This window comes from Lolium perenne, chromosome 1 (genome assembly GCF_019359855.2).
Source record: "Lolium perenne isolate Kyuss_39 chromosome 1, Kyuss_2.0, whole genome shotgun sequence".
NCBI classification, from domain to species: domain Eukaryota; kingdom Viridiplantae; phylum Streptophyta; class Magnoliopsida; order Poales; family Poaceae; genus Lolium; species Lolium perenne.
The window spans coordinates 224572941-224645029 of NC_067244.2; the positions used below are offsets into that span (position 1 = coordinate 224572941).

Here is a 72089-nt window from a genome sequence, read left to right on the forward strand (position 1 = left end):
GTAGATAATCTCCAAAAGAAATTTTGGAGTCCGTCTCTCAGCACTAGAGAGTATAATCTGATGGAATCAGTAGATACTCCTAGTTCTAGTGCCTTATGTCATAACTTAATAGAATGTATGGGAGATTACTTTGTAAAGCAATCCTAGTAGTGAAGATAATCTGCGATGCAGTAGATCCACACACTACAATATATTCCCAAAACATCAATTTTGAAGAGGTTCACTTCGAATTTTGCATTTATCAATTCGTGCTCGTATTAAGCCAAATACTCAATTAAGAGGATGATTGATTCTTATTTGCAAGAAATTTTAAAGAAAATCTCAATTGCAAAATAAAAGATGTAGTTAATCTCAACATGTGAGCACATGGAAATATATTACATCATATATATGTTCTGGAATATATGATACTCTACAGAAACAATGCTCAAACAGGGTCTAAAATAGTAATTAGACTACTGCTAGAGCTACTGTTAGATATTGTTTGCTTAAAAACTGAAATACGTGGACGTTTTATGCAAACTGGAGGAGCTGCTGGTGTCTCAAACCGCATGCAAATGGGCCACGTTGGGTAGCCTGTCTAGGACCGGCCCCCTGGTCAATGGTCGTACGAAAGGATAAGGTAGTAGACTCAATTCCCCAATCCAGACGACTAAGCGGCGACCACCACGCGACTCTCCTGTACCATCGCAGCAGCGCTCACCGGTGGCGACTGGTCCTTCCGCCGCGCTCGTCCTCGTTGGAGGAGTCGCCTGGCAGCCGGGTGCCTGGCGCGACGCCGTTAAAGGCGCCATTTGCGAGCCCGAGGGCGGACGGCTCCAGGTTCTGGTGCGGTGGCCACGGCCGCTTGAAGGCGGGCTCGACAGCAGGAGTCCGAAAAACCACAACGCGGCGGTGAGCGCCTGTGCTTGGCGAAGGTGGAGGAGTGGCGAGCGTCGGGGATGGCAGGTGCGATGGCACGACAGCGTCGACGGCCGTGGCGCTCATGCCGGAGCCAAAGGCGGATGCTCCCCCTCGTCCGTTAGCCGCCGCCAGGGCGGTTTCCGGGCAGCGCGCGTCGAGCCGGGAGGCCGCCGGAGCCGGCGCACCGCAAGGATGCAAGCCGTGCGATGCCGCGGGCGTGGCCATCGTCGGGGATGGCAGGCGCGGCGAGCACTTGGTCGAGGACGGCGTCCTCGGCTAGCGGGGCTTTGCCCGCGTAGAGCGTTGGGCCTGGAAGCCTCCAAGCATGATTCTTACCTCTGTTTTGGAGAGGGTTGATTGGAACCAACTCACAGTTTGTTCTTCAATTCTTCGATTTCGTTGATCTCGAATACCGATTCGCAGAGAGGATTGGGGGTAGAGAGATGACGACGGACAGTTCATCGATTCCTCCTTACTCAATTTCTTCCCTGCACGGTTCTTCTTTGGAACGGAACGATGGAGGCGGACACCTTGTTCTTCTCTGGATCGAATTCGCTCAGCGGCGAGCGTGCTGATAACGTGTTGAAAGTAATATCGAGAGAGAAATGAGAGATAGCAACAAATGATTCAACTGTTCTGTTCCATTGATGATTCACAACTTATATACAAGGGGAAGGGACGCGAATATGGGTCACGTCCGTTCGAAGAGGTGTGAGGAAGGGTTGTGTCTGTTGACAAACCAATCAACATAGAGAATTACATGAGGGAGGATTACCCCTTTAATTAACCTATTAATTAAATCCTAACACCTACCTCTCGGTGCACTCTCTCCCTCAAACCCTATCCTCTCTCGTATCACTCTTCCTGGCAGCGGTGGCGGTGGCGGCGGCTGGGATTAAAACGATGAGCGGGCAGCCGACGGCGGGGAACGGGATGGCGGCGCGGAACAACGGGCTCCTGGGCGACGGGGAACAGCATGATTCTCAGTGGCGGCGGGGAACGGGATGCAGGTACTTTTTGTCGGAGAGCAGTGCGGCAGCGGCAACAAAGGGAGCTATGATGGCCTGGTTTCCAATCTGCGCATTGTGGATGGGGCGGTCGCAGGGTTCATTGTTTCTCAGCGCTCCTCCGCGCCGGTGCGGGACCAAGGTGACTCCAATCTCGTCCTCTGACCTCTCTTCTTACCCTTTTCACCATGTCTCCTATCTTTCCATCTCCCTCCTTGCAGTGACCCTCCCCTTGCCACATCTCGTGTACCACTGTTTTTCAGTCTATGTATGCTTCAGAAGCAGAGGTGGGTGTCAAATTGACTCGATGATTCAGAGGCAGAGGTGGATGCCAAAATGAACTACACTTCCTTCTTGATTGTTCCTGGTATGCGTAATTTTCTTTGATGCTTTTGATTTCAGATTTCTGAGTGCTTGTTGATTTCGTTTTCCTTCAAACATTACAGATGGCTGTGGCGGTTCCGGACTGACCATGGAGAAATCTCCTTCTGCATTGAAATGTATTCTTTTTTTTATTTTTAGATTCAAGGATGTGATTAAAACCCGGCACTTTCTATCAGTGTAGGACAGTATGAGACTATCTAATGCCTATAACTATAGTTTTTCTTGTAGAGTTGTTTGCTTATACAATTTTCTTTCTCTTCTGTTGGCATGTTTTTATTCCTGATGTCGCTGATCTTCATTACTGCAGGTGCAGCAAGGAGAAACAATCAGCAGATTTAGCATTTATTTTGCCAAAACTGCAGGTTACTGTAATTAAAAATCAGTGTGCCTTTAATCGGCATCAACACGCTATCGCGGCGGTCTCGTTGAGTCATTGTTGGACATGGTACCGTAATTTAGCATTTAGTTATTTGGTTTGATGCACACTTTTGAAAATCGACATCCCAAAACCAGTTTCAGTATTTGCAGTTGCAGCTAGATGATGGAATATTTGATCCTGCTGATCAACACCGCATTATCTAGATGTTGGTCTTCCACGGCAAGACCATTTGTATACTTTGAAATGCTTGTTCATGACATGTAAGTAACTTGCACCAGTCATGTATTCGCTAATATAAATATTCCCTTTGTTAGTTGAATAATGTGGTAACTTAAACTGTCACTTTGCCAGTACGTGCTAGATACAGAACTTTGACATGATAGGTCTTATTTTCAGATCATGTTAAATTTCATGTTTATATTACCAACTCACTATATTATCTATGGTCCATTTTGTTTAGATATTATATATATACTGGAGGGTTTTGGTTTTCTCGGGTGATTGATCCTAGCATAATATACTCCCGTTGTTTTCTATGAAGGTTTTGGCATTGTTAGGTTCCTTCCTGTGAGATTTTCATGGATGCATGGGCTGAGTTCAGGTGGTTGGTCTTGTGATATATTAGCTTGTTTTTTCCTTCGCATATGAAACAGGTATTTCTCATAGGAAGAAACGGAAGGTTCTTGCATTCTATGTCAGTTAAACACCTTCGTTTCCCTCTCTGTTTGAGATGATTGGCTTGGTTCGTAGTCCTACTCTTGAGCACCGCCTATGATTATAAGTGATCCATACATATGGAATAGTTTCATAATTAGGTAAATATGGTGCTACTGGTTATAATCATAGGCATATGGTCCTACTCTAGCAATCTAAATTGGCAGTTCACGAACAAACTGTATAAAGTAAAATGTAGATGTTACCCAAGTCATGTTCCCCACAATCAAATCCTTATTCATGGAATTCAGATACCTTCACATGTGATCCTTACTCATGGATCTCCCTCATGCATGCTCACATATGTAGTACTCCCTTTGTCCCAAATTAATTGAAACTGTCAAATATTTCACATGTGAAGGTATATGAATTCTTGGATCAAACCCTTTATATGCACAAGACGGAAAAAGTCAGGGGCCATATCCTTGGGCACCTCATGAAACCAGGGTCATTGTTATGACACCGATGAAGAGGCCGTTGGCGAAGCACATGCTGGGCGACAGCCGGAGCAGGGCCTCGAGTACCGGGATGGTCGCCATGGACGACGATCAGTACACCACATCCGCCAAGTAAGCAAAGATATACACTGAAGCATTTCTGAAGAATCTTTACTACACTGTTAATTAAGCTAACCATGGTTATTTGTTTTATGGGCACAAGAGGTGGCAGTAGCAGGCTAGCAGCCAAGAAAGCTGAGCAGCTATTTCTGAAGGTGAGCATTAATGTGGCACCATACCTTAGGAAGGTCGACCTCCGGATGTACAAAGGGTACATGTAGCTAGCTCAGATAGGCACTGGATGTGTTGTTTTTTGCCAAGTCCTTCCCTGCCTTCAGGCGCTGGCAACCAGCTTTGACCGAGGTTAATTTGCTCACAGCTTTTACTCTGTAGATATTGCAGCGGGGGAAGGGTCGAACCATGCATTAATTGGTCAATTTCCCTAATATCAGTTCAGATTGTATGATCATGTGGATCGACCATTTCTGATGTCAGGCCCACCCTCTGCATAAATTGATGTATATGTCTGATTTATGATGTGTTATACCTTCTTTAAGTATGTGAGGTGCATGTACCATACTCCAAAATAATCCTGAATTCCATATACTGCAGTCCCAATTCAGGTTGATGTATCTTTATCTCTCCATACTATTGCATTCATCTAAGTGACCAACATGCTACTATTTCTTACTACATGGTTTGTGAGCTAGCTGACCATCATGATGCTTAGATTAGGCAGCCACTGACCAGCGAGGAGGCGCCCCAAGGGGCGCCCCAACCACTAGTACAAAGTATTTTCATATGAAGGCCAACATGATCCCTGTGCTTTGGTATAATGACCGGGTCGCCACCGGGATCGACGAGATGACGAGCAGTTGGTTGGTGACTGATTATTTTGTTGAAGCCCTGGGCTCACCTACCCCTAGAAACACCCTCCTAAACTTTGATGCCTCTCTGCGGTACAAGCAAGACTACTTGACGCGCCTTTCACAAAAAAAGGAAGATTTTGATGGAGATGCCTTCTGATCGTGCACCGGGCCCTGATGGCTTTTCTGGCCTCTTTTACAAGTTATGTTGGGAGATTATTGCTGAAGATATTCTTGCTGCTCTAGAGCTGCTGCACAGAGGCAATTTCAACAACTTTCAACGCCTCAACAGTTCCATCCTGATTATGCTCCCAAAGAAGGAAGATCCTCTGGATATACAGGAGTTCCGTCCTATAAGCCTAATTCATGGTTTTTCCAAGATCCTCACCAAAACATTGGCGTCACGGCTAGCCTCATTTCTCCCGGAACTGGTCTCACGGCTAGCCTCATCAAAAGCCGCCGTATACATGAGAATTTCAAATTAGTGGCCAATACAGCTGAATATCTGCACCTGCGTAAATCACCAGCTGTTCTCATGAAGATTGATATCTCCAAAGCTTTTGACACACTATCCTGGGAGTTTCTTTTGGAGATTCTAAAACGAAGAGGATTTGGCACTGTTAAGCAACCGACCGGCATGGCCCAGCCCAGCCAGCGGCGGTTAGGGTTTAGGATTAGGCCCCAAGTTAACTTGTAACTCAAGATGTACTCCACCTATATATATGTATGACCACACACGAGGAGGGCCATCGAGTCACCCGTGATCTCATTATTTCATGGTATCAGAGCAGGTCAACCCTGACCTAGCCGCCGCCTCTCCCTCCTCTCACTCCCGGCCGCCGCCTCTCCCTCCCTCCCAAAACCCCAAACCCCCCTCCTACCTCCACCATGACACCAGAAGAGATTGCAGCCAAAGAACGCGAGCTCGAGGAGCGCGCCCGCGCCCTTGATGCACGCGAAACCTCCCTGACCCAGCAGTTCGCCGCTACGAATGCCACCACCCGCCGCCAATCTCAACCTCAACACCAACACCGATGCCATCCCTCTCGCCACCACCAACAACCCCAACACCTACGCCACGCCCATTAAACTCCACGTCTCGATCACCCTCAGCCTCGACGACGGAAACTACACCAACTGGCGCAAGCTCTTCCTCGTCGCCCTCGGCCTCTACGGCCTCACTGCCCACGTCATCGACGAGACCACCCCTTCCGACACCGGCCCGAACTCCCCCTGGGGCCGCGACGACTACACCGTCCTCTCCTGGATCTACGGCTCCGTCTCCGTCGACCTCCTCGGCATCATCATGCGCCCAGGAGCCACGGCGCGCGTCATCTGGGACGCCATCGAGAACCTCTTACGCGACAACAAGAAGCACCGCGCCATTCAGCTGGAGGTCGACTTCCGCAACACCCCTCAGGGGGATCTCTCCATCAGCGACTACTGCGCCAAGCTGAAGGCCCTCGCCGACTCCCTCGACGACGTTGGCCAGCCCATCTCCGACGAGACCCTCGTTCTCACCAACTTCGTGGTCTTAACGAGAGTTATGCGCACCTCCGCTCGTTTCTACCGTTTCAGGTGCCCTTTCCCACGTTCCTGCAGACGCGCTCCGCCCTCATCCTCGAAGAGACGCAGAAGAAGGTGGATGTGAAGAACGCCGCAGGCACGGCGCTATGGGCCTGCGGCCAGAGTGTGCAGTCCCCACATGGCGGCCCCCGACCTCCGCCACCACCACCATCGTCGTCCGGGGGCGCTGGCCGCGGCAACGGCCAGATCGCCGCCAACACCTTCTACCGTGGCGGCGGCGGTCCCGGTGGCGGTCGTGGTGGCCGTGGACCCACCCGCAGCGACTCCCCCCTGGCAGTTCAATCCGTGGATAGGCGCCCCCACACGCGCAAACCTCCAGCAGCAACAGCCGGCCCCCTGGCAGCCGGCTGCACCATGGGCGCCTCGGCCATGGGCAGCGCCGGCACCGGGCGTCCTCGGACCACGACCCGACTGCGCTCTGCCCCAGGCCTACACTGCATACGGCCAGCTCGTCTCCAACAACACGACTCCGACGCCGCCACCGTACACTCAGCCGGCCCTGGACCCGGCTCTCGTCAACGCCCTGAACAACATGAAGCTCTCCGAGGTGACTGGTACATGGATTCCGGCGCATCCTCCCACATGGCATCCGATCATGGTAACCTATCCTCTCTAAAACCCTCTACCTCCCAATTTGTCACCGTCGGAAACGGCTCCTCTATTCCCATCACTCATACTGGTTGCAAAACCATCCACTCTCCCTCCAAACCTCTATATCTCAATAATATTCTTGTCCTTCCTAACATTATCAAAAATCTTAATTCTGTTCGGCAATTCACTATCAATAACTATTGTTCCATTCAATTTGATCCTTAAGGTTTCTCTGTGAAGGATCTTCTCACCGGGACCGTGATTCTTCGATGCAATAGCTCCGGTCCGCTCTACTCCATGTGCCAAGCTCTCCATCATGCAGCCTTCGTCCTCCAACAACACCCAGATCTAGCACCGTCGCCTCGGCCACCCCGGGCACACCACAATGTCTCGCCTCACTCCACACACCTGCCACAATAACACAGGGTTGTCCCTGTGTCATGCATGTCAATTAGGGAAGAATGTTAGGAAACCATTTTATCCTTCTAGTTCTAGAACCTATCGTCCGTTTGAACGTTTACATTGTGATCTGTGGACATCACTTGTACCCAGCACTTATGGCTTTTCTTATTATCTTATCATAGTTGATGATTTTACTCAATATTTCTGGAGCTTTCCCTTACGCAAAAAATCTGAAGTATATGCAACCTTTGTAGCCTTTCATGCTCTAGTTAAAACACAATTTCAGCTCTCTATTCTCTCTCTCCAATGCGACAATGGTAAAGAGTTTGACAACTCTAACCTCACTACCTTCTGCACCACAAATAGCATTCTCCACGGCTTCTCCTGCCCATACACCTCTCAGCAAAACGGCAAGGCTGAACGCGCCATTCGCACAACTAATGATGTCATCCGCACTCTTCTTTTCCAAGGATCCATGCCACCCACACTCTAGGCCGAGGCCCTCCACACAGCTACCTATCTTATAAACATCCGTCCAACCTCCTCCAACCCACACACCACACCATACTACTCCCTCTTCGTTCATACACCTCGCTACCAGGACCTGCGAGTCTTTGGTTGCCTCTGTTACGTCAACACATTCTCCACATCCAAAAACAAACTATCCCCTCACGCAACTAAATGTGTCTTTCTCAGCTATCCATCTCAACATCGTGGCTATCACTGCCTCGATCTCCAAACACGGATAATTATCATTTCTCGTCATGTCACCTTCGATGAACAAACTTTTCCCTACTCCACCTCCACCCGAACTCTGACTTCTACACCCATAGCTGATCCACTCCAACACTGCCTCGACCAGCTCCAAACCCAACCTGCCGCACCCACCTTCCCTGCCGCGGCAGAACCCGCACCTATTTTCTCTGCCGCGGCAGCGCCGGCTCCCTCTGCCGCGACAGCATCCGCACCATCCGTCTCTGCCGCGGCAGAGCCTGTGCCCCTCTCCCCACCCCTGCTGTGGCTGCTCGCCACCCTGCTGTGGCCTCCCCTCCTCCTGCGGCACCACCCACCCTTGTCTACACTCGACGACACAACCACCTAGCTCCACCACCCCCACCATCGTCCCCCTTCATCGCACACGCAGCACCACATGCCGACTCCCCCTCCTATTTATAAACTCAATCTTTCGGCCGTCACATCCTCTCCTATTCCACAATCCTGCCTGGCGTCAAGCTATGCAGGAGGAGTACGATGCTCTCATGCATAACAACACCTGGTCTTTAGTTCCTCCTCCTCCTGGTGCCAACATAGTTTCTGGCAAATGGATCTTTCGTCACAAACATAACGCGGATGGTACTCTCGCCTGTCACAAAGCTCACAAAGCTCCTTGGGTGGTTCGGGGCTTCACCCAGCAACAGGGCGTCGATTTCAATGAAACTTTCAGCCCTGTCGTCAAACCCGCCACCATCCGCATTGTTCTTTCTCTTGCCTTATCTCAAGGCTGGCCCATTCACCAACTCGACGTAAAAAATGCATTCCTTCATGGTGATCTAACCGAAGAGGTATACAGCTAGCAACCCTCCGGTTTTCTCGACCCTCGCTATCCATCTCATGTGTGTCGTCTCCAGAAATCACTCTATGGGCTCAAGCAAGCCCCGCGAGCGTGGTTTTACTAGATATTCTTTCCCGGGCTGGTATGCGTGATTGCCATCCTTTCTCCACTCTCACTCGACCTGAAATTTCTTCAGCATCTCTGTGACACGTACCCGCACTACTCTACATCTCTCTCAGCGCCAATATATACTAGATATTCTTTCCCGGGCTGGTATGCGTGATTGCCATCCTTTCTCCACTCTCATAGACACCAAACCCAAACTTGCAGCCTCCAGCGGTCCACCACATTCCGATCCCTACCACTATCGAAGCCTCGCCGGAGCTCTCCAATATATTACTCTCACTCGACCTGAAATTTCTTATGCCACTCAACAAGTCTGTCTTCACATGCATGATCCTCGAGACTCCCACTTTCAACTCATCAAACGTATCCTCCGATATCTCAAGGGCACTCTCGACCTCGGTCTTGTCCTCCACTCCACTTCCTCTCATGCCATGGTTGCCTACTCGGATGCTGATTGGGCTGGTTGCCCGGATACACGACGGTCTACTTCTGGGTTATGTGTGTACTTGGGTGATAACTTGGTGTCTTGGTCCTCTCGCTGGCAACCCACTGTTTCGCGCTCGAGTGCTGAAGCCAAATACCGTGGGGTAGCCTCTGTGGTTGCTGAGACTTGTTGGCTTCGTCACCTTCTGCAGGAGCTGCGGCGCCCAGTGCACACTGCCACGGTTGTTTACTGTGACAACGTCAGTGCTGTCTAACTCTCGGCTAATCCTGTGCAGCACCGACGGACGAAGCACATAGAGCTTGACATTCATTTTGTTCGCGAGAAGGTTGCCATTGGAGTTGTTCGTGTTCTTCATGTACCATGCTCACAGTAGGCTGACATCTTCACTAAAGGCCTACCCACAGCATTGTTCCAGGAGTTTAGGTCCAGTCTTGACGTCGCTAACCCTCCTAGTTCAGACTGCGGGGCGTGTTAGGCAACCGACCGGCCTGGCCTAGCCCAGCCGCCGGCGGTTAGGGTTTATGATTAGGCCTCAAGTTAACTTGTAACTTAAGATGTACTCCACCTATATATACATATATATGTATGACCAGACACGAGGAGGGCCATCGAGTCACCCGTGATCTCATTATTTCAGGCACTATCGTCTGCAATCTAATTTGTGGTATTCTCGGGGCCATCGAGTCACCCGTGATCTCATTACTTCAGGCACTATCTTCTGCAATCTAATTTGTGGTATTCTCCGCTCCGCTCGCACTACCGTCATAATCAACAGGGAGAGAGGGTCATTCTTTCATCTTGCCCGGGGAGTGCGCCAGGGAGATCCGTTGTCGCCAACTCTCTTCATCCTGGCGATGGACTCTCTCCAGGTTGTAATGCAATGGGCGGTTGATCACGGCCTGCTCTCAGATTTGGGGCTTCACCGGGATGTTTCGAGAGTGTCTATTTATGCGGACGATGCAGTTTTCTTCTTCAGGACTGCTACTAGTGATCTTGAGACGGTGTCCACAATTCTTAACATCTTTGCAGAGGCATCTGGGCTTAAAATCAATCTACAGAAGAGCCACGCGACTTGCATCCGCTGCGATGATGATACTGCGACAAGAGTCACTATATTTTTTGGATGCATTCGGAAGGATTTCCCTATAATCTACCTGGGACTTCCTCTCACGATTGGCCGCCTACGTCGTGTCGACATCTGGCTAGTGATCGACAAGTATTCGGGCAAACTGAAGGGAGGGAAACCACAGTTTCTAATGACAGGCGGCAGACTCACTCTAACTCGTTCGGTGTTGATGGCTCTACCTCTACATCTCCTCTCGGTTCTTCCGCTACCCCAATGGGCCCTCAACATTTTTAACAGTCGGTGTCGTGGCTTTGTCTGGAAAGGGGAGGAGGAAGTGAATGGGGGACATTGTCTCCTGCCTTGGAGCCGTGTTCGGCATCGCTCTTCGCTGTAGATGGCCTTGGCTGAGGTGGTCGCCGGAACCTCGGCCCTGGTCCCTTGTCCCAGCCAGCGACGACAAAGATGCCTTGGCCCTATTCCAAGCTGGCACCATAATTCGGTTGGGTGACGGACACCGCGCCAAATTCTCGACAGACAATTGGGTCCCTGGTGGTCGTTCAGTGCAGGACACTTGGCCTATTCTGTTTAGTTTTGTCCGCAACTCCGGCATCTCGGTGGCGGCAGCCTTGGAGAATCGTAGATGGGTAAGGGATATTTCCGGCGGCCTCTCCGTGCAAGCCATGGGACAGTACCTCCAGCTTTGGGACCTGACTAATTCTACGGTGCCGCACGTGGAGCAACGTTATGAGGCAATCTGGAGAGGCGAGACAGATGGTAAATTCTTATCAGTCTTTCTTCATGGCCAACACCCAGTTCGCTTGTGCTGAAGCCATTTGGAGATCAAAAGCCTGTAGTAAGGCACCTTCTGTGTAAAAATGTTTGCAAAGTGTAAGTTCTTTATTTTTTATTTTTTTTGCGAACCAAAGTGTAAGTTCTTTATGTGGCTTGCTGTCCACAGAAGGTGCCTTACTGCAGATAACCTGGAGCGACGAGGATGGCCACATAACACTTCTTGCATTCTCTGTCAGACATCCAACGAGAATTGCAACCACCTCGTCCACTGCCGCTTCACCAACCAGGTCTGGGTGAAATTCAGGGAGTGGACAAGGGCTAGTTTTCCCACCCCTAATGATTCATTTCAGAACACTGAAGACTGGTGGCTGAAGGCAAGGAAGACGGCGCCCAACGAGCTACGGAGAGATTTTGACACCATGACCATCTTAGTACACTGGAGGATCTGGAAGGAGCGAAATGGTCGGATATTCCAACAGGAGTTCAATACGGTGGAAAGGGTGGTCGAGCATATCATAGAAGATCTTCGTTCGTGGAGGACAGCCGGATGTGTAACCGTAATTTGAGGACCTGGAGATAGAAGTGGTCTGAGGTTTCTTGAGAATAGTTTGTTCTCTTTGTTTTGTGGCTGTTTATGTTTTCCGGATATCTCAGCCGTCTCTGTTTGCCACAGCTCTGTAATTGAATTTGTTTCTCTTCTACCTTAATATATATTTGGCCTCAGGCCCTTCGAATTTTTTTTGCATGATTTTGCGCAATGAGAAAGGATTACATGGTGTCAAGCACGTCAGGCATCCAATCAGACGTGGTTTCCATTATCGAAAGTCCTATGTTTTAGCAAGGTATAAGCCAAGTGTAGATTAGGTAAGAGCAACTCAAGAGAAGTTGACACTTGTGTCAAAGCAACGATTACCGAGTAAATGTCAATGGTGAGAGAAAGTTCTGGAAAGGCTGGGATGCCACATGTGGTTTTGTGCAATCCACTCCATAAAATTGCCAAAAAAAATTATGGTTCTTCAACTTCTCCTCAAAATAGGCTTTCGTCCCGTTTTATAAATAAAGTCACACACGATCAAACGATACAAGGTATTGAGGGAGACCTCTTACAAAGCAGATCAAAGATAAAAACAGAGAATATAAAGGAGACGCCACACCCTCCTAAGGTACAACCGACACTACTAACTAAAAGAGGTAGCGTGTCTAGCACCTTATATGATGTTAACGACTGTTTGGCCCAAGCAAATACTTTCGCACATGATGGTTTTCCTCCAGGAGGCTTTTTACGGTACAATTTACTAGTCCATAATAGTATTTTGGATAATCTACATGGTAAGAAAATCATGACAAAGATTTAGGTTGATCTTTTACCATCTAAGTATAATTATACCACATCAGATTTTGATATACGGATGCTACTTACCAAACATGTATGTAACACGAATTAAATTGTTCACACCAACAATCTCGCTACACTCACGCCTAGCCATCTTTTTGTGCGTAAGGGCATCTCCAGCGGCGCGACCAACATTTTAATGTTCGCGAACGTCCGTTTGCGTCGCGTCACGGACGCAAAATGATCGTTTTTGTCCGCGCGTCCGTTTGCGTCTGGGATTGCTCAAGCGGGGCGACACATTTATTTTTTTCTTATTTTTTCTCTACTCCATATAAACATAGTTCCAAATATTATATATTGGAACAAGTTTTTACACAAACTAATACATAATTGGGAACATGGTTTACACAAACTAATACATAGTTTGAACAATGGTGGACACAAATAAAACATTGCAAAATGAGAAAACCAGTTGTGTTGATTTTCGTATGTTCGCTGCAAAGAAAGAACATTCGAGGGCACACTCAGTCACCCAAACTGGAAAATCCAGCGGGAGATGGTGCCCTTGTTGGTTCTACCGAGGACGAATATCCAGAAACCTCCACTACTGGCTTCGTCTGGCCCGTAGCCAGATTCGATGCAAATAAAGAACACTCTAAGTTCTAGCTATCGGTATCCGAGCCGGATTCACCGGTGTGGTAGTGCCTGCGGCACGCCGTGTCGTCGAACACCTTGACGATCATCTCACCATCACCCTCGTAGAGGAAGGTGAGCTGGCAGCCGCGCTCGAGCTCGAGGTCGCGGGCGAACTTGTCCCACCCCGTGTGCAGGTACATCTTGCCCTGCCCGTCGAACAAGACCTCCACGGTCCAGCGGCAGAAGTTGCAGCTGGCATCCCGTAGCTGCAAATGCGCCGGCTCGACGCCATCGACGAACTCGGCGAACTTGTCCGGGAGCCGCTTGATGCCGAGTGAGTCATCGTCGATGCGGAGGAGGAACTCGAAGTAGCGGTCCTCCTGCGAAGATGAGGAAGGCGCATGCGACGGCGAGCGTGGGGCCGTAGCTGCTCCACCACGGCGGCCCCTGCCCCGGGCCCGGGGGGCGCCCAGGGCCGCGGCCTCGACCGCCTCGCCGGCCACCAGGACCGGCCATGGACTTCCTCGTGGACCTGGCTGCGTCGCAGGAACACCTAGGCGGCGCTACGGTCGAGCTTTGTGGCGGCTAGGGTTTCTTTGGAGGAGTGGATGAGGAAGAAGAACGTGCGCCCCCTTTATATAGGCCGGAGGCATGCGGTGGCTGCGGGACGCATGGCGTCGCCATTAACGTGGTTGGTGGAGGTGGGCTGCGGCCGCTCGGCAGCCGAGGCATCGCCATTAACGTGGCGCAGACTGTCGAAGCGACGCAGTGGCGTAGTCGCTGGCGCGTTTAAGAAGACGCATCGAACCAAGAACCATATTGTTTGAAGTCGGGGACACATACCACTGCCATTTAGATAGATATGCATCTTCATTGCAACTGAGTTTTGGAAAAGCCCCAGTTGAACCTGGGTGCACGTGAACCCAGGTTGGAAATGCATTTTCGAAATGTGAAAAAATTCTGAAATAAAAATATCGGGGTACGTATGCATGTTCCATGTGTGCATAGAAAGTTTTCGCAGAGAAACCACTTTTTTATTTCAGAATCTAAAAAAGATAAAATACGTCACATATATACTGCTATATAGCCCTGTAAAATTTCACTTTTTTGCCGAGGCAAAATAAAATGTTTTTTCATAACGAAACTCATGTCCAGGGCACATGTTTGAGATCATCTTTGCAATCATTTTGTGTTTCGATTTTTGAAACATGTTTTGACATCACAAACTCACTTTTGAAAAAGTGGGTTCACATACACCCAGGTTCACAAAAGCCGGTCTCCTGAGTTTTAACCTATTTTAAACTTTGTTTTGTGAACCATCAATAAATTGAGGTTTTTTAAATCTGAGACTATCACTCGACATTAGACACATATGAACAGTTTTTATTTCAAATTGGCTTAGTTCTAGAGTGGAGTGGCTGTGGTTTAGAAAGCAGACATGCGGGTCAGGAGAGGACAAAGGAGTGAAGGACACCGCTGCTGCAACGTACAATCATGACCATGGCTGCTGGTGGCGCTTGGACAGTTTCGGACAGGAAAGCCGTACGTGAAGGTAATTTCAGTTCTAAAAGTGTCCTTCCGTATGATTTTTTCTTTAATATAGTGTTCGATTTGTTTTTAATCACCTACCATATTTGCCTTTCCATGAAAAAATGATATTCATTTTGGTTATTGCCGTATTTGTTTTAATCTCCTACCATATTTGCATTTCCTTGAAAAAATACTACTCCTCTTGGTCACAAGTATTAATCAATCTTGACCATCAGATATTGCTAGTTGGACGGCCCATATTTCTCGGTCCCTACCGTAAAAGGTCTCTCCTCCAGATAAGATGCTAGAATGGTGAGTCGGTGTCATTTTCTTCGGAATGGTTAAGTTCATAGTTGGCTAGTCCAATCTAGCTTTTTCGTACTAAAACCAAGTCTGGCAATGTGCCAAGTGATCTGCGTTCCGGTATCATAAACAAAGTTCCTAACGGAAAATGCTATGTGTACAAAGGGGGTGTTCGATTGGGACTTTGACTTTGAGCACATGTATGTGCTTGGATACGTGTGCAATGACTCTCGATGATTCTTCTTGGTCAACAACAATATCACAATAAAACTGAAAATTTTACAGCATTGACAGAAATGCATCTATCTTGCAACAAGATCATTTATATTCCAAATATGATCACACTGTGAAGACAAAGGCAAATTGTGATGTGAAGACAGCTTACTGACCCAAGGTAGCACAACGAAGAAGTAACACAAAAGATCAGGAAATTTTACAACATTGACAGATAATGCAACTTTCTTGCCCCAAGATTGCTTCGAATTCAAATTGGATCACACAGTGAAAAAGAAAGGCAGATTCTTATGTGAACACCAGCTTATTTTAATTGTGCTAGTTCAGCCGAGGGGGCGCAGGGTCCTTTCCATCGGGAATTGGATGACCAGGAACGATACCCCCTGGAGCATGAATGGCATTCAACGGACCTGCAACGCCAGGGAGTTACTGTTAGTATAAATCAAGGAAAAATACGTGTGAAATTAGAAAGTGACACCGCCTTGGCTCATAGGAACCCACTAAGGAGAATTAAATCTTATTATTTTTTTGGAAAATGCACATGTAATGTTTCACTTTGTTCTTTAATTTGTTTCTCTTTTGTGTTCCCTCTGGCCATTTGTACATAAATTCGATTCCTGCTTATTTTGAGTGGCATAGATCCCGCTTTTCTCCCGATACAATGTATTTTAGTGCTAAGCATAAATTAACTTTTAAGATGTAAGAAAACTACACAGGGCATACTGCTCGAGCATGCACATCTATGAACGAATTGGCGGGGACTGAAGGCTCAAGAGGTCGGGCTACCTGGAACAGCTGAAGGTTGAGCTGTGGGAACAGCAGCCAAGGAGGCATCACCCGCGCCTAGAACGGGTGGATCTTGTGCGGCGTCCGGCGGAGCGGCTGTTATTCCCATCCAGTTAAGCAAAAAGGTAAAGCACCTCATTCTGCGGACTAGCTAGTCGGTCGCTTGCATAGGTATTTATGCTTTTACATATGGCTTTGCTCCAATGTCCCCTCTAAACTTTGTTCTATTTAGATGGCTAGGATCTGCTGATACCCATTTGTGGGTTGACTTAATGTGTGTATTTGGTTCATGGACAAACATGTAGGGAATGGGATGGGATAAAATATATTTAATTAACGATTAATAGAAAAGGATAAATATGCCATTAACACATCAGTTAATATGTAATTAACGGGTCCTTTTCCCTTCGTGGCGGAGGCCGGACCTAGCGGGGCTGCCGTCTACCCGTGCCTAGCAAAGACACCGCCCGGACGTATTTAGCGAGGCCGTTTTTATCGACTTGGGTGTCGCGCAGACGTAGCAAGCTCGTTGTTCGTCACGCCATGGAGGCCACCGCCGCCAAGCTAGGGAGCCACGTTGAAAATCAAGCCTGCCGCTCACCACGTCCTGGAGGCCGCCGATGCCGAGCTGGGGAGCCACGTGAAAAAGCAAGCCCACCGCTCGCCCTGACATGGTGGCCACCGCTGCCGAGCTGGGGAGCCACACATACAACGGTGGCAGGTGTCGAAGTCGCGTCGATAGCCATGGATTCTCAGGCGGCTGGTGAGATTAGACATGAAATTCACGGATCATATGGTCCAACTTTTCTTAGAAATATTCGGCTTTTGGGATGGGATCATCCATATTTTCTGGTCACGAAACAAACATACGTTTACCCCTTCAAATTTGGTTGGGAGGGGGGACATTGAAGCACACCCCTTTACATATGAGAAATACTCCCCAACAACTCCAAGAATTTTTATTATGTGCCTTGACTATTCAAGATGCTGATTGTTGGGCCAATGCGATGTAAGCAGAGGTTGGTGGTGGCATCTTACTCCGTGTAAAGCAAGCATCTACTATCTCGGTGCGTCATATGTCTCAGTTTTCAAGCAACTCTCTCCTATGTCGACCAATGTATCTTCCTTTATCAGGAATAAGTTCGTTGTCATGGGAAAATTTCTAGGAGATTATTACTTCACATTTCCTACGAACGACTTGCTACTGGCTCCATGTTGTGCAAGTCAATAACCACTTCCAACTAACCACTGGTTTTTGAAAAACACCAGCTAGCAACCAAAATCATGCATCTTCCTAGGTAGTTCCACAAAGTTGAACTGCAGGTCCATGCGTCATTTTTACAGAGCAGTTAGCCTGTGTTACATAACTAACATGCATACACCATCATCCTTCCTTTCCTCTCAAAAAAAAACATCATACTTCCTTAAATACCATTGAGAGCTTTCATCGATCTAGCAACAATGGCAGCCTCTCTGAGTGCCTTGTTTCCAACTGGCCTTGTCTGCTTTCTCTACCTCTTCATCTTCTTCAACAGCCTACCGTTAGTCATCTGCAACGATGAAATCGAAAATGATAGACAAGCTCTCCTTTGCTTCAGGTCACAACTCTCAGGTCCAGCCGAGGTTTTTGCTTCATGGAGCAGCAGCAACGCGTCCATGGAGTTCTGCCACTGGCACGGGGTAACTTGCAGCGCATGGCCTCCCCGTCGCATCATCGTGATAGACCTTGCATCACAAGGCATCACAGGCTCCATTCCACCTTGTGTTGCCAACCTCACGTATCTTACAAAGCTCCAACTGTCGAATAACAGCTTCCTTGGTGTCATACCGTCCGAACTGGGCCTCCTGAGCCGACTCAGCAGCCTCAACCTCAGCATGAACAATTTAGGAGGTAACATACCATCCGAACTCTCTGCATGTTCTCAACTTCAAATCCTAGATCTGCGGAACAACTCCCTCCAGGGAGAGATCCCACCTAGCCTAAGCCAATGCAAGCAGCTCCAAGAGATCAACTTCGGCAACAACAAGCTCCAAGGGAGCATTCCTTCTGCTTTTGGACAGCTTCCTGAGCTGCGCAAACTTGTTCTCGCACGTAATAGTCTAACCGGGACTATACCGTTGTCTTTGGGCAGCAGCAGCCGTAACCTCACATATGTCAATCTTGCGAGGAATGATCTCACAGGTGTCATCCCGGAGTCCCTAGCAAATACTGTGTATCTTGAAGTGCTTATACTCATGAGTAATAGTCTTACTGGAGAAATCCCAAAGGCTCTATTCAACATTTCATCACTTACTGACATCTACCTCCAACAGAACAGTCTTGTTGGTCATATACCTTCTTTCACAGCCATATCTGCCCCTATTAAATATCTCTCTTTAAGCAATAACTATCTCTCAGGGACAATACCTTCCTCATTAGGGAACCTTTCCTCTCTGCTTTATCTTCGACTTACACATAATAATTTAGTTGGGACCATCCCAGAGAGCTTGGGTCATATTCCAACACTAAAGCTCCTGACCCTGAGTGTAAACAACTTATCTGGAGTAGTTCCAGCATCTCTCTTCAACATGTCTTCCTTGACATTCCTTGGCATGGCAAACAACTCACTCGTTGGAAGATTACCCTCTAATATTGGAGACACACTCCCAAATATGCAGGGATTAATCCTCTCAACCAACATGTTTCATGGTCCAATACCAGCTTCTCTTACCAGTGCTTACCACCTAAGTCAGCTTTACCTATACAACAATAGCCTAACTGGGTTGATACCATTCTTCGGTTCATTGCCAAAATTGGAGGAAATTGATTTGTCATACAACAACCTAGAAGCAGGTAGCTGGGACTTTCTCTCTTCACTCTCCAATTGCTCTAGATTGACTATGTTGCTGCTGGCTGGGAACAATTTTGAAGGGGAATTGCCAAGCTCAATCGCCAATCTTTCTATTAGCCTTCAGTGGCTGCAGCTAAATGAAAACAAAATTTCTGGGCCTATACCAACAGAGATAGGTAACCTCAAGGGCCTCACCATGCTGTACATGGATTACAATCTTCTCACTGGTGATATACCACCGACAATTGGGAATTTGAACAGCCTGGTTGATCTAACCTTTGCGAAAAACAGACTTTCAGGCCACATCCCTGGTAATATTGGCAACCTTGTTGAGCTTAATTTTCTAAAATTGGATGGGAACAACTTGAGTGGAAGGATTCCTGGAAGTATAGGAAGGTGCACTCAGCTCCAAAAAATCAACCTTTCTTATAACTCACTAGATGGGAGTATACCGAGTAAATTATTCAACACTTATTTGCTTTATGAAGAATTTGACTTGTCGCACAATTACTTGTCCGGAGAAATGCCAGAGGAAGTTGGCAAACTCATTAATTTGAAGAAAATTAGTATCTCAAATAACAGGTTGTACGGCAGCATCCCATCCACTCTCGCACAGTGTTTGGTTCTGGAGTATCTTGAGATGCAAAACAACTTTTTTGTCGGAAGCATTCCACAATCGTTTGTGCACTTGGTTGGCATAAAACAGATGGATATTTCCAAGAACAATTTGTCTGGAAAAATCCCAGCGTTCCTGGCAAACTTGAGTTCTCTTCAGGATCTCAATTTATCCTTCAACAATTTCTATGGAGCAGTTCCGAGAGGTGGTATTTTTGACAATGCTGGTGCATTGTCAATTGAAGGAAATGATCAGTTGTGTGAAAGCATTCCAAAAAGAGGTATGCCTCTTTGTCCTTCAATGGTTAATAGGAAAAGGAAACACAAATCACTGCTTCTAGTCCTAGAGATCCTAATGCCAATTGTTGTTGTTATAATCATTTTGGCCTGCATTGCGAAAAATTATTGGAGAAAGAGAATGCATATAAATTCGCATTTGCGGCGGTCCGTTAGGTGCATAAAGAAAATATCATATGAAGATATCGTAAGTGCAACAGATAGTTTCTGTTCAGAACACCTGATTGGCTCGGGATCATTTGGAAAGGTTTATAAGGGAAGTCTGCAATTTCAGGAAGATCAAGTTGCCATCAAGATTTTAAACCTTGACATTTATGGAGCAGATAGGAGCTTCAATGCAGAGTGTGAAGCACTACGAAATGTACGCCATCGAAATGTTGTCAAAATCATCACTACATGCTCTTCAGTGGATTCTACCGGGGAAGATTTCAAGGCCATCGTGTTTCAATACATGCCCAATGGGAACCTAGAAATGTGGCTGCATCCAAAGGGCGGTGCAAGTGAAAATAATATTCTAACTTTAAACCAGAGAGTTAATATTTGCTTGGATGTAGCCTTTGCTTTGGATTATATTCATAACCAGTGTGCATCTCCACTAATACACTGTGACTTGAAGCCAAGCAATATTCTTTTAGATCGTGACATGACTGCGTATGTCAGCGACTTTGGCATATCAAGATCTCCAAATGCATATCAAGATGGTGCAACAAGTTTGGCTGGCCTAAAAGGATCCATCGGATACATCCCACCAGGTGAGGCAAGCATTCCGTAAGATCCGTTAGTTCTGTTTATTCTTTATAGAGTTGTATAAATTTGTGTCCACTACTAAATTTGGCAGGAATGTAAATGCAGAGTATGGCATGAACGAGCAGGTATCAACCAAGGGAGATGTCTACAGTTTCGGAGTGCTTCTGTTACAAATGGTAACAGGGTGTAGTCCAACTGACGAGAAATTCAAGGATGGTACAACCCTTCATGAAATTGTTGGTAGAGCATTTTCAAAGAGTATTCACGAGGTTATTGATCCTGAGATCCTCCAAGATGACAGAAATGCAGCAGATGTGATGGAGCGATGTGTCATTCCACTGGTCAGGATAGCCCTCTCCTGCTCCATGGCATCACCCAAGGCGCGACCAGAAATGGGACAAGTTTGCAACGAGATCCTGAAAATCAAGTGTGAGGCCTCAAAGATGCTGGAAACATATTTCACTAGGATGGTATCTGCTAATACTAGTTGATGTAAAAACGAGTAGGAAAGCACTACCATTCTATGGGTTTTTCCTTCTTCCAATTCTTCTTCTTTTTGGAACAATAGTTTTTCCAATTCGTTTTGTGACATTTACAAAGAGTACACTTCTACTTTCTTTTGGCATTAGCATTTTGTGTTATTTTTGGGACTTTCCTCCTATGTTTTAGAATGTTAATTGCGAGTTGAATAGTACCCCAACAAGCACAATCTGAGCGTTATTATTGGTTTACAATTGATGACTCTGTCAAATTGCAAGAGTATGTGAACCTGCTCAATTGTCAGAAAGGGAAATGGCCTATTAATTATTTGGGCACTCCTGTCTGTGCTAGAAGATTGTGAGTGGCTGAGCTACAATTTATTGAAGAAAAAGTGAAGAAAGGTATGGGAGGCTAGATGGGTGGATCTATGTCTGTTGGTGGAAGATTAATCAAGATTGATGCCTGCTTATCTAATATAGTTGTATATCAAATGTCTATGAGATTACTGCATAAGACAAATGTTGAAAACATTTCAAGACCCATCAGGACTTTCTTTTGGGCTGGTGGTGCAAATAAAAGAAAATACCACTTTATTAAATGGAGATGGATCTGGAAGCCCAAATGCAAAGGTGGTCTGGGTGTGAAGGATTTGTATAAATTCAACATAAGCTTGATCTGTAAGTGGTGGTGAAAATTGTAAAATGATGAAGAATCATGGCAGGATTTTATGAGAAAGAAATACTTGGGAGATTCAGGTATTTACTGTGCCAAGCATAGGAATGGAGATTCCCCACTGTGGTCTGATCTTCTACATGTTAGAGAAATATACTTGTGTGGCAGGAGAATGGCTGTTGGGAATGGTTGTAGAACTAGCTTCTGGGGTGATACTTGGTGTGGTCACTCTCCCCTAAAAGATAAATTCCCTGAAATATATGAGATCTACAATGAACATCATATCTCTGTAGCTGCAGCTGCAAATTTGGGATGGAGATTGTCTTTCAGAAGATGGCTCTCTGCTGATCTATAAGAACAATGATGTGGACTTGTCAGTATCTTGAATCAGGGTACATTGAATGATTCAGTGGACATACCGGTACGAGGACGAGTACGAGGACGACGAGGAACAGTACGAGGACGACAACGACGAGGGCGAGGACGCGGACAACGTTCAGGTCCTCGGAGCCAGTGACAATGGCGAGGCGGCCGGGCCTAGGATCCGGAGACCCATCCACCGAGCCTCAGCGAGGAGGAGGCCATTGCGATGAAAATGGCCAACAGCGAGCTCGACAAGCTCGCCATGTGGAACGGCCTCGGCGTGCAGCTTCGTGAATCCTGGCTAGCGCTGGGGACACCGGCGACTCCTCCAGCCACGCTGACACGCACCCACGCACGCACCCGCCTCCTGCTCCATTCCTGGCTTGGGATCCGTGGCCGTTGTCACCACATGCTCATCTTCCTCCTCCACCGCTGGCGCACTTCGTCCGCCACCGAAGGCTCCCTTTCCTCCACCACTAGTCTACCAGCTGCCATGGCAGACGCCGGAGATCATCGACCTCGAGCAGTAGTCGATGGCTAGGTTTCAGCAGGCCTTGGCCCTTTTTAAGTAAAAACTTTTTATAATTATGTAAATTATGGGTTTTTAATGAATGAAAAAAAATGTTTCTCCTCTTTTATGCGTCAGACCGTTGGGATAATTCGAGACGCAATTTAGCATCCGATTTGTGTCGGCCGTTGGATCTCTCCATCGAATTAAAAAAGACATTCTCATGCATGGCCTGCCGGAAACGGCTGATTTGGGGCAGGTGTGGACCGGGCGACCAATACGCTGGCGAGTCCACGGCCCTACTGATCGAGCTCCATCTATCCATCCCTGTGGCTGCTTCTTCTCTACCATCTCAACCCCCTACAGTTTATACCTTCTTTCGAAAAGAGGGATCTGGATCTAGAGGACGATAACTCTGGATTTTCCAACGGTCCATCACTTAAGGTGGATCTAAAGCAGACCTCCAAGAGGAGCACCGACGGCGCCACGGCTGCATGTCGAATGCTTCTGCTTCTGGAGTAATGAATGGCCCCAATAGAATGGATGACGGCGTGACTCCAAGCTCGTCCTTTCAAGTTAATCACTCATCCAGCTCAGGTACCGATTCTGACAGCATTATCCTTTTACTCTGAAAATGATTTGAAATGAAAACCTGTTGTTATGGCATGGATGTGCTGTTGAAGTCTCTGGCCCCATTTGTTTCATGGCTTTTTTTTTCTACAGAAACTTCATTCATTCAGCAGCACTGCTGTTTACATGTTTCAGGTGCAGCGCAAGCATAGCTAGAGAGCCAAGGTAGATCCTTGCCCAGCCATCTCAGCCAGAGAGGAGATGGCAGGAATAATGGTGAGCGCTTCTACCGGGGTAATGAACTCTCTTCTGGGTAAGCTGGCCACCCTGATGGGGGACGAGTTCGCCAAGCTAAAGAACTTGAGGAAAGAGGTTAAGTACATCAGTGATGAGCTGAGCAGCATGAAGGATGCTCTAGAGAGCCTTGCGTATGTGGACGAGCTAGATAAACAGACCACTGGGTGGAGGGACGCGGTCAGGGAGATGTCTTATGACATCGAGGATATCATCGATGACTTCATGTGCAAAATTGGGGAGAAAAACAAGAGATCTGGTTTCGTCCACGACACCATTCAACGCCTCAAAACTTCGAGAGCCCGCCATCAGATTGCTGGCCAGATTGAGGGGATCAAGAAACTCGTGCGTGAAACAAGTGAACGGCGTGAAAGATATAAGCTCGATGTCCCCAGACCAGGCAATGTGGCAGTTGACCAACGAGTTGTGGCACTCTATGAAAATGCAGCTAAACTTGTTGGTATCGAGGGCCCAACCAATGAGCTTGTCGGTTGGCTAAACGGTGAGGAGAAGCAGTTGAAGGTTGTATCAATTGTTGGTTTCGGAGGTTTGGGTAAAACAACACTTGCCAATCGGGTATACCATAAGCTGGACGGGGAATTTCAATGTGGTGCATTTGTGCCGGTGTCCCAAAAGCCAAATATGTCGAAACTTCTTCATAGTTTATTAACCCAAATTGGGTGTGGACAATCTTTTCATGACTGTGAGTTAAATGTTCTTCTCGACCAAGTCAGAGAAAATCTAAAAAACAAGAGGTACTTCTTTTTACTTTGTATATTGTTGTTGTTCACATCTTCTTCTGATACTTGGATTGTCCTTAAAATATTTAATATTGTGTTCTTCTATAGAGAATTAATATTTAATTTGATAAAAAAATATTTTCTTCTACCTTGAACCATTTGAAATGTTTGATATTTTTTGTTAATTCACTTCCCACTGTACTGATTTTTTTGCAGGTACTTGGTTATCATCGATGATCTATGGGATGTATCTGCATGGAATATTATTAAATGTGCTTTTCCAGAGAATAATGTTGGTAGTAGATTAATAGTAACTACAAGGATCAAGACTCTGGCTGAGGCATGCTGTTTTGGTCACCACGAGCACATTCTTGAAATGGAACCTCTTAGTGAAGAAGACTCAAGGAAATTGTTCTTTGGTAGGATATTTGGCTCTGAAGAAGCTTGTTCAGGTCAACTCAGAGATGTTTCAGTTGAGATTCTCAAGAAATGTGGTGGTCTGCCACTTGCAATCATTAGCATATCCAGCCTATTATTAGCAAGTGAAAGTTCCAACCAAAAGGAGAGGTGGAAACATGCACAGAATTCTTTGGTGTCAGTGTCGGGCACAAACCTCACCTTGGAATCAATGAGACAGATCTTGAACCTTAGCTACAAGAATCTTCCTCACCACCTAAAGACATGCTTCTTGTATCTTGGTATGTTCCCAGAGGACTCTGAAATATATAGGCACGAGTTGGTAAGCCTATGGGTCGCTGAAGGTTTCATTAGTAAAGCAAGTGGACAAAATCAAAAACAGACTGCGATAAGTTATTTTAATGAGCTAGTCAACATGAGCCTTATTCAGCCTGTACAAATTGACATGCATGGGTCAGTGATAACTTGCAAAGTACATGATATGTTGTTGGATCTTATCTTGTACAAGTCAGCAGAAGAGAATTTTATCACTGTATTAGACAACCCAGAGGCCATTATAGGACAGCTTCAAAAGCCCCGTCGGATGCTCTTCAACTTGGATGGTGCAACATTGCCAAGGGACGTTAGTATGTCACAAGTTCGATCGTTTGCAAACTGGAGAGGCTCCACGAATATAACCTTCGTTGGCAGAATTCAAATATCTTCGAGTTTTTATTGCTGACTTCAGTTCTAGTTCTCTTGATGACAAGCGGAAAATCGACCTGTCAGGATTGTGTAAATTATATCAGCTGCGGCACATTCAGATTGAAGGCTGTGATAACTGCCAGCTACCAACACAGATTAGAGGGCTACAAAAGTTGGAAACATTTGATATAGATGGGTCCTATATCCCAGTGGATATTTTTCACCTGCCGTGTTTGTTGTCTGTGCATCTTTTTCAACTGCCGTGTTTGTTGCCTGAGGGCATTGGTAAAATGACATCCCTACAGCGTCTGAGATGGTTTGACACGCTGCACACCTCAATCGACAGTATCAAGGGACTAGGAGAGCTCACCAATCTGAGAGTTTTGTATCTCAGAACCGGTTTTTCTGAAGCTGTGGACATGGATGTTCTAAACTCTTCTATGGGAAAACTTTGTAACCTGTACTCCCTGAACATATTTTCACCTGATTCTTGGATACCTGAGGCACTAACCTTGTTGCCTCCTCCCCCCAACCTCATGAGTCTCTCCATGATGCGAATATCCCGGGTCCCAAACTGGATTGGGGTACTTCATAACCTCCAGAGCTTGCATATCAATGTTGATAAGCTAGAGAAGGATGATGTTGGTATTCTTGCGGAGTTACCCGCCCTCATCGACCTAGAATTAACGTTCAATAGAGCCCTGGAAGAAAGAATTGTCATCTATGGGACATCATTCGCAAGCCTGAAGCGGTTTGTTGTCTACTGGATTATCATGCCACACCTGACCTTCAGAGCCGGGGCAATGCCTAAGCTCCAGAGGCTCTCTCTGCATTTGAACGCCAGGGGGTGGAAGCAGGATGAGAGCGCCACACCTACAGGTATAGAGCACTTGTTAGCACTTGAAAGAATCTCTGTGGGTATCGGGAGTGATACTGAATCTGAACAGAGAAGCGCAGAGTCTGCCATAAGGAGCGCTATCATCATGCATCCCAGACATGCTCACATTAAAATCGATATCCAATGTTACTAAAAAACAGTGTGGGGGTTTTGCCGTTTTGGTGGTAATTCTCGGTACCGGCCACATCCAGCAGCTGGTACGTTCAAATTCCACCTCCAGTCTGCTGACTCCAGTCTGTCTCTTAGTTTCCTAACTTCCAGTTTGGCTGTAGCTCGCCATAATACTGCACCTTTCCTTTTTTTGTTGTAGCAAGACTTTGGTAGATTTATCTACATTCAAAAACTGAAGATGCTTCATTCAAATAAAAATCCGGAGCTCTACCAATATATGAGTAGTTATGATTTCCCTTGCGAACAGGCGTTAAGCAAGTCTTTGCAAATGTCTAGGTAGAGTGTCCACAATAAAATTTGAGGTGCAAATAGCTCGAAGTGAAGTACTCCTATATGTTAACACTGTTTGATTAACTCGGCAACACACTAGTAAATTAGAGAGTTCAGCCATTCTCACAGACTGATTTTCAGGGAAGTCGTTTTCGTTTCTATGGAGCATAGGGATGAGATACGAAGTGCTTCCAACATCAACATTTATGTCGTATTGTAATGGATGGATATGGATTGCTGCATGTCCTTCCCGTCAGGAACATCGAACTTTCACTTTGCTTTGTGCTAATAGCTATCTGATCGAACCGTTTCTTGAAGGTGATGCGCGCTTTGCTTGGGTTTCTCTTTCTCCTGGAACAATGCTTGATGGTGGGCAGGAGTTAGCACTTGTGACTCGCTCCTTCCTTGACTAATCACCAGGGATTATATGTAGTATTTGTTTTTTTTCGAGAAAACGCGAAGGACCTTTGCGCTTCATTTCATTGAAAAGAAAGAGTTGTAATTACAAGCCTCCTAGGAGACGGTGATACAAGGTAGGGGATGGTTTGCCTAGTGCACATCCCAGCTGGCTGGGAGGACGGCCCTCAGCCCCAGAGCTCCGGCCCTTGCCCAGAGAGAAGCTTCTTCCCTGATGTTGGCCAACAGCGTGCGCGTCGATGGCTGTGCCCTGTCGAACACGCAGTCGTTTTGCTTCCAGAGCATCCATGCTATGAGCAAGGAAGCCGATGCGAACCCTTTCCGTAGCGGCTTTGGGAGCGCTGGCTTGACCTTTGCGATCCAGTCGCAGAGCGAAACATCCTCGGCGCTAGGGATCCTACATGTCATCCTAAGCCACGAGAGCACCTCATGCCAAACTTGCTTGGCAAACGGGCACTCCAGCAGTAGATGGTGCATGGTCTCGGGTTGCTGGTCGCAGAGCACACATCTAGGGTGGTGCTGCAGCCCTCGTCGTGCAAGCCTTTCCGCGGTCCAGCAGCGATCTTGGAGAGCCAGCCAGAGGAAGAACTTGACCTTCTGGGGCGCCAAGGTGCGCCAGACGTGCTTGGCCGCAGGGCACGCCGTGGACCCATGGAACGTGGCCATTGTCCCAGATTCAATGGAGGCATGAACCCACTATCGAGCATAAATACTCCCTCTTGGAGTCACAAGTATCAACTTGGCCAGAGCCTCTACTAGCAACGGAGAGCATGCAAGATCATAAACAACACATATATGATAGATTGATAATCAACTTGACATAGTATTCCATATTCATTGGATCCCAACAAACACAACATGTAGCATTACAAATAGATGATCTTGATCATGATAGGCAGCTCACAAGATCTAAACATGATAGCACAAGAGGAGAAGACAACCATCTAGCTACTGCTATGGACCCATAGTCCAAGGATGAACTACTCACACATCGATCGGAGGCGATCATGGTGATGTAGAGTCCTCCGGGTGATGATTCCCCTCTCGGCAGGAGTGCGGAGGCGATCTCCTGAATCCCCCGAGATGGGATTGGCGGCGGCGGCGTCTCTGGAACTTTTCTCGTATCGTGGCTCTCGGTAATAGGGTTTTCGCGACGGAGGGAATAAATAGGCGAAGAGGCAGAGTCGGGAGGCGCTCGAGGGGCCCACACCCTAACAGGTGGTGTGGGGCCACCTCGGCTCTTCTTCGTCTCCTCTTCGGACTTCTGGAAGGCTCCGTGGAAAATAAGACCGTGGGCTTTTGTTTCGTCCAATTCCGAGAATATTTCCTGTGTAAGATTTCTGAAACCAAAAGCAATGAAACGGAATCGGCGCTTCGGCATCTTGTTAATAGGTTAGTGCTTAGGAAAATGCATAATAATGATATAAAGTGTATATAAAACATGTGAGTATTGTCATAAAACTAGCATGGAACATAAGAAATTATAGATACGTTTGAGACGTATCAAGCATCCCCAAGCTTAGTTCCTACTCGCCCTCGAGTAGGTAAACGATAACAAGGATAATTTACAAGTGACATGCTACTATCATAATCTTGATCAATACTATTGTAAAGCATATGAGATGAATGAAGTGATTCAAAGCAATGGTAAAGATAATGACTAAACAACTGAATCATATAGCAAAGACTTTTCATGAATAGCACTTTCAAGACAAACATCAATAAGACTTGCATAGGAGTTAACTCATAAAGCAATAAATTCTTAATAGAAGGTTTTGAAGCAACATAAAGGAAGATATAAGTTTCAGCAGTTGCTTTCAACTTCAACATGTATATCTCATGGATAATTGTCAACACAAAGTAATATGATGAATGCAAATAAGTAAGTATGTAAAAATCAATGCACACAGTTGACACAAGTGTTTGCTTCTAAGATAGAAAGAAGTAGGTAAACTGACTCAACATAAAGTAAAAGAAAGGCCCTTCGCAGAGGGAAGCAGGGATTACTCTTTGTGCTAGAGCTTTTTATTTTGAAAACATGGAAACAATTTTGTCAATGGTAGTAATAATTCATATGTGTTATGCATAAAACATCCTATAAGTTGCAAGCCTCATGCATCGAATACCAAAAGTGCTCGCACCTTGTCCTAATTAGCTTGGATTTCCATGGATTATCATTGCATTACATATGTTTCAACCAAGTGTCACGAAGGGGTACCTCTATGCCGCCTGTACAAAGGTCCAAGGAGATAGATCGCATTTGATTTCTCGTTTTTGATAGATCTCAACTCGAGGACATCCATACCGGGACAACATAGAAAACAGATAATTGACTCCTCTTTAATGCTTAAGCATTCAACAACAGATAATATTCTCATAAGAGATTGAGGATTAATGTCCAAACTGAAACTTCCACCATGATACATGGCTTTGGTTGGCGGCCCAATGTTCTTCTCTAACAATATGCATACTCAAACCATTTAATCATGACAAATCACCCTTACTTCAGACAAGACGAACATGCATAGCAACTCACATGATATTCAACAAAAGTGTAACAGTTGATGGCGTCCCCAGAAACATGGTTACCGCTCAACAAGCAACTTATAAGAAATAAGATACATAAGCTACATATTCTTTACCACAATAGTTTTTAAGCTATTTTCCCATGAGCTATATATTGCAAAGACAAGGAATCAAATTTTAAAGGTAGCACGCAAGCAATTTACTTTTGGAATGGCAGAGAAATACCACATAGTAGGTAGTTATGGTGGACACAAATGACATAGGTTTTGGCTCAAGGTTTTGGATGCACGAGAAGCATCCCCTCTCAGTACAAGGCTTTGGCTAGCAAGGTTGTTTGAAGCAAACACTTGTATGAACCGGTACAGCAAAACTTACATAAGAACATATTGCAAGCATTATAAGACTCTACACTGTCTTCCTTGTTGTTCAAACACTTTTACCAGAAAATATCTAGACTTTTAGAGAGACCAATCATGCAAACCAAATTTCAACAAGCTCTACAGTAATTCTCCACTAATAGGTGCAAACTACATGATGCAAGAGCTTAAACATGATCTATTTGAGAGCTCAAAACAATTGCCAAGTATCAAATTATTCAAGACCATATACTAATTACCACATGAAGCATTTTCTGTTTCCAACCAAATAGCAATGAACGAAGCGGTTTCAACCTTTGCCATGAACATTAAAAGTAAAGCTAAGAACACCAGTGTTCATATCAACAAGCGGAGCGTGTCTTTCTCCCACAAAAGGATTGCTAGGATCCGATTTTATTCAAACATAAACAAAAATAAAAACATACAGACGCTCCAAGTAAAGCACATAAGATGTGACGGAATAAAAATATAGTTTCACTAGAGGTGACCTGATAAGTTGTCGATGAAGAAGGGGATGCCTTGGGCATCCCCAAGGTTAGATGCTTGAGTCTTCTTGAAATATGCAGGAATGAACCACGGGGGCATCCCCAAGCTTAGACTTTTCACTCTTCTTGATTATATTGTATCATCCTCCTCTCTTGATCCTTGAAAACTTCCTCCACACCAAACTCAAAACAATCTTATTAGAGGGTTAGTGCATAATCAAAAATTCACATGTTTAGAGAGGACACAATCATTCCTAACACTTCTGGACATTGCCCAAAGCTACTGAAAGTTAATGGAACAAAGAAATCCATTCAACACAGTAAAAGAGGCAATGTGAAATAAAAGGCAGAATCTGTCAAAACAGAACAGTCCGTAAAGACGAATTTTTTAGAGGCACTTAACATGCTCAGATGAAGAAGCTCAAATTGAATGAAAGTTGCGCACATATCTGAGGATTACTCATGATTTTTCGCAGATTTTTCTGAGTTTTCTACAGAGAGATCTACTCAAATTCGTGACAGCTAGAAATCTGTTTCTGCGCAGAAATCCAAATCTAGTATGAACCTTACTATCAAAGACTTTACTTGGCACAATAATGCAATAAAGTAAAGATAAGGAGAGGTTGCTACAGTAGTAACAACTTCCAAGACACAAATATAAAACAAAAATTGCAGAAGTAAAATAATGGGTTGTCTCCCATAAGCGCTTTTCTTTAACGCCTTTCAGCTAGGCGCAGAAAGTGTAAATCAAGTATTATCAAGAGATGAAGCATCAACATCATAATTTGTTCTAATAATAGAATCAAAAGGCAACTTCATTCTCTTTCTAGGGAAGTGTTCCATACCTTTCTTAGGAGGGAATTGATACTTCATATCAATAATAGCACCAACAGTTCGAAGAAAGGGTCTTCCCAAAATAATAGGACAAGATGCATTGCATTCAACATCCAAGACAACAAAATCAACGGAGACAAGGTTATTGTTAACCGTAATGTGAACATTACCAATCCTCCCCAAAGGTTTCTTTATAGAATTATCAGCAAGATTAACATCCAAATAACAATATTTCATTGGTGGCAAGTCAAGCATATCATAGAGTTTCTTAGGCATAACAGAAATACTTGCACCAAGATCACATAAAGCATTACAATCAAAATCATTGACCTTCATTTTAATGATAGGCTCCCAACCATCTTCCAACTTCCTAGGAATAGAAGTTTCAAGTTTTAATTTCTCTTCTCTAGCTTTAATGAGAGCATTTGTGATATGTTTTGTAAAGGCCAAATTTATAGCACTAGCATTACGACTTCTAGCAAGTTTTTGCAAGAACTTAATAACTTCAGAGATATGATAATTATCAAAATCTAAACCATTATGATCTAAAGCAATAGGATCATTGTCCCTAATATTCTGAAAAATTTCAGCACTTTTATCACAAACAGTTTCAGCAGTTTCAGGCAGTTTTGCACGCTTTGTATTAGGAGTAGAAACATTGCCAACACAAATTATTTTACCATTGATAGTAGGAGGTTTAGCAACATGTGAAGCATCAACATTACTAGTGGTGGTAATAGTCCAAACTTTAGCTACATTATTCTCTTTAGCAAGTTTTTCTTCTCTTTCCCACCTAGCATGCAATTCAGCCATCAATCTAATATTTTCATTAATTCGAACTTGGATAGAGTTTGCTGTAGCAAATGACTTAATATATTTAGTTTCATTAGGCATAACTTTCAGTTTTAAAAGATCAACATCAGCAGCAGGACTATCAACCTTAGAAGCAAGAATATCAATTTTACCAAGCTTTTCTTCAACAGATTTGTTAAAAGCAGTTTGTGTACTAATAAATTCTTTAAGCATGACTTCAAGACCAGAGGGTACACTCCTATTATTATTGTAAGAATTACCATAAGAATTACCATAACCGTTACTATTATTAGAAGGATATGGCCTATAGTTGTTACCAAAATTATTCCTATAAGCATTGTTGTTGAAATTATTATTTTTAATGAAGTTCACATCAACATGCTCTTCTTGAGCAACCAATGAAGCTAAAGGAACATTATTAGGATCAACATTAGATCTACCATTAGCAAGCATAGACATAATAGCATCAATCTTATAACTCAAGGAGGAGGTTTCTTCAACAGAATTTACCTTCTTACCTTGTGGAGTTCTTTCAGTGTGCCATTCAGAGTAGTTGATCATCATATCATCAAGAAGCTTTATCGCGGCACCCAAAGTGATGGACATAAAAGTACCTCCAGCAGCTGAATCCAATATGTTCCATGAAGAAAAATTCAATCCTGCATAAAAGGTTTGGATGATCATCCAAGTAGTCAGTCCATGGGTAGGACAATTCTTTACCAAAGATTTCATTCTTTCCCATGCTTGGGCAACATGTTCATTATCCAATTTCTTAAAATTCATTATGCTACTTCTCAAAGATATAATTTTAGCAGGAGGATAATATCTACCAATGAAAGCATCCTTACATTTAGTCCATGAATCAATACTATTCTTAGGCAAAGATAGCAACCTATCTTTAGCTCTTCCTCATAAGGAGAAAGGAAACAATTTCAGTTTTATAATATCCCCATCTACATCCTTATACTTTTGCATTTCACAAAGTTCAACAAAGTTATTAAGATGGGCAGCAGCATCATCAGAACTAACACCAGAAAATTGCTCTCACATAACAAGATTTACTAAAGCAGGTTTAATTTCATAAAGCAGGTGGAGCAATAGGTGTGCATATGAAATCATTATTATTTGTGCTAGTGAAATCACACAACTTAGTATTCGCAGGAGTACCCATTTTAGCAATAATAAAAATAAGTAAAGCAAACTAAATTAAGTAAAGTAAATGCAAGTAACTAATTTTTTTGTGTTTTTGATATAAAGAAAGCAAACAAAACAGAAAATAAAATAAAGTAAAGCAAGACAATAAACAAAGTAAAGAGATTGAATGTGAGAGACTCCCCTTGCAGCGTGTCTTGATCTCCCCGGCAACGGCGCCAGATTTTTAGCTTGATGACGCGTGAAGCACACGTTCGTTGGGAACCCCAAGTGGAAGGTGTGATGCTGCAATGACAAGTTTCTCTCGAAGAAACCAAGGTTTATCGAACCAGTAGGAGATGAAGGCCACGTGAAGGTTGTTGGTGAAGGAGTGTAGTGCGGCGCAACACCAGGGATTCCGGCGCCAACGTGGAACCTGCACAACACAATCAAAATACTTTGCCCCAACTTAACAATGAGGTTGTCAATCTCACTGGCTTGCTGTAAACAAAGGATTAAACATATGGTGTAGAGAATGATGTTTGTTTGCAAAGAACAGCAGAGAACAATGATTCCAGTAGATTGTATTCAGATGTAAAAAATGGACCGGGGTCCACAGTTCACTAGTGATGTCTCTCCAATAAGAAATAGCATGTTGGGTGAACAAATTACAGTTGGGCAATTGACAAACAGAGAGGGCATAACAATGCACATACATATCATGATGAATAATATGAGATTTACTTAGGGCATCACGACAAAGAACATAGACCGCTATCCAGCATGCATCTATGCCTAAAAAGTCCACCTTCGGGTTAGCATCCGCACCCCTTCCAGTATTAAGTTGCAAACAACAGACAATTGCATTAAGTACTGTGCGTAATGTAAACAATACAAATATCCTTAGGCAAAGCATCGTTGTTTTATCCCTAGTGGCAACAGCACATCCATAACCTTAGAACTTTCTGTCACTGTCCCAGATTCAATGGAGGCATGAACGCACTATCGAGCATAAATACTCCCTCTTCGAGTCACAAGTATCAACTTGGCTAGAGCCTCTACTAGCAACGGAGAGCATGCAAGATCATAAACAACACATATATGATAGATTGATAATCAACTTGACATAGTATTCCATATTCATCGGATCCCAACAAACACAACATGTAGCATTACAAATAGATGATCTTGATCATGATAGGCAGCTCACAAGATCTAAACATGATAGCACAAGAGGAGAAGACAACCATCTAGCTACTGATATGGACCCATAGTCCAAGGATGAACTACTCACACATCAGTCCGGAGGCGATCATGGTGATGTAGAGTCCTCCGGGTGATGATTCCCCTCTCCGATAGGGTGCCGAAGGCGATCTCCTGAATCCCCCGAGATGGGATTGGCGGCGGTGACGTCTCTGGAACTTTTCTCGTATCGTGGCTCTCGGTAATAGGGTTTTCGCGACGGAGAGAATAAATAGGCGAAGAGGCAGAGTCGGGAGGCGCTCGAGGGGCCCACACCCTAGGGCGGCGCACCCCCCTTCCTGGCCGTGCCACCAGGTGGTGTGGGGCCACCTCGGCTCTTCTTCGTCTGCTCTCGGACTTCTGGAAGGCTCCGTGGAAAATAAGACCGTGGGCTTTTGTTTCGTCCAATTCCGAGAATATTTCCTGTGTAAGATTTCTGAAACCAAAAACAGCAGAAAACAGGAACTGGCGCTTCGGCATCTTGTTAATAGGTTAGTGCCGGAAAATGCATAATAATGATATAAAGTGTATACAAAACATGTGAGTATTGTCATAAAACTAGCATGGAACATAAGAAATTATAGATACGTTTGAGACGTATCAGCGGCCGCACGTCCCGACCAAAGAAAGCCTCGCTCAATCTTGACGATGAGCTTGAGGATCTTCTTGGACGGCGCCAGGACAAGCAGTTGGTGGATTGGGATCGCACCAAGGACGGACTTCACCATGGCGAGGCGGCTAGCTTTGCCCATGAGGCCGGCCTTCCAGGTGGGTAACCTGCTCGCCACCTTGTCCACCATGGGCTGTAGTTGTCCACTCGTGGGCTTGCGGATGGTGAGTGGGATGCCCAGGTAGGTAATGGGCAGCTCGGCGATAGGGCAGGCCAGCAGCGCAATGGCCGGCGCCGCCTCCTCCGAGGTACAGCGTATGAGGGTGGTCGTGCTCTTGCTGTAATTGACGCGAAGCCCCGACGCGCGGCCGAAGAGCTCGAGCATAGCTTTGACGGCCTCGATCTCCTCCCGAAGCGGGTGACAGAACAGGATGACGTCGTCAGCGTAAAGCAAAATCGACGGTAGCACGCGGCGTGGGTGCAGTTGACGCAGCACTCCGAGCTCAGTGGCACGGCGGAAAAGTCGTCCGAGGGTGTCGACGGCGAGGACGAACAGTTGCGTGGACAGCGGGTCTCCCTGGCGTAAGCCGCGGCGGTGCTAGATTGGCGGGCCTGGGTTTCCGTTGATCATGACTCTGGTGTTGGCCGAGGCCAGGAGCACGGCTAGCCACTCCAAGAAGCGGTCACCGAAGCCAGATTGTCGGAGCGCCTCGAAGAGGAAGGGCCATGACAGGGAGTCGAAGGCACGCGCCAGGTCGAGCTTGATCAGCAGGCGTGGGCTCCTTAGCTGGTGCAGCAAGCGAGCGCTTTGGCGAACCAGGACGAAGTTGTCGTGGAGGCTCCGGCCGGCGATGAACGCATTCTTGATGGGGCTGACCAGCTTGTCGAGTTTGGGGGCGAGGCGCAAAGCGAGGACTTTGGCGAAGAGCTTGGCCACAAGGTGTATGAGACTGATGGGCCGGTAGTCGCATAAAGTGCTGGCGCCGGCGTGCTTGGGCAGCAACGTGAGCAGTGCTTGGTTCAGCTGGGCAAAGCCGTGGCCACGTAGCTCATAGAGCTGTTGGAACACAGCGACAATGTCGTGCTTGACGATGGACCAGCAAGCTCGCAGAAATTCGGCCGTGAATCCGTCCGGGCCCGGTGCCTTGCGCGCAGGCAAGCGTTTAACGGCCTGCCATATTTCCTCCTCGCCGAAGGGGGCGTCGAGGCAATCGAGGGTGACATCAGGCTCGATGAGGTCCTGGAGGTGAACCATGCAGTCTCGGGTCATATCCGTGCCCAGCAGCCCGTCGAAGTGCTGGAACGCGGCCTCGGCCATGTGAGCAGGGTCTGTGAGCACCGTGTCGTCGACGTCCAAGGCGTATATCCTGTTCTTCTGCCTGCGGTAGGAACACTTGCGATGGAAAAAGGAGGTATTGGTGATGACCCACAAGTATAGGGGGTGTATCGTAGTATTTTCGATAAGTAAGAATGCCGATCCCAACGAGGAGCAGAAGGTGTTGACAAGCAGTTTCGATGAAGGATTCACTGTAAATGCTCACACACAAGTATTCAGGGGGTTTTGATGTAGCAGATGAATAAAGTACGAGTAAGTAAAGTGCGAGAGAATTAATTGCAGCGAGTGGCCCAGTCCTTTTTAGCACAAAGGACAAGCCGGTTTGTTTACTTATAATGACCAAACGTTCTTGAGGACACATGGGAATTTAGTCTAGTGCTTTCGCTTCATACAGCGGATTAATCTTCATTGTTTTGATAAGTGTTTTGTGGGTGAACCTATGCTAATGCACCGCCCTTCCTAGGACTAATACATACTTGTGATTATACCCCTTGCAAGCATCCACAACTACAAGAAAGTAATTAAGATAAATCTAACCACAGCCTTAAACTCTGAGATCCTGATATCCCTCCTGCATCGATATACCAATGGGGGTTCAGGTTTCTGTCACTCCGGCAACCCCGCAATTAGCAAACGAATACAAGATGTATTCCCCTAGGCCCATAAAGGTGAAGTATCATGTAGTCGACGTTCACATGACACCACTAGAAGAATAACACCACAACTTAAATATCATAACATTGAATATTACTCAACCATAATTCACTACTAACATTTAGACTTCACCCATGTCCTCAAGAACTAAACGAACTACTCACGAGACATCATATGGAACATGATCAGAGGTGATATGATGATGAATAACAATCTGAACATAAACCTTGGTTCAATGGTTTCACTCAATAGCATCAATAACAAGTAGAAATCAATACCGGGAGAGTTTCCCCTATCAAACAATCAAGATCCAACCCTAATTGTTACAGCGGTGATGAGGTGCAGCGGTGGAGACGGCGGTGATGATGATGGAGATGATGGTGATGATGATGGAGATGATGTCCAGCTCGATGACGGTGACGATGGCGTCGATTTCCCCCTCCGGGAGGGAATTTCCCCGGCAGATTTTAGCCTGCCGGAGAGCTCTTTTCTCTCTGGTGTTTTCCGCCCCGCAGAGGCGGCTGTGACTCTTCGCGACTATCCTCTGGAGCTTAGGTTTTCAGGACGAAGAGGTACGCGAAGGAGAGGAGGCCAGAGGGGGCTGTGGGCCCCCTCCCCACATGGCGGCGCGGCCAGGGCAGGGCCCGCGCCGGCCTGTGAAGGGGGCCCATGGCAGCCCTCCTCGGCTCCTCCTTTTGGCTCTCGTCGTCTTCTGGAAAAATACGATTTTTCATATAAATTCCGTCAATTGTTGATCTTCCGAAATATTGCATTCTGACGGCGCTTTTTCCAGCAGAATCCTGACTCCGGTGCGCGATCCTCCAATAATCATGAAACATGCAAAATAGATGAAATAACATAAGTATTACCTCTAAATATGAAATATATCAATGAATAACAGCAAATTATGATATAAAATAGTGATGCAAAATGGTCGTATCAACTCCCCCAAGCTTAGACTTCGCTTGTCCCCAAGCGAAACTGAACTCGGTAAACAGGACCACATGTTTATGGAGTGAAGAGTCGATAAATAAAATACGGACAAGAAGCATCATATTAATTCACACAAGACATTCTAGTGAACAACTTCCTCATATAATTCAACTTGAAACAAGTATAAGGTAATCACAAATAAAAGTGCATAAGAAATCATAATTGGTGATGGAAAACTTCGTTCTTGGTCAGAGAACAATTAACAGATTATGTTAAAGCTTATATGGCACAACTTGCATACTCAATCATAATAATCTCCTCATAATCATTGATAACTTTCAAAGCTATATTCATTCAGAATAAACTTGTACTAAACAAGGAAGAGTAAAAGACATGATGAAGTAGATCACAATATAAATGGTTTGATCACAACAACTCAAATACTTGCTTAAGATGGAGGGAAATAGGTTTACTCACTCAACATAAAGTAAAAGACAGGCCCTTCGCAGAGGGAAGCAGGGATTAAATCATGTGCTAGAGCTTTTTCAGTTTTGAAATCATATAAAGAGAATAAAAGTAATATTTTGAGAGGTGTTTGTTGTTGTCAATGACTGGTAGCGGGTTCTCTAACCCCCTTGCCAGATAAACTCTCGAAGAGCGGCTCCCATAAAATTTTATTCTTAGTTGACACTCCTTCCAACCTTTGCTTTCACAAACCACGGCTAACCGAATCCTCGGGTGCCTTCCAATCATTCTCATACCATGAAGGAGTGTCTTTTTATTCTAGTTTTATTTAGATGACACTCCTCCCCTCCTTTGCTTTCTCAAGCCATGGCTAACCAAATCCTCGGGTGCCTTCCAACAATCACATACCATGGAGGAGTGTCTATTTGTAAAATTATGAAAGTTAATTAATAGGGACTGGGAACCCCATTGCAAGCTCTTTTTGCAAAATTATTGGATAAGCGGATGAAGCCACTAGTCCATTGGTGAAAGTTGCCCAACAAGATTGAAAGATAAAACACCACATACTTCCTCATGAGCTATAAAACATTAACACAAATAAGAGATTGTAAATTTTGAATTGTTTAAAGGTAGCACACGAAGTATTTACTTGGAATGGCAGAAAATACCATGTAGTAGGTAGTTATGGTGGACACAAATGGCATAGGTTTGGGTTAAAGTTTGGATGCACGAGAAGCATTCCCTCTCAAGATGTGAGTTTTGGCTAGCAAGGTTAATTAGCAAGCATAAGAGTTGAGGGAAACAAACAAATATACATGTGATAGAAACAATCATGCATCTTCCTTGTAAGCACAAACAATTTTAACTTCAGAATAATAAGCTAAGAGCTAACAAGAAAGAAAGACAAAGAAACAACATATCTACATGTATTTCTCTTTTGTACTTAAACCTCAAAGTGTTGTTGCTATTGACCAATGCTAAGTTTGCCAAAACCAAATAGATTTACTCAATGCTCCCAAAGTGATACCAATACTAATAACAAGATCAATCATATAATAGAGATTGCAAACTAAAATAAGATGTGCAATATGTAAATGATAAGACTTCTCATTAATATTCCATAACGATAACTCACACCAAGGGATACATAGACAACCAACTAAGGAGAGATACTTCCACACTGCAACCCATCTTATATGATAACTTCCCTACTCATGATATGACACTACCTGATAGTAAAAAGTAAAAGATAGTGATGATGTGATACCGCGACACTCCCCCAAGCTTGGAACAAACCAAGGGGATGCCAATACCGATGATGAATTACTCCTTCGGCTGTGGTGGTGATGCATTCTTGACAAGCTTCTCAACAAGCTCCTGAAGCTCATCAATCTTGTACATGAGGTTGCGGATTGATACGTCTCCAACGTATCGATAATTTCTTATGTTCCATGCTTGTTTTATGACAATACCTACATGTTTTATACACACTTTATGTCATATTTATGCATTTTCCGGCACTAACCTATTAACAAGATGCCGAAGAGCCAGTTGCTGTTTTCTGCTGTTTTTTGTTTCAAAAATCCTAGTAAGGAAATATTCTCGGAATTGGACGAAATCAACGCCCAGGGTCTTATTTTTCCACGAAGCTTCCAGAAGTCCGAAAGGGAAACGAAGTGGGGCGACGAGGCGACGCCACAGCAGGGCGGTGCGGCCAAGGCTTGGGCCGCGCGGCCCTAGTGTGTGGGCCCCTCGCGTGGCCCCCTGACCTACCCTTCCGCCTACTTAAGCCTTCGTCGATAATAGCTCCAGTACCGAGAGCCACGATACGGAAAACCTTCCAGAGACGCCGCCGCCGCCAATCCCATCTCGGGGGATTCCGGAGATCGCCTCCGGCACCCTGCCGGAGAGGGGAATCATATCCCGGAGGACTCTTCACCGCCATGGTCGCCTCCGGAGTGATGAGTGAGTAGTTCTCCCCTGGACTATGGGTCCATAGCAGTAGCTAGATGGTCGTCTTCTCCTAATTGTGCTATCATTGTTGGATCTTGTGAGCTGCCTAACATGATCAAGATCATCTATTTGTAATGCTACATGTTGCGTTTGTTGGGATCCGATGAATAGTGAATGCTATGTTATGTTGATTATCAATCTATCATCTATGTGTTGTTTATGATCTTGCATGCTCTCCGTTATTAGTAGAGGCTCTGGCCAAGTCGTTACTTGTAACTCCAAGAGGGAGTATTTATGCTCGATAGTGGGTTCATGCCTCCATTAAATCTGGGACAGTGACAGAAAGTTCTAAGGTTGTGGATGTGCTGTGGCCACTAGGGATAAAACATCAATGCTATGTCTAAGGTTGTCGGGGGGAAGGCCCCGGATAGGGCAATGGACGCGGAGCAGCCGGCTGGCCGCTGGCCGGCTCGCGGCAAAGGCCGGCTGAGGAGCAGCCGGCTGGCGCCGTGGCCGGCTGGTCCGGAAGCCGGCTGGCTCTAGGTCCTAGTCGGCCTGGCTGCGGCCACCAATGCTGTAGCTGGGCCGGCTTCTACAAGCCATATCCGACTGGGGTTTGTACCTCAGACCGACTCGAGGCTGGCGAGTCTTGCACCGGAAGGAACCGGGTTGGTGATCCGGGTTCCTAAAGTCCACGCTGACTCCATCTTCCGTAAAACGCGGGCACCGTGGAGCAATAGTGCCGCGCGATGGACAGGCCGTCGGGCTTACGACGATCCGTATCGGCTACTGATGGTGACGGCGACAGGGGACACCTCCTCCATACCGCCGACCGTGGCAGCCGGATGGGACAGGCCACGATGCCTCAACCACTCCTGACGTCACCGCCTCGGGAAGGAGCGGAGCCGAGCCGGCCCAGCCGGCCAAGAACTATAGGGTCTTATATGTAAAGTGCCGGTGCCTATATAAGCCGCACTACCCCCTCTCGTGCAGGGATCGATCATTTTATTGCTTTCACCTACCTCTGAGCTGCCCCGTGAGAGAGACCATCGTCTTCCTTAGCCTCTCGGGCCAGCCGGACACAGCTCTAGGAGCACCACCGCATCGTGTGATCATCATATACACTCATAGCAGGAGTAGAGGTTTTACCTCCACCGGAGGGCCTCGAACCTGGGTACGTCGCCGTGTCGCTCGTGCCCATACCCGCTTCCGGATACCGCCGTGAGATCCCTCAGGAACCACTTCGATTAGCCACCCTATGGCATATGCCGTGACGATACCACGACATTTGGCGCCCACCGTGGGGCCTTCAAGCATCCTCGGCCGGTGTCTTCATCCGGACGGGCCTCACCATCACCACCGGCGAGCGAGTCGCTTCAGGCTTGATCTGGAGATTCGGCTCCCTCAACCGCGTCGGCCGATAACGCTGGCTGCTTCGCTGACCGGCCCTTCCCAGCCGGCGGCAGCGTCATCTCCTTCGGCGGCTTCGACGTTTACGTCGCCACCGTCGCACCGCCGCGCTACCCGCGGCAGTGCTGCGCTGAGCTAGCCCTCCTCCGCGAGCAGGCAGCAGCGCTCCCGCCAGCCCCGCCGTCGTGCAAGTCATGATGGCTGGCGAGGAGCTCCCCGAGAAGAACCCGCGCACCCGCGGCCCCGGCTTGGAGCGCAACATCGACCCCAACGCCTCCGGCTCGGGTCCGAAAGCGCCACCACCACCGTCCCGGCTGGATGCAGTCCGGGCAAACCGAGCACCCCGCTCACGCCCGGCGGAGATCCCACCGCCGTCGAGGCGGACTTGGAGGCGCACCGCCAGCTCCTCCTCAAGCAAACCGAAGAACTGGCTGCTGCTAAGCGCCGATGGAGATCACCGCGCGAGTACAACCGCGCCCACGGCCTCACCTGTGCGGCGACGAGCCAAGCCGAGCCGGCCATATCCGCCGCAGGGCCGCGACCTTGGCGCCGAGATCGCCCGCGACGGCGCTCCTTCGCCGGCTCCGTCCATGGAGCTCCCCGTCTACAACACGCCCGACAAGAACATGCGCGCGGCGTGGCCGCCGCGGAAGAGCTGAACCGCCTTGAAGGCGAAGAGTTACGCCGCCGGACCAGGCGGGTGATCGAGCCGCTTAACGCAGCCAACAGGCAGATCGCCGACCCTGGTATGTCAATGCCCCCGAGCTTCTCACGCTCGTGGAGCTGCAGGCAACGACAGGGAAGGCGCCAGGGACACTGCCGAGTCCGCCTCCCCAGGACCAAGCCGGCGCCATGACTCCGGGCCACGCACAGCTCGGGCCGGCCAAGCCAGCAGCCCGAGCGGCAGCAGCCGCAGCCGGCCCCCTCCAAGCCGGAACCAGGAGCAAGACTCCGAGCCCCGCCGTCATCACCGAGCGGCTCCAGAAGCAAGCGGCGCGCGCCAGCCGGCACACTCCCGGCTGGGCCCGCGCATCGAGCCCGCCGACGCCCAAGATCGCCTCGACCGGCTGGTCGAATCCCGCATTGCGGAGGAAGAAGCTCCAGCCGGCCCAAAGTGCTTCGGGCCCCGCATCGCCAACGAGCCCACGCTCGAAGGCTTCACGCTCCCCGCGACACCCCCAAGTACGACGGCACCGCCAAGCCGGAGGACCGGCTGCAGGACTACTCCACCGCGATCGGCATCGCCAAAGGCAACAAGCGCCGGGCCGTGCGCTACTCCCCGATGCTGGTCGGCTCCGCCCGCACATGGCTCAATAACCTGCCAGCCGGCAGCATAAACGGCTGGCTTGACTTCGGCGGCCTTCATCAGCAACTTCACCGGCACCTATCGCCGGCCGGGTCGCCCCAGCAGCTCGAGATGTGCAAGCAGTGGCCCCGACGAGACGGATCGCGCGTGCACCGACGCGTTGGTGCGAGATGCGCAACTCTGCGAGGGCGTGCACGAGATCCAGGCCATCGGCTTCTTCATGGGAGGCTGTCGGCCCAACACCATGCTGTGGCACAAGTTGCGCCGCAGTTGACCCCAAGTCGATGGTCGCCTTGATGGCCATCGCCGACAAGTACGCGCCGGCAGAGGAAGCCGGCAAGGCGCCGGCTGATATTTCACCGGCTCCAGCAAGGCGGGACAACAACAGGCCGGCTGAGCACAAGCCGGCCGAGGGCGGTTCGCATGGCAGCCGGCGGGACAACTACCGCGGCAAGCGTCACAGCGACCAGCCGGACCGCCGGTACGGCTCCGCCCACGTCGCCGCCGTGGCGCACAACGCGCAGGCGGCAGCCGCCGCCAGAAGCAAGACCGGCAGTGAAGCCGAAGTACACTTTTGAGCAAATGCTCGACTCGCCGTGCAAGTACCACAGCGGCAAGAACCCCTCCAACCACACCACCCGCGATCGCCACTTCATGAAGCGGCCGACAAGCGGTGAACCTCTACCGCTCCACCCCCGCCTCCACCAGCCGGCGGGCCGGGTGGCCCAGCCGGCGCAGAGAACGCTAACCTCGAGCACCACGAGGCTAACCAAGTGCACCATGGCGGCCGATATCTGGCCGAAGACGCCACCTACATCATCTTCACCTCCGAGCCCGAGGACAGGACGAGCCAAGAGCGCCGTTCCCTCGAGGTCAACGCGGTCATACCGCCGGTCCCCCAGTACCTAACCGGTCGAGCAGGCCATCACTTTCGATCGCCGTGACACACCGGCTGTTCTGCCGCGGCCGGGCAGCTACGCCATGGTCCTCGACCCCACCATCGGCACAACCCGGCGCAGCGTGCGTTTCGCGCGTCCTCATCGACGGCGGCAGCAGCATCAACATCCTCTACCGCGACACCGCCCGCAAGCTGGGCATCCAGGAGGCCGAGTTGCGCCCCACCCCCACCGTCTTCCACGGCATCGTGCCAGGCCATTGCTGCCAGCCGATCGGCCGGATCACGCTGGAGGTGATGTTCGGGCAGCCGGATCACTTCCGCACCGAAAGAATCGAGTTCGAGGTGGTGGACCTCGTGAGTCCCTACCACGCGCTCCTGGGCAGGCCGGCCCTGACCAAGTTCATGGCGGTGCCCCACTATGGGTACCTGAAGATGAAGCTGCCTGGCCCCAAGGGGGTCATCACCGTAGCCGGCGACTATCGCCGCTCCATGGACTGCGCCACGCAGAGCTCCAAGATGGCCCAGACGCTGGTCATCGCCACCGAGAAGCAGCTCATCCACGACGCCGTTGCCCTCGCCAAAGCCGCGCAGACAGACATGCCGGCTGTAGGCAACCCGGCTGGGACGACTCACTTCCAGCCGGCCGACCACACCAAGAAGATCCTCCTGGACCCGGCGCAGCCGGACAAGTTCGTCACCATCGGTGCCGGCTTGAACAAGAAATAGGAAAGCGAGCTCACCAGCTTCCTCCGTGAGAATCGGGACATCTTCGCATGGACTCCAAGAGACATGCCGGGTGTGCCGAGGGAGTTGGCTGAGCACCACCTCCACGTCCGGCCTGAAGCCAAGCCGGTGAAGCAGCCTCTCAGGCGCTTCGCCGAAGAACGAAGGAAGGCCATCGGTGAAGAAATCGCCCGGCTCCTAGCTGCCGGCTTCATCATGGAAGTGCTGCACCCGGACTGGCTGGCGAACCCGGTCCTGGTGTTGAAGAAGAACGGCTCCTGGCGCATGTGTATCGACTACACCAGCCTGAACAAGGCGTGCCCGAAGGACCCCTTCCCCCTGCCGCGCATAGATCAAGTCATAGACTCGACTGCCGGCTGTGAACTGTTGTCTTTCCTAGATGCCTATTCAGGCTACCACCAGATTCCTTTGAATCCGGCTGATCAAATAAAGACTTCGTTCATTACCCCGTACGGGGCTTACTGCTACACGACTATGACATTCGGCTTGAAAAATGCAGGCGCCACCTACCAAAGGTGCATGCAAAAGTGTTTGCAGGATCAAATCGGCAGAAACGTTCACGCGTACGTGGATGACGTCGTTGTCAAAACCAAGGAGATGCCTACCCTCCTTGACGACCTGACAGAAACCTTCACCAATCTGAGAAGATTCCGGATGAAGCTCAACCCGGCCAAGTGCACATTCGGCGTGCCGTCTGGCCAGCTCCTTGGCTACCTCGTCTCTCAGCGAGGGATCGAAGCCAACCCGGACAAGATCAGTGCCCTGGAGAAGATGGAACTGCCGCAGTGCCTCAAGGACGTCCAGAAGTTTGCTGGCTGCCTGGCCTCCTTGAGCCGCTTCGTCAGCCGGCTGGGGGAGAAGGCACTGCCCCTGTATCAACTAATGAAGAAGGCGGACAAGTTCGTCTGGTCACCGCAGGCGGATGAAGCCTTCCGTGACTTAAAGCGCGTGCTCTCAACCGCGCCAATCCTTGCAACGCCGGCTTCAATGGAGCCGATGCTGTTGTACATCGCAGCCACCAACCGAGTGGTTAGCGTTGTCCTGGTGGTGGAGCGCAAAGAAGCCGAAAACAGAGAGAAGCTGGTCCAGCGCCCAGTCTATTACCTTAGCGAAGTGCTCTCCCAGTCGAAGCAAAATTACCCCCACTACCAGAAGGTCACCTACGGCGTCTACATGGCGGCCAAGAAGCTCAAGCATTACTTTCAAGAACATCCCATCAGGGTGGTTGCCACAGCGCCTTTGGCGGAAATCATCGGCAGCAAGGATGCCAACGGCCGGGTTGCCAAGTGGGCCCTGGAGCTAGCCGCCCACACTATCCTCTACGAGCCACGCACAGCCATCAAGTCGCAGATCCTCGCGGACTTCTTCGTCGACTGGGCTGAGATGCGCACTGCCGCCTGTGCCGGATTCCACACATTGGAAGATGCACTTCGACGGCTCGAAGATGCGCAACGGCTTGGGAGCCGGCATCGTCATCACCTCTCCCAAGGGAGACCGGCTGGACTACGTCCTGCAGATCCACTTCGCCGCATCCAACAATGTGGCGGAATATGAAGCGCTCATTCATGGGCTGAAGCTGGCCAAGGAGATTGGCGTGCGTCGCATACTTTGCTTCGGCGACTCCGACTTGGTCATACTGACAAGCATCCGGCGATCGGGACGCGAAGGACGCCAACATGGCCTCATACCGCTTCCATGTCCAGCAGCTATCCGGCTTCTTCGACGGCTGCGAATTCCACCATGTGCCACGAGCAAACAACGAAGCGGCTGATACCTTATCCAAGATTGGCTCAACCCGGCAAGCCATCCCGCCGGGTGTCGCCTTGGCGGTTCTCAAGAAGCCGTCCATCATACCGTCACCGGACTCGGATTCAATATTCGTGCCAGCTGACCCGGGGGCTGCTCAGCCGAACCCGGGGGCTTCATCGCCCAAGTCGGGGGCTAACAAGCCAAACCCGCCGGCTAGCATGCCGAACCCGGGGACTTCTCAGTCCAACCCGGGGGCTTCATCGCCAAACTCGGGGGCTAGCAAGCCGAACCCGCCGGCTAGCAAGCCGGACCCGGCGACCATGCAGTCGAATCCGGAAGCTCCCACGCAGAGGCCCTGTTGGTCAGCGTATTCGAGATAAGATGCGTACCTTCATGGGCACAAGAATTCCTCTCCTACCTCACCGACGGTGTGCCGCCCGATGATAGAGTCCAGGCCAGGCAGATTGAGAGAAGGGCCAAGGCCTACACCATCATCAACCACCAGCTGTACAAACGCAGCGTAAGTGGGGTGTTCCAGCGGTGCGTCGAGCCGGCTGAAGGGATTGAACTCCTACGGGAAATCCATCAAGGAGAGTGCGGACATCACGCCTCATCCAGAGCCATAGTGGCCAAAGCCTTCCGGCACGGCATTTATCGGCCGCGCTCGAGAGACGCAGAAGATTTGGTGAAGAAGTGCAACGGCTGTCGCGCTTCGCAAAGCAAAGACACCAGCCGGCTTCCGCCTTGAAAACCATCCCCATCACATGGCCATTTGCCGTATGGGGCTTGGATATGGTGGGCCCATTCAGAACAGCGCGAGGCGGCATGACACATCTCTTGGTGATGATTGATAAATTCACCAAGTGGATCGAGGCCAAGCCAATCAAGAAACTGGACGGCTCCACAGCCGTCACATTCCTCAAGGAAATCATTGTGAGATTCGGCTACCCCCACACCATCATCACCGACAACGGCACCAACTTCTCCCAAGGCATCTTCTCTCGCTATTGCGGGGAAATGGGAATCCGGATGGCCCTATCTTCTGTGGCACACCCAGAGTCCAACGGACAAGTGGAAAAGGCTAACGGCTTAGTCCTAGCCGGCATCCGGCCCCGGCTGGTGGAGCCGCTCGAGCGAACAGCCGGCTGCTGGATTGAAGAACTGCCCAATGTGCTGTGGAGCCTACGCACAACGACAAATCGCTCAGTCGGCTTCACACCATTTTTCCTCGTATACGGGGCCGAAGCCGTCTGCCGGCGATATCGAGCACGACGCACCAAGGATCAAACTCTACACAGAAGCCGAAGCCAAAGAAGCTCGCGAAGATGGAGTCGACCTGGTCGAAGAGGCCCGGCTGCTGGCTGAGTCTAGATCTACCATCTACCAGCAAAGCCTCCGACGCTATCACAGCCGGAAGGTCCAGCCCTTAGCATTCCGAGAAGGAGACCTAGTGCTCCGGCTGATCCAGCGGACAGCCGGACAGCATAAACTGTCATCCCCATGGGAGGGTCCCTTCATCGTGAGCAAGGCAGTAGGCAATGATTCCTACTATCTCATAGATGCCCAAGAGGCTAAGAAAAACAAGCCGGACAAGGCTGACGAGGAGACTAAACGTCCCTGGAATGTCAGGTTACTCCGCCCATTTTACGCATGAGAGCAGGAATGTATGTATCCCTTGTATCCCTTTTGTGAGTTATGAAAAAGCTTGCGCCAAGAGCGCCGTTTCCGACAAGTTTTTCGCATACTTTACCTTGTTTCGCCAATTGGCTTGAACCCTCTCACGCGGTCGGCTCAGTAACGTGATCCGGTTTCCGACAGCCGGCTTCCGACCAGCTACAGACCGCAACCCGGCTGTCCGGCTGGCGGGAGTAAGGCCTAGGGAGCCGGCACGCGAAAAACGACTAAGGGAAAGAGTAAAAGCGAGTTGACTTGCAACTTTTCATAAAAGTGCCGGATTGCCGAATTCAGCCCGTTCGACTGAAATACTATCGGCCTCACCCAGCGGCCCGCTCTTGATCCGGCGACGGACCGCAAGTCGGACGTACGACCGGCAAGGGCACAGCCAAAGAGTGGGGCGGATGGGAAAAAGCGAACGAGTCGAAAGAAAGCAACTCGGCACATAATTGGTTAACAAACATATTAAAGTGTGGCATAATTAAAAGGCGATAATATTGTCTTACATCTACACCCGGCATCCCGGGGATTTAATAAATTGTCTTGGCAAAAGAACAACTGAAAAGCAGGAAATCTAAGCCGGAGGGGCATCAGCGGAGCCGGCTGCCGGGTCGTCCTCAGGCACGTCTTCCGCCTCCTCATCATCCATGTATTCTTCATCGGATGGAGGAGGGTTCGGGTCCGCGACGAAGAGGGCCTTGTCGACGAAGCCGGCGATGGTGCTGGCTCGAGCAAGACGGGCGGCCTTGAGCTCAGCCGGAAGCTTGTCCTCCACGCCGGCTCGCCGGAACTCAAGCTGCCCCAGGTCCACCTCGTTGTACCAGGAGAGGACGAAGGACAGCGCCATGTCGGCACCGGTGCGCGTGGCCGACTCCTTCCAGTCGAGGAAGCGGTCCGGCGCCCGCTCCATCGCGGAGATGAGGCCGGAGATATCTTGCGGCGCCGCCTCCCCAGGCCACAGCATGGGCACCAGCTCTTTAGCCGCCTTCCGGAGCTCCCAGCCGAGCTTGGTGACGGGCTCGATGCGGGCAGCCATGGACGCCAGGTGGTCCTCCATGGAGAAGTACTCCGAGCTGCCCTCGCCGGTCTCCCGCCTCCTGGAGTCGCGCGCGACGCCAACGGCTGCCAAAGCCGCGTCCTGCGTCTCCGGGAAGGCCGCTGCAAGAAGAAGAAGCAAGTCAGAAACCATCAAAGCCGAAATAAGCTGAAAAATGCAAATTTTCGAAGTCCTAAGCCAAAAGGAAAAGCCTGGCGGCAGCCGGCAAGAACCGACTGTCCCCAGCCCAAAGATGAGGATAACGAAGGAATCAGAAGTTTCTGCTGCCGGCTGCCAACAAAAGCCGGCAGTCGACAGCCGAAAGCCGGCAAAGGGAAGGAACATAGAGATGTACTCACCCGCCAAGCCGCGGTCAAGCGCGCTGAAATCGTTGGTCCAACGCTTGGCGGTAGCCGTCAGCTCCGTGGACTTGGCAGTGACCTCCTCCTGCAGCGCAAGCCGCTGCTTCTCCACCTCCGACAGCCGCCGGCTCAGATCATCCACCTTCTCCTTCTCCGCCGTCCTGAGAGAGTTGAGCTCGGTGATGTGGTTCTTCTCCAGCAGGCGCAGCCGTGTCAGCTCCTGCTCAGCCAGCTTGAGCTTGCCGGCGGCGGATCGGCCCGCCTCCTCGCTCTCGGCGCACTGCGCGCGAGCGGCTCGGAGATCCGACTCCAGCTGCGGGACCTTGGCGGCCTCAACTGCGAGGCGGCCGGAAAGAAATGTCAGCCAACCAAGACTAAAAAAGAAACAAGACATCAAGTCGAAAAGAAGCATAGAGCTTACCCTTGACAGCCTCCAGCTCGCGAGCCAAGCCGGCTCGCTCGATCTTAGCCTTGTGGTAGCTGGTCACCACCTGGTTGTACAAGAAGGTGCGCCGCTCCTCAACCGTCTGAAAGAATCAGTTGCTTAGACAAGACCTGGACTGGCTTCAGGCAGCCGGCCCACGTCTCGGAGGGCTACCAGGACAAGAAAATTGCAAAAGAAAAGAAAACACACCTTCTCAGCATCCTCCAGCGTCGCCAGCTGGGCAAGGGTCTCGGCGGCCTTGGTCTTGAGGCTGGCCCGATAGCCGGAGAAAAGCATCTTCATGGGCGCCGTGCCAGGCTGCCCCTCCCGGCTGAGTACCTCGCAGGAGTTCGCCTGATGCCATGCCCTCTCCATGGTTCTGCCGAGCCGAAGCTGGAGTCGGAGGCGGATGGCACAGCCACCAGCCGGGCACCCTTGGCCACATGAAGGCCCTCAGACGGGCCCGCTGCGCCCTCCGTCCTCACCAGCGCGTGCGAGTCGGCGCCCTCCGTGCGCGCCGGCTCGTCCCTCGCCGGCTCTGCTGGTCGGCTCGTCCCTCGTCGGCTGCGGCGGCGGCGTCGCTCGGGCGCAGCGGATGGCCCAGCCGGCCCAGTTGTCTCCGGCGCACAGGCGCCCCTCCGGACTCTCGTCCAACTCCACCACGGTGGGCCTGCTGCCGGCTCCGGCCGCAGGCGGCGCGGCCTCGCCGGCGCCGGTCCTAGGAGCAGCCCCGCCGGCTCCGGCCCCGGCTGAAGGCGGCATGCCCCGCCTGCCCCGGCGGCTGGGTCCGAGAAGAGGCGTCCGGCGCGGGAACATGTCGTCCAGCGTCGGCTGCCGCGTTGGCTCGACCCGCGTGCCGCGATCCGGCGCGGAGGCCAGCGGCACGGCAAAGGAAGAAGCCCTGTCGCAGGCGGCGGCGGCGTAGGTGCGCGCGAGGAAGGCTGCGGCGTCTGCTCCCTCCTTCGGCGCGGAAGCGGCGACACAACGCGCGGAGCTTGCCGGGAGCCGCCGCCTGGGCAAACTTGATAGGGGCCCTAGCCGGATAAACGAAAGATAATAAGCATAAAAGTAAGGAAAGAAAAGGAATCAAACAAGAAAGAGAGAGAGAACTCACCCGGCTTGCTCCGGGACCTTCTTCGGGCGATGCCGGCGCTGTTTCTTCGCCCTCGACTCCGCGGCGGCGGTGGAGCCGGCTCTCTTCGTGCCCTTGGGCGCCGGTCGCCGTGGCGCTTGGCGGCCTCGTGCGCAGAGGCACGGCGGGGATTGGCCCCGTGCCGGACGTCGCCGGCTCCTCCTCCTCCCGGTGCTCTGGTGAAGGGGCGGATTGTGCTCCCCCCGGCCGCCTAGATCAGGCGCCTGCGGCAGGTCGTCGTCGCCGGCATGGTCGCCGGCTTGGTCAGCCGGATCGACGAGATCCGGCGTCCACCTCTTCGTCGCTGTGTCGCCGTCCTCGGCGTTACGGCGCTCAAAAACCTAGAAAGACAGAAAAACATGAGCATAGCCGGAAGTCGGCGAAGAAAAGGAAGTCGGCCTCGCAGCCGCAAGCCGGAAAATGGCAAAGACACGAAGCTTACCCGCGCCGGTGGATGGTTCTGTCGCAGGGCACCAGCCCGTAGCTCCAGCTCCTCCGCCAGGTTCGCCTTGGTGATGTGGTTCACCCGGCTGGCCACCTGGCCTTGGTGAGCGGCACCTTGGACGTCCGGTTCGGATCGAACCGGCCGGACATGTGCCCGATCTTGTGGGTGCGCATTCGGAGCGGCAGCACCGGCGCTCGGCGATGGTGCAGAGAAGATCTTCGGCGATCAGCCCGCCAGCGGTGGCTGTCGCCAGGAGATCCCGCAGAAGGTTCACCTCCGCGTCCGGATCCGTCGAGCGGGCGTTGTGGCTCCGATTGATCCGGCCGGCGGAGGAGCCGGATTGAACTCCGGCAGGTTGATCCGTCGACGAGCTCCCCCTCGTTGCGCACGTAGAAGAATGACATTTGCCAGTTCTTCACCGAGTCGACGGTGGGGATCTTGGGGAAAGGCGTACCAGGCCGGGTGTAGATCGAGGCGGCGCCGCAGGCTCGCAGCGGCCGTCGTTGGTCTGCGCCTTCAAGAAGAAGAGCCGGCTCCGAAGTCGATGTCGGGCCACAAGCCGGCGTAAGCCTCCATGAACGCTACGGCAGCTCGGGAGGACGCACGCGTTGGCCGGCAGGTGGTGCGGCTGAAGGCCGAAGTGGTCGAGGAATTGCCGAAGAACGGCGAAGCCGGCAGACCCAGCCCGCGGTCGAGGTGCGCGCCGAAGGCAGCGCGCTCGCCGGGCCGCGGCTCGGGCTCCACCTCCTCGCCGGGCACCCGCGTGATGACCGATCGCGGGACTCGCCGGAGGCGCACCAGCGCTCGATGTCGTCCTCCCGCATGTAGGAGCCCCTCCACGATCCACTGGGGACGCCATTGACGAGGTCGAGGAAGAAGATGACCAGGAGAGGCTGAACGGCGAGGAAGAACCTTGCGATCGCGGCGGCGGCGGCGGGCGGCTGAGGACGCTCCGTCGAGACGCGCGGCCCCGTGGCGCCGTATTGGCGGGGTGGCGGCGGCGGATCGGTGGAGATTCGCCCGCCGGAGTTCGCCAGCGGAAGATGTTCGCCGGAGCAGCAGTGAGCTCGAGCGCGCAGAGGATGGCGATGGGGGCAAGAGTGCGAGGAAGAAGAAATGGCAAGTGGCCGCCTCGGGGCGCCCCCCCGCGGCATTTATAGCCACCCGACGCGGGCGGTTGGCCTCCAAGTGGCGGTCGTGGGCCGTAACTCCTCCCACGTCGCCGGATTTACTGCGCCATAACTGCGCCGTAACTCCTCCCACGTCCACGACGGTTACCGAAACGGCCACACCACGTCGCCCACTACCGCACCGGATCCGGGAACATTGATGTGACCAGACGAACCGACCACCGGGCCAGGCGTCAGACCCGTCAAGTCGGGCGCAGGACCCGAGGCGGCGGAGACTCCGGCGCGCCGCAAGCCGGAGCCGGACCAAAAGTTCCACTCAAGCCAAAATTCATCAGCAAGGCGGAGGCGCCATCAGATCTTGCGAGAAAGCAAAAAACTGCACAAGTGTAAAAAGCGGCCGGCTAGAAGCAGCCGGCAGGAACGAGCCGGATGAGGGCGCAGCCGGCTGAATGGAAATTCTCAGTCGGCCCCTCCAAGTGCCGTCTAATATATTCGAGAAGCCAGGAAAACCTGCCTAGGTCCTTCGGGCGCAGGACCTTGCCGGCTTCGGGGGCTAATGTCGGGGAAGACCCGGATAGGGCAATGGACGCGGAGCAGCCGGCTGGCCGCTGGCCGGCTCGCGGCAAAGGCCGGTGAGGAGCAGCGCCGGCGCGCGGTGGCGGCTGGTCCGGAAGCCGGCTGGCTCTAGGTCCTAGTCGGCCTGGCTGCGGCCACCAATGCTGTAGCTGGGCCGGCTTCTACAAGCCATATCCGATCGGGGTTTGTACCTCGGACCGACTCGAGGCTGGCGAGTCTTGACACTGAAGGAACCGGGTTGGTGATCCGGGTTCCTAAAGTCCACGCTGACTCCATCTTCCGTAAAACGCGGGCAACCTTTGTGGAGCAATAGTGCCGCGCGATGGACAGGCCGTCGGGGCTTACGACGATCCGTATCGCTACAGTGGGCGACGGCGACAGGTGGACACCTCCTCCATACTGCGACCGTGGCAGCCGGATGGGACAGGCCACGATGCCTCAACCACTCCCGACATCACCGCCTCGGGAAGGAGCGGAAGCGAAGCCGGCCCAGCCGGCCGATAAACTATAGGGTCTTATATGTAAAGTGCCGGTGCCTATATAAGCCGCACTACCCCCTCTCGTGCAGGGGATCGATCATTTTATTGCTTTCACCTACCTACAGAGCTGCCCTGTGAGAGAGACCATCGTCTTCCTTAGCCTCTCAGGGCCAGCCGGACACAGCTCTAGGAGCACCACTGTACTGTGTGATCATCATATACACTCATAGCAGGAGTAGAGGTTTTACCTCCACCGGAGGGCCTCGAACCTGGGTACATCGCCGTGTCGCTCGTGCCCATACCCGCTTCCGGATACCGCCGTGAGATCCCTCAGGAACCACTTCGATTAGCCACCCTATGGCATATGCCGTGACGATACCACGACAAAGGTGAAGGAGATATGCCCTAGAGGCAATAATAAAGTGGTTATTATTTATATCTTTATGTTTATGATAAATGTTTATATATCATGCTATAATTGTATTAACCGAAACATTAGTACATGTGTGATATGTAGACAAACAAAGAAGTCCCTAGTATGCCTCTTAACTAGCTTGTTGATTAATGGATGATTAGATTCATAATCATGAACATTGGATGTTATTAATAACAAGGTTATATCATTGTATGAATGATGTAACGGACACACCCAATTAAGCGTAGCATAAGATCTCGTCATTAAGTTATTTGCTATAAGCTTTCGATACATAGTTACCTAGTCCTTATGACCATGAGATCATGTAAATCACTTATACCGGAAAGGTACTTTGATTACACCAAACGCCACTGCGTAAATGGGTGGTTATAAAGGTGGGATTAAGTATCCGGAAAGTATGAGTTGAGGCATATGGATCAACAGTGGGATTTGTCCATCCCGATGACGGATAGATATACTCTGGGCCCTCTCGGTGGAATGTCGTCTAATGTCTTGCAAGCATATGAATGAGTTCATAAGAGACCACATACCACGGTACGAGTAAAGAGTACTTGTCAGGAGACGAGGTTGAACAAGGTATAGAGTGATACCGAAGATCAAACCTCGGACAAGTAAAATATCGCGTGACAAAGGGAATTGGTATTGTATGTAAATGGTTCATTCGATCACTAAAGTCATCGTTGAATATGTGGGAGCCATTATGGATCTCCAGATCCCGCTATTGGTTATTGGTCGGAGTGAGTACTCAACCATGTCCGCATAGTTCACGAACCGTAGGGTGACACACTTAAAGTTGGATGTTGAAATGGTAGAACTTGAATATGGAATGGAGTTCGAATATTTGTTCGGAGTCCCGGATGAGATCCCGGACATCACGAGGAGTTCCGGAATGGTCCGGAGAATAAGATTCATATATAGGATGTCATTTTATGTGAATTAAAATGATGCGGAAGGTTCTATGGAAGGTTCTAGAAGGTTCTAGAAAAGTCCGGAAGAAACCACCAAGGAAGGTGGAGTCCCACTCCATGGCCGGCCAACCCTAGTGGGGGAGGAGTCCCAAGTGGACTCCCCCTTAGGGGGCCGGCCACACCCCCATATGGAAGGGGGGAATCCCACCCCAAGTGGGATTCCCACCCTAGGTAGGTTTCCTTTTCATATGGAAGGTTTTGGTTTCGGGTCTTATTCGAAGACTTGGAGTCCAACACTTGGGGTTCCACCTATATAATGAGGGGCCAAGGGAGGGGGCCGGCCACCCCAAGACCACAAGCTGGCCGCCCCATTGAAGTGGCCGGCCACCCCCTCCCAAACCCTAGCCGCCCCCCTCTCCTCCATATCTCCCGCGTAGCTTTAGCGAAGCTCCGCCGGAGTTCTCCACCGACACCGACACCACGCCGTCGTGCTGTCGGATTCAAGAGGAGCTACTACTTCCGCTGCCCGCTGGAACGGGAGGTGGACGTCGTCTTCATCAACAACCGAACGTGTGACCGAGTACGGAGGTGCTGCCCGTTCGTGGCGCCGGAAGCGATCGTGATCAAGATCTTCTACGCGCTTTTGCAAGTGGCAAGTGAACGTCTACCGCAGCAACAAGAGCCTCATCTTGTAGGCTTTGGAATCTCTTCAAGGGTGAGACTCGATACCCCCTTCGTTGCTACCATCTTCTAGATTGCATCTTGGCTTGGATTGCGTGTTCGCGGTAGGAAAATTTTTGTTTTCTATGCAACGTTATCCTACATAAGGATGTATTTGTTGATTACATTACGCACCATACTTAATGCAATTGTCTGTTGTTTGCAACTTAATACTGGAAGGGGTTCGGATGATAACCTGAAGGTGGACTTTTTAGGCATAGATGCATGCTGGATAGCGGTCTATGTACTTTGTCGTAATGCCCAATTAAATCTCACACTACTCATCCTAACATGTATGTGCATTGTCATGCCATCTTTATTTGTCAATTTCCCAACTGTAATTTGTTCACCCAACATGCTATTTATCTTATGGGAGAGACACCACTAGTGAACTGTGGACCCCGGTCCATTCTTTTACATCGAATACAATCTACTGCAATACTTGTTCTACTGTTTTCTGCAAACATCATCATCCACACTATACATCTAATCCTTTGTTACAGCAAGCCGGTGAGATTGACAACCTCACTGTCACGTTGGGGCAAAGTAATTTGGTTGTGTTGTGCAGGTTCCACGTTGGCGCCGAAATCACGGTGTTGCGCCGCACTACACTCCGCCGCCATCAACCTTCAACGTGCTTCTTGGCTCCTACTGGTTCGATAAACCTTGGTTTCTTACTGAGGGAAAACTTGCCGCTGTACGCATCACACCTTCCTCTTGGGGTTCCCAACGGACGCGTGTTGTTTACTATTTTGTTTGCTGCATTATATCAAAATAAAAAAAATTGTTGCTAGCTTTACTTTATTTATTATCTTGTTTGCGTTCTCCATATTAAAAACACAAAAAAATTAGTTACTTGCATTTACTTTATTTGCTTTTTGTTTATTTCATCATGTTCCCTCCTAAGTTTACTTTGAAAGATATACCGGTAGGACAATGGTCTATCATTGGAAGAGATAATATAGAAGAATTTTTCACCCATGTTAGCATGGATGAAGATCTTGAAGATATACCCTTGGCAAAAACTGTCCCTTCCTATGAAAGTGCCTCTGCCTGTTTGGTACACATGATGGAAACTAGATTTATTAGTCTCAACCCCATGATACAACACATGTTTCTTACACTTTCTGATATGGAGAGGGGAGAAAAGAGAGATTTTGTTTTAAAAGTCCTTGTTCGAGAATTTGAGGATATAGCTAAAGAAGCTAGAAAAGTTTTTATTAAGCATAAGAGGCTTGGTTTGTTCACCGATTTTAAAAGAACACTTGAAAAGATGGACATGGATAGAATAAGGTACACTAATAATGTTAATGATGGTGGGGAGATTAAAGCACCGATACCTAGTAAGCTCCTAGGAATGCATGAAGCTCTAGAAAATAATTATGGTTGGCTTGTCCCTGAAAATTTGTTTGATGAGAATAGCAAGCCTAAGACTAATGAAAAGGGAGCCTCTAAAACTTACATATATAAGATACAATGCATAGTGGAGAAAACTCCAAACCCCGCCGTTGATGCATCATCTCTTGATAACACTTGATACACACTTTCTGTGCCTAGCTGAAAGGCGTTAAAGAAAAGCGCTTATGGGAGACAACCCATGATTTTACTTCTGCACTTTTGTTTTATATTTGAGTCTTGGAAGTTGTTACTACTGTAGCAACCTCTCCTTATCTTAATTTTGTTGCATTGTTGTGCCAAGTAAAGTCTTTGATAGTAAGGTTCATACTAGATTTGGATTGCTGCGCAGAAACAGATTTCTTGCTGTCACGAATTTGGGTTGAATTCTCTGTAGGTAACTCAGAAAATTCTGCCAATTTACGTGAGTGATCCTCAGATATGTACGCAACTTTCATTCAATTTAAGCATTTTCATCTCAGCAAGTCTGGTGCACCTTAAAAATTCGTCTTTACGGACTGTTCTGTTTTGACAGATTCTGCCTTTTATTTCGCATTGCCTATTTTGCTATGCTTGATGGATTTCTTTATTCCATTAACTTGCAGTAGCTTTGTGCAATGTCCAGAAGTGTTAAGAATGATTATGTCACCTCTGAACATGTGAATTTTGATTATGCACTAACCCTCTAATGAGTTGTTTTGAGTTTGGTGTGGAGGAAGTTTTCAAGGATCAAGAGAGGAGGATGATACAATATGATCAAGGAGAGTGAAATCTCTAAGCTTGGGGATGCCCCGGTGGTTCATCCCTGCATATTTCAAGAAGACTCAAGCATCTAAGCTTGGGGATGCCCAAGGCATCCCCTTCTTCATCGACAACAATATCAGGTTCCTCTAGTGAAACTATATTTTTATTCCGTCACATCTTATGTGCTTTACTTGGAGCGTCTGTTTGCTTTTTGTTTTTGTTTTGTTTGAATAAAGTTGGATCCTAGCATTCATTGTGTGGGAGAGAGACACGCTCCGCTGTTGCATATGGACAAATATGTCCTTAGGCTTTACTCATAATGTTCTTGGCGAAGGTTAAAACTGCTTCGTTAATTGTTATATGGTTGGAAACGGGAAATGCTACATGTAATAATTGGTAGAATGTCTTGAATAATTTGATACTTGGCAATTTTTGTGCTCATAAGGATTATGTTTAAGCTCTTGCATCATATACTTTGCACCTATTAGTGAAGAAATACATAGAGCTTGCTAAATTTGGTTTGCATGATTGGTCTCTCTAAGGTCTAGATATTTTCTAGTAAGGGTTTGAACAACAAGGAAGACGGTGTAGAGTCTTATAATGCTTGTAATATGTTTTTATGTGAGTTTTACTGTACCGGTTCATACTTGTGTTTGCTTCAAACAACCTTGCTAGCCTAAGCCTTGTATTGAGAGGGATTACTTCTCGTCCATCCAAATCCTTGTGCCAAATACTATGCCATTTGTGTCCACCATACCTACCTACCACATGGTATTTCTCTGCCATTCCAAAGTAAATTGCTTGAGTGCTACCTTTAAATTTCTATCCTTTGTCTTTGCAATATATAGCTCATGGGAAAAATAGCCTAAAAACTATTGTGGTAATGAATATGTACTTATGTATCTTATTTCTTATTAAGTTGCTTGTTGTGAGATAGCCATGTTCCTGGGGACGCCATCAACTACCCTTTGTTGAATATCATGTGAGTTGCTATGCATGTTCGTCTTGTCTGAAGTAAGGGCGATTTACCATGAGTTGAATGGTTTGAGCATGCATATTGTTAGAGAAGAACATTGTGCCGCTAACTAAAGCCATGATCCATGGTGGAAGTTTCAATTTTGGACAACAATCCTCAATCTCTTATGAGAATATTATTTGTTGTTGAATGCTTATGCATTAAAGAGGAGTCCATTATCTATTGTCTATGTTGTCCCGGTATGGATGTCTAAGTTGAGAATAATCAAAAGCGAGAAATCCAATGCGAGCTTTCTCCTTAGACCTTTGTACAGGCGGCATAGAGGTACCCCTTTGTGATACTTGGTTAAAACATATGTATTGCAGTGATAATCCAGGTAATCCAAGCTAATTAGGACAAGGTGCGGGCACTATTGGTAATCTATGCATGAGGCTTGCAACTTGTAGGATATAATTTACATAATACATATGCTTTATTACTGCCGTTGACAAAATTGTTTCTTGTTTTCAAAATAAAAGCTCTAGCACAAATATAGCAATCCATGCTTCCCTCTTCGAAGGGCCATTCTTCTACTTTCATGTTGAGTCAGTTTACCCACTTCCTTCCACCTTAGAAGCAAACACTTGTGTTAACTGTGCATTGATTCTTACATACTTGCATATTTGCATTCATCATATTACTTTATGTTGACAACTATCCATGAGATATACATGTTACAAGTTGAAAGCAACCGCTGAAACTTAATCTTCCTTTGTGTTGTTTCAATGCCTTTACTATGAATTTACTGCTTTATGAGTTAACTCTAATGGAAGACTTATTGATGCTTGTCTTGAAAGTACTATTGATGAAAAGTCTTTGCTATATGATTCAGTTGTTTAACCATTGTCTTTACCATTGCTTCGAATTGCTGCATTCATTACATGTGCTTACAATAGTATTGATCAAGATTATGATAGCATGTCACTTCAGAAATTATCTTTGTTATCGTTTACCTACTCGAGGACGAGTAGGAACTAAGCTTGGGGATGCTGATACGTCTCCAACGTATCGATAATTTCTTATGTTCCATGCTTGTTTTATGACAATACCTACATGTTTTATACACACTTTATGTCATATTTATGCATTTTCCGGCACTAACCTATTAACAAGATGCCGAAGAGCCAGTTGCTGTTTTCTGCTGTTTTTTATTTCAGAAATCCTAGTAAGGAAATATTCTCGGAATTGGACGAAATCAACGCCCAGAAGTCCAAAAGGGAAACGAAGTGGGGCGACGAGGCGACGGCACAGCAGGGCGGCGCGGCCAAGGCTTGGGCCGCGCGGCCCTAGTGTGTGGGCCCCTCGCGTGGCCCCCTGACCTACCCTTCCGCCTACTTAAGCCTTCGTCGATAATAGCTCCAGTACCGAGAGCCACGATACGGAAAACCTTCCAGAGACGCCGCCGCCGCCAATCCCATCTCGGGGGATTCAGGAGATCGCCTCCGGCACCCTGCCGGAGAGGGGAATCATCTCCCGGAGGACTCTTCACCGCCATGGTCACCTCCGGAGTGATGAGTGAGTAGTTCTCCCCTGGACTATGGGTCCATAGCAGTAGCTAGATGGTCGTCTTCTCCTAATTGTGCTATCATTGTTGGATCTTGTGAGCTGCCTAACATGATCAAGATCATCTATTTGTAATGCTACATGTTGCGTTTGTTGGGATCTGATGAATAGTGAATGCTATGTTATGTTGATTATCAATCTATCATCTATGTGTTGTTTATGATCTTGCATGCTCTCCGTTATTAGTAGAGGCTCTGGCCAAGTCGTTACTTGTAACTCCAAGAGGGAGTATTTATGCTCGATAGTGGGTTCATGCCTCCATTAAATGCAGGACGATGTGAGAAAGTTCTAAGGTTGTGGATGTGCTGTTGACACTAGGGATAAAACATCAATGCTATGTCTAAGGATGTATTTGTTGATTACATTACGCACCATACTTAATGCAATTGTCTGTTGTTTGCAACTTAATACTGGAAGGGGTTCAGATGATAACCTGAAGGTGGACTTTTTAGGCATAGATGCATGCTGGATAGCGGTCTATGTACTTTGTTGTAATGCTCAATTAAATCTCACACTACTCATCATAACATGTATGTGCATTGTCATGCCATCTTTATTTGTCAATTTCCCAACTGTAATTTGTTCACCCAACATGCTATTTATCTTATGGGAGAGACACCACTAGTGAACTGTGGACCCCCGGTCCATTCTTTTACATCGAATACAATCTACTGCAATACTTGTTCTACTGTTTTCTGCAAACATCATCATCCACACTATACATCTAATCCTTTGTTACAGCAAGCCGGTGAGATTGACAACCTCACTGTCACGTTGGGGCAAAGTAATTTGGTTGTGTTGTGCAGGTTCCACGTTGGCGCCGGAATCCCTGGTGTTGCGCCGCACTACACTCCGCCGCCATCAACCTTCAACGTGCTTCTTGGCTCCTACTGGTTCGATAAACCTTGGTTTCTTACTGAGGGAAAACTTGCCGCTGTACGCATCACAAATTCCTCTTGGGGTTCCCAACGGACGCGTGTTGTACGCGTATCACGGATCATCTCCGAATTATGCTCGACGCGGCTAAGAAGTATGTCCGATGGCGAGTCCCAACTCTTGGAGTTATTCCCCCACTCTTCAGCTTCAGGCTTCACCCTTCCTGCAGTGTTAGAACGATCTATATCCCAATTGCTAGGCAATGCTGCCTTGGGAGTCCTTTCAATTTGACTATTGTAAATTAGATTGCGGAAGGGATGGTAAGTGCTTGGAGAAGACGTCTTTGGAGCTAGGTAGTGACGTGGAACCCTTCCTCCGGTGAGAATTCTTGCGCTCCTCTTGGCACTTAAAGGGTTTTCCACCACCTCGATGCTTGCGATGGCAGCACGCGGGTACGCACGCGAGTCTTCCTCCACTTCTTCTTCATCTTCTTCCTTGACGCTCTCGTCCACCTCTTTCCACTCGGGATCTTGAATATCTTCATCCGAAAGCCCCTTGCCCTTGTTGTTGGAGACCATGGTGCTTCTAGATTGAAAACAGATCCTGGCAGAAACAGCTAGAAACAAAACACGTCGAGAAAACGATATACGGACCTCCAGGGGTCCGGGGGATTATATAGAAAGAATTTTTACATCAAAAGGAAAGTACCAGGTCGAACCAGAGTCGGAGAGGGGCAGCGAGGGGCTCTCCTCATAGTGCAGCGCGGCCAGGCTGGGGCCCGCGCCGGCCTATGAGGGCACGCCCTCGTGCGTCTCCTCCACTCCGTTTCGATCTCGTAATTTTTCATATTTTCCAAAAACAGCAAAAACATTGTTCGGAAAGTAAAACGCGAACTTTTTATTACCAGTACTGTTACCTATTCAAAGTCGAATTCTACCGGACTGTCAATTTGTCCTTTGATGAAAGCTTCCGGAGTTTCCACTCGAATAACATCAACATCTTCATTATAAGAATCACCTGAGATATAATGCTTGAGTCTTTGTCCATTCACCACTTGTGTGGCATCACCTTGGAGAGAACTAATTTTAATCGCCCCTGAACGATATACCTCCTCAATGACATATGGTCCTTCCCATTTCGAGAGTAATTTCCCTGCAAAGAATCTGAGACGAGACCGATACAATAGGACTTTATCCCCAACATTAAATTCTCTTTTGATAATTCTTCTACAATGTCATTTCTTAACTTTCTCTTTAAAGAGTTTAGCATTTTCATAAGCTTCACTTCTCCATTCATCTAGAGAACTCAATTGTAGCAATCTCTTCTTACCGGCTAGTTTAGGATCTTTATTTAGTTCTCTTACAGCTGATACGTCCAATTTGCATCACTATTTTATATCATAATTTGCTGTTATTCATTGATATATTTCGTATTTGGAGATGATACTTATGTTATTTCATCTATTTTGCATGTTTCATGATTATTGGAGGATCGCGCACCGGAGTCAGGATTCTGCTGGAAAAAGCACCGTCAGAATGCAATATTTCGGAAGATCAACAATTGACGGAAATTATATGAAAATTCCTATTTTTCCAGAAGACGAAGGGAGCCAGAAGGGGGAGCCGAGGAGGGCCGCCGTGGGCCCACCTCACAGGCCTGCGCGGGCTAAGGCCTGGCCGCGCCGCCTTGTGGGGAGGGGGCCCACAGCCCCCTCTGGCCTCCTCTCCTTCGCGTATTTCTTCGTCCCGAAAACCTAAGCTCCAGGGGACAGTCGCGAAGAGTCACAGCCGCCTCTGCGGGGCGGAGAACACCAGAGAGAAAAGAGGTCTCCGGCAGGCTGAGATCCGCCGGGGAAATTCCCTCCCGAAGAGGGAAATCGACGCCATCGTCACCGTCAGCGAGCTGGACATCATCTCCATCACCATCGTCATCATCTACATCATCATCACCGCCGTCTCCACCGCTGCACATCGTCACCGCTGTAACAATTTGGGTTGAATCTTGATTGTTTGATAGGGGAAACTCTCCCGGTATTGATTTCTACTTGTTATTGATGCTATTGAGTGAAACCATTGAACCAAGGTTTATGTTCAGATTGTTATTCATCATCATATCACCTCTGATCATGTTCCATATGATATCTCGTGAGTAGTTCGTTTAGTTCTTGAGGACATGGGTGAAGTCTAAATGTTAGTAGTGAAGTATGGTTGAGTAATATTCAATGTTATGATATTTAAGTTGTGGTGTTATTCTTCTAGTGGTGTCATGTGAACGTCGACTACATGATACTTCACCTTTATGGGCCTAGGGGAATACATCTTGTACTCGTTTGCCAATTGCGGGGTTGCCGGAGTGACAGAAACCTAAGCCCCCGTTGGTATATCGATGCAGGAGGGACAACAGGATCTCAGAGTTTAAGGCTGTGGTTAGATTTATCTTAATTACTTTCTTGTAGTTGCGGATGCTTGCAAGGGGTATAATCACAAGTATGTATTAGTCCTAGGAAGGGCGGTGCATTAGCATAGGTTCACCCACACAACACTTATCAAAACAATGAAGATTAATTAGCCATATGTAGCGAAAGCACTAGACTAAAATCCCGTGTGTCCTCAAGAACGTTTGGTCATTATAAGTAAACAAACCGGCTTGTCCTTTGTGCTAAAAAGGATTGGGCCACTCGCTGCAATTGTTACTCTCGCACTTACTTACTCGTACTTTATTCATCTGCTACACCAAAACCCCCTGAATACTTGTCTGTGAGCATTTACAGTGAATCCTTCATCGAAACTGCTTGTCAACACCTTCTGCTCCTCGTTGGGATCGATATTCTTACTTATCGAAAATACTACGATACACCCCCTATACTTGTGGGTCATCAAGACTATTTTCTAGCGCCGTTGCCGGGGAGTGAAGCGCTATTGGTAAGTGGAATTGGTAAGGGAAACTTTCTTGTTTGTGCTGATTTTATTTCTGCCTGCTGCCATAATTCATTATGGAGAGATCTTCTCTTGAATTTTTATTTGGAAAATCTACTACTACTGCAAAGGTAGTGGATGAGGCGCCAGGTGAGGAAGAAATACCATACAAAGTACCTATGAAAATTATTGAACGTGTTGTGGATAACCGTTATACAGGGGATGGAACTGTCCACCCTGGAGATCATTTACTGTTCTTACATGAATTATGCGGTTTATTCAAGTGTGCAGGTATTGCTATGGATGAAGTGAGGAAGAAATTATTCTCTATATCGATGTCTGGTAAAGCGGCGCATTGGTATAAATTACTGGATAATGGGGATTCTCTTGAATGGAATGATATTGTGCCCCGGTTTTATTCTAAGTTCTATCCTCCAAGTGAAATTCACAAAGATCGGAACCGCATATATAATTTTTGGCCTCATGATGGAGAGAGTATTTCCCAAGCGTGGGGGAGATTGAAGTCTTTAATGCTCAAATGCCCCATTCATGAGCTTCCTGGTAATATTATTATTGATAATTTCTATGCAAGACTTTCTTTTCAAGACAAGACCTTGCTGGATACTTCTTGTTCTGGATCATTTACACGCAACAAAGAAGAGTTTAAAAGGGACCTTCTTAATAGGATCCAGGAGAATACTGAAGGATGGGAGAACGACAAAGGTAGAGAATCAGGTATAAATTATGATTATAAATGCATTGAAGCTTTTATGGATACTGATAAATTTCGTAATATGAGTGCTACTTATGGTCTTGATTCTCAAGTCGTTGCAAATCTTTATAAAGCCTTTGCCTCTCATTATGAATTGCCTAAGAAGAATTTTGATAAGTATCATGAACCGTATAAAGATAAAATTGATTCATCTATAAATAAATGTGTTGTAGTTGAAACTGTTGATCATGTTATTCCCGAAGCTTACATTGAAAAAACTCCTTTCCCTGCTAAAATGAAGGAGTACTCTGTTATAAATAGTGCGGTTCATAAAAGTGAAAAGAAACCTATAGAACCTGAAGAACAAATAAAGGTTGAACCTGCTGTTGCAATAGTTAAAGATCTTGTGACTGAAAATGTGGAAGATGGCCATATTATTTTCTGTGAAGATGCTTCTAATATTGTTTCACATCCTAATAAGTCTAAGAAAGCTAGTGTTCCTATGCTATCTGTTAGAATTGGTGATCATTGTTATTATGGTTTATGTGATATTGGTGCAAGTATTAGTGCTATTCCTTATGAGCTTTACACGGAGATTATGCACGAAATTGGTTCTTGCGAACTTGAAGATATTGATGTGGTTATTCGGCTGGCTAATAGAGAAACTATCTCTCCAATTGGTATTGTTCGAGATGTGGAAGTTCTATGTGGTAAGATTAAATATCCTGCTGACTTTTTGGTACTTGGTTCTGCTGCTAGTAAATATTGTCCTATCATTTTTGGTAGACCTTTTCTAAATACTTGTAGAGCTGTTATAGATTGCAAGAAAGAGAAAATTTTGACTAAATTTGCTGGTGAGTCTTATGAGTTTAATTTCTCTAAATTTGCCAAAACTCCTTATAAAGCTGATTCGCCTAATGATGATTTTAGAGTTGAACAGTGTGCATCTATTGCTCTTGCTCCTAATAATCCTTTGCAGCAATATTTGGAGAATAGTGAGAGTGAAGTTTTTAGGGAAGAAAGAAATGAGCTTGATGAAATTTTCCTTCGTCAACCTATTCTTAAGCATGATTTACCGGTAGAAGATCTGGGTACAACACCACCACCAAAGGAAGATCCTGTCTTTGATTTAAACCATTGCCTGATAATCTTAAATATACTCATATCGATGATAAGAAAATATATCCCGTTATTATTAGTTCTAAGCTTTCAGAGTTTGAAGAAGAAAGGTTATTGGAAATATTGAAGAAACACCGAGGAGCTATTGGCTACACTCTTGATGACTTGAAGGGGATTTCTCCCTCTATTTGCCAACATGCCATTAATATGGAAGATGATGCAAAGCCTGTTGTTGAACATCAGCGTCGTCTAATTCCTAAGATGAAGGATGTGGTAAGAAATGAGGTATTAAGACTTCTTGAAGCTTGTATTATATATCCTATTGCTAATAGTAGATGGGTTAGTCCTGTGCATTGTGTTCCTAAGAAAGGAGGAATGACTGTTGTGCCTAATGATAATGATGAGCTCATCCCTCAAAGAGTAGTTGTAGGGTATAGAATGTGCATTGATTATCGGAAAGTTAATAAGGTTACTAAGAAAGATCATTACCCTTTGCCTTTTATTGATCAAATGTTAGAAAGGTTATCCAAAAATACTCATTTTTGCTTTCTTGATGGTTATTCTGGGTTTTCACAAATTGCTGTTAAAACTAAGGATCAAGAGAAAACCACTTTCACTTGTCCCTATGGAACTTATGCTTATAGACGTATGCCTTTTGGTTTATGTAATGCCCCTGCTACTTTTCAAAGATGCATGTCTGCTATTTTTCATGGCTTTTGCGAGAGTATTGTAGAAGTATTCATGGACGATTTTTCCGTCTATGGGAATTCTTTTGATAATTGCTTGCGGAACCTTGATAAAGTTTTGCAGAGATGTGAAGAAACTAACCTTGTTCTTAATTGGGAGAAATGCCACTTTATGGTTAATGAAGGAATTGTATTGGGACATAAAATTTCCGAGAGAGGTATTGAAGTTGATAGAGCTAAAGTTGAAGCAATTGAGAAGATGCCCTATCCTAGGGATGTTAAAGGTATTCGTAGTGTTCTTGGTCACGCTAGGTTTTATAGGAGGTTTATTAAAGACTTCTCCAAACTTTCAAAGCCTCTTACTAATCTTCTTCAAAAAGATGTACCTTTTGTTTTTGATGATGATTGTAAGGAAGCTTTTGAAACTCTAAAGAAAGCCTTAACAACTGCTCCTATAGTTGAACCACCTGATTGGAACTTACCATTTGAAATTATGTGTGTTGCTAGTGATTTTGCTGTAGGCGCTGTTCTTGGACAGCGAGTAGATAAAAAATTGAATGTTATTCATTATGCTAGTAAAACTCTTGATGCTGCTCAAAGAAATTATGCTACTACTGAAAAAGAATTGTTAGCTGTAGTCTTTGCTTGTGATAAGTTTAGATCTTATATTGTTGATTCAAAAGTTACAATTTTATAATGATCATGCTGCAATTAGATACCTTATGCAAAATAAAGATGCTAAGCCAAGGCTTATTAGATGGGTACTTCTGTTGCAAGAATTTGATTTACATATTGTAGATAGGAAAGGTGGTGATAATCCTGTTGCTGATAATTTGTCTAGATTGGAAAATATTTCTTATGATCCTGTTCCTGTTAATGATAGTTTTCCAAATGAACAATTGGCTGTAATAAAGGTGAGCTCGCGAGACAGTCCTTGGTATGCTGATTATGCTAACTTTATTGTTTCCAAGTACTTGCCTCCAACCTTTTCAGCCCAGCAAAGGAGGAAATTCTTTTATGACTTGAGGCATTATTTCTGGGATGACCCACACTTATATAAAGAAGGAGTGGATGGTATTCTGCGAAGATGTGTTCCCGAATATGAACAACAAGAGATATTGAGTAAATGTCATGGTAGCGCTTATGGAGGACATCACGCCGGAGATAGAACCGCGCAAAAGGTTCTACAATCAGGTTTTTATTGGCCAACTCTCTTCAAGGATGCAAGGAAGTTTATTTTATCTTGTGATGAATGTCAAAGGGTTGGTAATATCTCCAGACGCAATGAAATGCCTATGAATTATACTCTTGTTATTGAACCGTTTGATTGTTGGGGATTTGACTTTATGGGGCCTTTTCCCTCTTCAGAAGGTAACACTCATATACTTGTTGCTATTGATTATGTTACTAAATGGGTGGAAGCCATACCTACAAAAAGTGCTAATGGTGAGACCTCTTTAAGAATGCTTTTAGATATTATTTTTCCTCGATTTGGAGTTCCTAGATATATTATGACTGATGGAGGTTCTCATTTTATTCATGGTGGTTTTAGGAAAACTCTTGCTAAATATGGTATTAATCATAGAATTGCTTCCGCTTATCATCCTCAAACTAGTGGGCAAGTAGAACTATCAAATAGAGAGATTAAATCTATCTTGGAAAAGACTGTTAATAAAACTAGAAAGAATTGGGCTAGCAAATTGAAGGAAGCACTATGGGCTTATAGAACTGCTTATAAAAATCCCATGGGTATGTCACCTTATAAAATGGTCTATGGAAAAGCTTGTCATTTACCTTTAGAACTAGAGCACAAAGCTTATTGGGCTGTAAGAGAATTAAATAAAGATCTTAAACTAGCCGGTAAGAAGAGGTTGCTACAATTGAGTTCTCTAGATGAATGGAGAAGTGAAGCTTATGAAAATGCTAAACTCTTTAAAGAGAAAGTTAAGAAATGGCATGATAGAAGAATTATCAAAAGAGAATTTAACATTGGGGATAAAGTCCTATTGTATCGGTCTCGTCTCAGATTCTTTGCAGGGAAATTACTCTCGAAATGGGAAGGACCATATGTCGTTGAGGAGGTGTATCGTTTAGGAGCAATTAAAATTAGTTCTCTCCAAGGCGATGCCACACAAGTGGTGAATGGACAAAGACTCAAGCATTATATCTCAGGTGATTCTTATAATGAAGATGTTGATGTTATTCGAGTGGAAACACCGGAGGCTTTTATCAAAGGACAAATTGACAGTCCGCCAGAGTTCGACTTTGAATAGGTAATAGTACTGGTAATAAAAGTTCACGTTTTACTTTCCGAACAATGTTTTTGCTGTTTTTGGTAAATATGAAAAATTACGAGATCGAAACGGAGTGAAAGAGACGCACGAGGGTGTGCCCCGGCCCATAGGCCGGCGCGGGCCCCAGCCTGGCCGCGCCGCCCTATGAGGTGGCCACCTCGTCGCCCCTCTCCGACTCTGGTTCGACCTGGTACTTTCCTTTTGTCATGAAAATACCTGCTATATAATCCCCCAGACCCCTGGAGGTCCGTATATCGTTTTCTCGACGTGTTTTGTTTCGAGCTGTTTTCTGCCAGGATCTACTTCGGATCTAGAGCCATCATGTCTTCGTCGGAAACTCCGAGGGACGGCTTCTGCGAGGACGTCGTCAACCTGTACATGAACGAGCTGAAGATGCACCCCAAGGAGCTGCTACTCGTTGATGGAGAGTTGCAGATCAAAGATGTCCAGGGTCCTAAAGGAGAAGGAAGCTTAGAAGACCGGATGGAGAAGCTAGAACAAGAGGTCTTCAACTATAAGAAGATGGTTGAGCGTGAAGTGGACATCTTGCACAAGATTGTATCTGAACTCATTGATGCACACAAGAAGGAGACTGCAAAGCTGTGGGACGACATCCTCTCGCTTCACGACACCACCAACAAACTCCAAGCTCAACTCTATGACGTTCAGAATCAGAACTGTGAGTATGAAAACAGGTTTAAACACATAAGCTATGCTGCTAGTTTCAGGATCCCCGAGACCAAGATGTCGTTTGTTGATGGAGAGCCTCTTCCTTGGAAGTCTGATGATGGGAATTCATCACCACCATCGCCGAAGGAGTAATTCATCATCGGTCATCCCCTTGGTTTGTTCCAAGCTTGGGGGAGTGCCGCGGTATCACATTGATGCGCGTGGTTGACGTGTTGTCTTTCCGTTCGACACGCGTCCGTTGGGAACCCCAAGATGAAGGTGTGATGCGCACAGCGGCAAGTTTCCCTCAGTAAGAAACCAAGGTTTAATCGAACCAGTAGGAGTCAAGAAGCACGTGAAGGTTGATGGCGGCGAGATGTAGTGCGGCGCAACACCAGGGATTCCGGCGCCAACGTGGAACCTGCACAACACAAACCAAGTACTTTGCCCCAACGAAACAGCGAGGTTGTCACTCTCACCGGCTTGCTGTAACAAAGGATTAGATGTATAGTGTGGAAGATGATTGTTTGCAGAAAACAGTAGAACAATTGCAGTAGATTGTATTTCAGTATAGAGAATTGGACCGGGGTCCACAGTTCACTAGAGGTGTCTCTCCCATAAGATAAATAACATGTTGGGTGAACAAATTACAGTTGGGCAATTGACAAATAGAGAGGGCATGACCATGCACATACATATTTATGATGAGTATTGTGAGATTTAATTGGGCATTACGACAAAGTACATAGACCGCTATCCAGCATGCATCTATGCCTAAAAAGTCCACCTTCAGGTTATCATCTTAACCCCCTCCAGTATTAAGTTGCTAACAACAGACAATTGCATTAAGTATTACGCGTAATGTAATCAATAACTACATCCTCGGACATAGCATCAATGTTTTATCCCTAGTGGCAACAGTACATCCATAACCTTAGAGGTTTCTGTCACTCCCCCAGATTCACGGAGACATGAACCCACTATTGAGCATAAATACCCCCTCTTGGAGTTACTAGCAAAAACTTGGCCAGAGCCTCTACTAATAACGGAGAGCATGCAAGATCATAAAGAACACATAGATATAAATTGATAATCAACATAACATAGTATTCTCTATTCATCGGATCCCAACAAACACAACATATAGCATTACAGATAGATGATCTTGATCATGTTCGGCAGCTCACAAGATCCGACAATTAAGCACAATGAGGAGAAGACAACCATCTAGCTACTGCTATGGACCCATAGTCCAGGGGTGAACTACTCACTCATCACTCCGGAGGCGACCATGGCGGCGTAGAGTCCTCCGGGAGATGAATCCCCTCTCCGGCAGGGTGCCGGAGGAGATCTCCTGAATCCCCCGAGATGGGATTGGCGGCGGCGGCGTCTCTGGAAGGTTTTCCGTATCGTGGCTCTCGGTACTGGGGGTTTCGCGACGAAGGCTATTTGTAGGCGGAAGGGCAGGTCCAGGGGCGTCGCGAGGGGCCCAGGAGACAGGCCGGCACGGCCAAGGGCTGGGCCGCGCCGCCCTACCTCCTGGCCACCTCGTGGCCCCACTTCGTTGACTCTTTGGTCTTCTGGAAGCTTCGTGTGAAAATAGACCCCTGGGCGTTGATTTCGTCCAATTCCGAGAATATTTCCTTACTAGGATTTCTGAAACCAAAAACAGCAGAAAACAGCAACTGGCTCTTCGGCATCTTGTTAATAGGTTAGTTCCAGAAAATGCATAAATATGATGTAAAGTATGCATAAAACATGTAGATATCATCAATAATGTGGCATGGAACATAAGAAATTATCGATACGTCGGAGACGTATCAGCATCCCCAAGCTTAGTTTCTGCTCGTCCAGGCGGTGTAAACGATAAAAAAGATAATTTCTGGAGTGACATGCCATCATAACCTTGATCATACTATTGTAAAGCATATGTAATGAATGCAGCGATCAAAACAATGTAAATGACATGAGTACACAATTGAATCATATAGCAAAGACTTTTCATGAATAGTACTTCCAAGACAAGCATCAATAAGTCTTGCATAAGAGTTAACTCATAAAGCAATAAATCATAGTAGAGGTATTGAAGCAACACAAAGGAAGATGAAGTTTCAGCGGTTGCTTTCAACTTATAACATGTATATCTCATGGATAATTTTCAATGTAGAGTAATATAACAAGTGCAATATGCAAATATGTAGGAATC

The 72089-nt window shown here is 47.7% G+C and overlaps 2 protein-coding genes, 2 long non-coding RNA genes and 1 pseudogene across 11 annotated transcripts; 3 read left to right on the plus strand and 2 right to left on the minus strand.

Moving 5' to 3' along the window:
- Nucleotides 1-643: 643 nt before the first annotated feature.
- LOC139834110 (uncharacterized) lies at nt 644-4530 on the plus strand. 8 transcript variants are annotated; one of them, XR_011749478.1, is made up of 7 exons: nt 644-2052; nt 2132-2277; nt 2357-2410; nt 2602-2739; nt 2823-2933; nt 3215-3956; nt 4048-4530. It is a non-coding gene; the product is annotated as an uncharacterized lncRNA (long non-coding RNA). The 8 variants fall into 8 exon arrangements; XR_011749480.1 differs by having other exon boundaries at nt 2174-2277; XR_011749475.1 differs by having other exon boundaries at nt 1722-2277; nt 3215-3274; nt 3749-3956.
- Nucleotides 4531-15420: 10890 nt separating this feature from the next.
- LOC127327260 (uncharacterized) lies at nt 15421-16302 on the minus strand. The gene is made up of 2 exons (XR_007868469.2): nt 16134-16302; nt 15421-15757 (listed from the first exon to the last, which is right to left on the minus strand). It is a non-coding gene; the product is annotated as an uncharacterized lncRNA (long non-coding RNA).
- Nucleotides 16303-17594: 1292 nt separating this feature from the next.
- On the plus strand, nt 17595-21205 carry LOC127327259 (uncharacterized). Its single transcript, XM_051354035.2, has 2 exons — nt 17595-20628; nt 20729-21205. The coding sequence occupies exons 1-2, from the start codon at nt 17595-17597 to the stop codon at nt 21112-21114; spliced, it is 3420 nt and encodes a 1139-aa protein (XP_051209995.1). The 3' UTR covers nt 21115-21205.
- Nucleotides 21206-22873: 1668 nt separating this feature from the next.
- Nucleotides 22874-26825, plus strand: LOC127327258 (disease resistance protein RGA5-like; annotated as a pseudogene).
- A 414-nt stretch (nt 26826-27239) lies between these two features.
- LOC139834223 (uncharacterized) lies at nt 27240-27773 on the minus strand. The gene has a single exon (XM_071824694.1). The coding sequence runs from the start codon at nt 27771-27773 to the stop codon at nt 27240-27242; it is 534 nt and encodes a 177-aa protein (XP_071680795.1).
- Between the last annotated feature and the right edge of the window lie 44316 nt (nt 27774-72089).

Bases quoted from the DNA above. Each gene is read 5' to 3' on its own strand.
- LOC139834223 (XM_071824694.1), bottom strand. From the start codon at position 27,773: ATGGCCACGTTCCATGGGTCCACGGCGTGCCCTGCGGCCAAGCACGTC.
- LOC127327259 (XM_051354035.2), top strand. From the start codon at position 17,595: ATGGCAGCCTCTCTGAGTGCCTTGTTTCCAACTGGCCTTGTCTGCTTT. The intron at 20,629-20,728 runs GTGAGGCAAGCA...ATGTAAATGCAG, and splicing joins CATCGGATACATCCCACCAG to AGTATGGCATGAACGAGCAG.